The sequence below is a fragment of the Vigna unguiculata genome, chromosome 7, assembly GCF_037176805.1.
Source record: "Vigna unguiculata cultivar grain cowpea cultivar isolate G323 ecotype 2 chromosome 7, ASM3717680v1, whole genome shotgun sequence".
NCBI classification, from domain to species: Eukaryota; Viridiplantae; Streptophyta; class Magnoliopsida; order Fabales; family Fabaceae; genus Vigna; species Vigna unguiculata.
This window is the reverse complement of record NC_140798.1, coordinates 40,629,600-40,700,247: the sequence shown is the minus strand read 5'-3', so window position 1 is coordinate 40,700,247 and position 70,648 is coordinate 40,629,600. Positions and strand designations below refer to the sequence as shown.

General features: G+C 32.5%; 12 protein-coding genes and 1 long non-coding RNA gene across 15 annotated transcripts in view; 8 read left to right on the top strand and 5 right to left on the bottom strand.

The window, feature by feature from the left end:
* The window catches only part of CSTF64 (cleavage stimulating factor 64), a 6,998-nt gene extending 5,724 nt beyond the window's left edge, over window positions 1-1,274 (top strand). The window contains exon 10 of the mRNA XM_028081377.2: window positions 711-1,274. Within this exon, the coding sequence (XP_027937178.1) occupies window positions 711-854 (144 nt within the window). The 3' untranslated portion in view covers window positions 855-1,274. The remainder of the gene's footprint in view (window positions 1-710) is intronic.
* A 530-nt stretch (window positions 1,275-1,804) lies between these two features.
* On the bottom strand, window positions 1,805-3,869 carry LOC114190171 (uncharacterized). 2 transcript variants are annotated; one of them, XM_085675913.1, is made up of 2 exons: window positions 3,245-3,869; window positions 1,805-2,285 (listed from the first exon to the last, which is right to left on the bottom strand). In XM_085675913.1, exon 1 carries the CDS (start codon window positions 3,617-3,619, stop codon window positions 3,260-3,262), a length of 360 nt encoding a protein of 119 aa, XP_085532039.1. In that variant the 5' UTR covers window positions 3,620-3,869; the 3' UTR covers window positions 1,805-2,285; window positions 3,245-3,259. The 2 variants fall into 2 exon arrangements, with proteins under 2 accessions (XP_085532039.1, XP_027934765.2); XM_028078964.2 differs by having other exon boundaries at window positions 1,805-2,269.
* Window positions 3,870-10,407: 6,538 nt separating this feature from the next.
* On the bottom strand, window positions 10,408-11,261 carry LOC114189884 (uncharacterized). Its single transcript, XM_028078605.2, has one exon. It carries the CDS (start codon window positions 10,876-10,878, stop codon window positions 10,519-10,521), a length of 360 nt encoding a protein of 119 aa, XP_027934406.1. The 5' UTR covers window positions 10,879-11,261; the 3' UTR covers window positions 10,408-10,518.
* Window positions 11,262-11,976: 715 nt separating this feature from the next.
* On the bottom strand, window positions 11,977-15,071 carry CCB3 (cofactor assembly, complex C (B6F)). The gene is made up of 3 exons (XM_028078604.2): window positions 14,931-15,071; window positions 14,792-14,847; window positions 11,977-12,552 (listed from the first exon to the last, which is right to left on the bottom strand). Exons 1-3 carry the CDS (start codon window positions 14,989-14,991, stop codon window positions 12,019-12,021), a joined length of 651 nt encoding a protein of 216 aa, XP_027934405.1. The 5' UTR covers window positions 14,992-15,071; the 3' UTR covers window positions 11,977-12,018.
* A 789-nt stretch (window positions 15,072-15,860) lies between these two features.
* On the top strand, window positions 15,861-17,490 carry LOC114190046 (putative oxidoreductase At4g09670). The gene is made up of 2 exons (XM_028078802.2): window positions 15,861-16,393; window positions 16,719-17,490. Exons 1-2 carry the CDS (start codon window positions 15,932-15,934, stop codon window positions 17,337-17,339), a joined length of 1,083 nt encoding a protein of 360 aa, XP_027934603.1. The 5' UTR covers window positions 15,861-15,931; the 3' UTR covers window positions 17,340-17,490.
* Window positions 17,491-20,359: 2,869 nt separating this feature from the next.
* On the top strand, window positions 20,360-23,173 carry LOC114192251 (geraniol 8-hydroxylase-like). 2 transcript variants are annotated; one of them, XM_028081912.2, is made up of 2 exons: window positions 20,360-21,350; window positions 22,509-23,173. In XM_028081912.2, exons 1-2 carry the CDS (start codon window positions 20,418-20,420, stop codon window positions 23,115-23,117), a joined length of 1,542 nt encoding a protein of 513 aa, XP_027937713.2. In that variant the 5' UTR covers window positions 20,360-20,417; the 3' UTR covers window positions 23,118-23,173. The 2 variants fall into 2 exon arrangements, with proteins under 2 accessions (XP_027937713.2, XP_027937712.2); XM_028081911.2 differs by having other exon boundaries at window positions 22,506-23,173.
* Window positions 23,174-26,468: 3,295 nt separating this feature from the next.
* CYP78A7 (cytochrome P450, family 78, subfamily A, polypeptide 7) lies at window positions 26,469-28,786 on the top strand. Its single transcript, XM_028082623.2, has 2 exons — window positions 26,469-27,543; window positions 27,974-28,786. Exons 1-2 carry the CDS (start codon window positions 26,536-26,538, stop codon window positions 28,595-28,597), a joined length of 1,632 nt encoding a protein of 543 aa, XP_027938424.2. The 5' UTR covers window positions 26,469-26,535; the 3' UTR covers window positions 28,598-28,786.
* Window positions 28,787-30,581: 1,795 nt separating this feature from the next.
* On the top strand, window positions 30,582-32,898 carry LOC114189518 (laccase-15-like). Its single transcript, XM_028078107.2, has 6 exons — window positions 30,582-30,699; window positions 30,865-31,016; window positions 31,100-31,344; window positions 31,436-31,564; window positions 31,646-32,593; window positions 32,707-32,898. Exons 1-6 carry the CDS (start codon window positions 30,607-30,609, stop codon window positions 32,835-32,837), a joined length of 1,698 nt encoding a protein of 565 aa, XP_027933908.1. The 5' UTR covers window positions 30,582-30,606; the 3' UTR covers window positions 32,838-32,898.
* Window positions 32,899-35,482: 2,584 nt separating this feature from the next.
* Window positions 35,483-38,243, bottom strand: LOC114190314 (laccase-15-like). Its single transcript, XM_028079146.2, has 6 exons — window positions 38,145-38,243; window positions 37,471-37,622; window positions 37,118-37,362; window positions 36,890-37,018; window positions 35,833-36,777; window positions 35,483-35,728 (listed from the first exon to the last, which is right to left on the bottom strand). Exons 1-6 carry the CDS (start codon window positions 38,241-38,243, stop codon window positions 35,598-35,600), a joined length of 1,701 nt encoding a protein of 566 aa, XP_027934947.2. The 3' UTR covers window positions 35,483-35,597.
* Window positions 38,244-44,239: 5,996 nt separating this feature from the next.
* LOC114190315 (uncharacterized) lies at window positions 44,240-45,876 on the top strand. The gene has a single exon (XM_028079147.2). The coding sequence runs from the start codon at window positions 44,268-44,270 to the stop codon at window positions 44,727-44,729; it is 462 nt and encodes a 153-aa protein (XP_027934948.2). The 5' UTR covers window positions 44,240-44,267; the 3' UTR covers window positions 44,730-45,876.
* Window positions 45,877-45,967: 91 nt separating this feature from the next.
* LOC114190316 (uncharacterized) lies at window positions 45,968-47,012 on the bottom strand. Its single transcript, XR_014996776.1, has 2 exons — window positions 46,594-47,012; window positions 45,968-46,486 (listed from the first exon to the last, which is right to left on the bottom strand). It is a non-coding gene; the product is annotated as an uncharacterized LOC114190316 (long non-coding RNA).
* A 17,449-nt stretch (window positions 47,013-64,461) lies between these two features.
* On the top strand, window positions 64,462-67,143 carry LOC146884874 (uncharacterized). Its single transcript, XM_085676059.1, has one exon. The coding sequence runs from the start codon at window positions 64,462-64,464 to the stop codon at window positions 67,141-67,143; it is 2,682 nt and encodes an 893-aa protein (XP_085532185.1).
* A 1,591-nt stretch (window positions 67,144-68,734) lies between these two features.
* Window positions 68,735-69,935, top strand: LOC146884873 (uncharacterized). The gene has a single exon (XM_085676058.1). The coding sequence runs from the start codon at window positions 68,742-68,744 to the stop codon at window positions 69,933-69,935; it is 1,194 nt and encodes a 397-aa protein (XP_085532184.1). The 5' UTR covers window positions 68,735-68,741.
* The last annotated feature ends 713 nt before the right edge of the window (window positions 69,936-70,648 follow it).

The following is a 70,648-nucleotide window of genomic DNA, read 5'->3' as shown; positions in this document are numbered from 1 at the left end:
TTAGTCTAACCTTAAAAAGGGTGCCTAGAATATACTTCAGAATTGTTTAATGTTGCCTGTTTTCTAAATAAAGTTTGAAATTTGCATAGATTATCTGCGAATGGTTAGGTACACTTAATTGGGGTGCATCTAGTGGGAACTGACCTTTCAAATTTGCCAATTATTTGACATACACAATCATTATTGCTGTAAAGTTTCCTTATCTTTTAGTTTGAACTTTGAATATCATCACTAAGGGAAAAAATTATGCTCAATTCATGCACACGGCCAAGGAACCATTGTGTTTCTCTGATTTTTGGCGTCTGAACCATCTTTAGATCATAGCCTGCTAACCACTAATTGGCACGGAACTAGAGATTGGTATAACGGATCATGTGTACTTTAAGGATCATGATGACATGACTCTGGCATGGTTACAAGCTTGTAGTCTGTAATGATCTGAATTCCATATTAGGAGAGGTTTTTGTGCATGGTTAGTGCAAAACGCATCTTATTATTCAAACGATCGCATGTTTAGTCCCTACCTTTTTGGGTAGCAAACCTTTGCCTGAAAATACTGCTTTTAAATGTTTCATATTTACATTACTTTTACTGTTTCGAATATTTTGTTTTAATTCTTTTTACCACAATGGACCATTGTCTTGTTTGATTACCGTAACCGGTCGTTCTGGATATATAATCATTATTTTTGTTTTCTTTACTCATCCCAGCTTCCTCCTGATGTGGAGTCTGTTTTGCTGCAACAAGTATTGAATCTGACACCAGAGCAATTGAGTTCCTTACCACCAGAGCAGCAACAACAGGTCATTCAGCTCCAGCAGGCTCTTCGGCGAGATCAGATGCAGCCCTCATAACAAAGAGGGACTCATGAACAGTTCAGATAGCAACAACTTATTGTATACTAGCATTTGCTGTAGATTAGATTCAGAATATTAAAATTCTTTCTACTACTATTGCTTCTTTTGTAATTTGTTTTCTAGTTCATTGTCCAAATAGTTGATGTAGCATTGAGGAGATCCAGATGGGCCCGTATTTAATCCCTTAGAAGAGATATATTGTACAATAATAATTTTGGCGATATTTTTTTTGCTGTTGGCATATGTCTAGTGTGGGCTGAATAACTTTGCCTTGTCGTTGGAGCTATTGTAAGCATGTGCCGCATGCGTATATGCTTGAATATGTTGTCTGCACTATGTATTATCGCTGATCCACCTCAATTTAGACAATAAGATGTCTAAGCTCAATATCCAGCATATTAATTCTCATTTCAATAATTTTCCTTGTTTCGTTTTCTTTATCTTTTGTTCTCTTAAACCGTCTTCCTAATCTAATCCATATACTAAAGGAAATTAAGTTTACCATTTACACCATACAATACTCAGTACAGAGCAATTGGCAGGTCTTTAATCATGTATCAGTCGTTTCGTTCTACATAATGTGGCATTGTGACTGTAAACGGTTGGGTTGTCATTGACAACGGTGAACAATATTGCACTTGAAAGAAATGCTTCCTACTTTTCGGAGGGGATAAAAAAGAAATCAACTTGAAGGCATGGATTTTTATCAAATGGGTTTTTCCCGTGGCACTGAATTATGCTCGATTTTACTTCTATAAGATTAGTGTGTGTCTAACATTTGTTCTTTATACTAATACACGATAATGAACTAATTAGTTTATTTGAAGATCCTTGATTGCCTTATCAGTTGTCTTTCCTTTTCCTGTTCAAAACTTTTTTTTCCTTTAGCACATGCAATTTGCAATAAACCGATGTAAATCATTTTGTATATATGTCCTCGAACAAGCTGAGGTAGAAATTATGCCATTCGTAAATTTCAAAATGTATAATATAAGCTAATTGACTCGTCGGCAAAAGAAAACTAGTAATCCCTGTGGCCCTAGTACTATTTTGTTAATAAAACTGAGGAATCCAAACCACACCACATGAGTAAAGTCCACACCAGTAAGAGGTGGAATCGCTTTGCGATTAGGAATGAGGAGTGGCTTAGTGGGAGCACAGGCTATTATACATGGAAATTTCCCCAATGGGAGTTTTGGGTACCAAGATAAAAGAGAAAACCAAACATTGACCTAGAAACCAAGTGGCCAACTTTGCAATTGCAGGTATGCTCAACTTAAGGGTATTCAAGAATAGATCTGAATTAAGAGATATCTGCGGTAGCCTGCAAATTGTACAACTTCTGTATAATGTGAGCATCAATCCACCACTTGAGAATTGCCATTTCTTTTAGTGGTACACTTTGTACTTTTCTGCAACAATTAGAATCTGAAATTAGATGGACATAATGAAAATACATTCAACTACCCAAAATACATGATTTTAAAGGGCAAAGGGATAATGAAAATTTTGAGACACATTCAAATCCAGGCAGTAGTCAATACAAACAGTCATTAGCTTCAATTAGGAGAGACAGTGAGTAGATATGATAATATTTTTAAACCACCTGATTCAAAACAGAAAAAACTACCCAACATTTGAATCCTCAAATAACTAGAAATAAGTTTACACTTGCCTACTTAATTCTAAGTACTAGAAACATCCATTCAATAAGCTACTGCAATGGGTGTTTCATTGAAATTCCAGTAAATGTGTGCAACAGAGAAATGATCAACGCAGTGAAATAATCCACATTATGATGATTGAATAATTTTGGAAATACTCTCGTGTTGGTAGAACAACATCAAACAAAAGCCTAATATGTTCAATCTTGTCCTTTGAACTGTAAAAATCAAACCCTCACATTATGATTATTGAATAATTATGACTCGATTTTGGAAATACACTCCCGTTAGAAGAACATCATCAATTGAAATGCCAATATCCCATCACATTCATTAACTATTAGTCCACGGGTGAATAAAGGAAATCCATTCCCTTTTCAACTATCTCTCTACAGCCACAAGCAACATACACACAAGAGTATGAGTTCGACATGGATCCTTTAGATTCTTAAAAAGGAACACAGTTAAAAATGACCTTAAATTTAACTCATACATTAATTTTTATTATAGTCATAAACCCCAACAAACAATTATATATAGAATAGAAACTGCATTCGAATTAAATTCACAACAAGGTACACCAGCAGCAGCAGCAATGAAGTCATGGAATTACAACAATAATAATAAAAAAATAATAATCACACATACAATACAAGAATTGCCGTGTGGTTAATTTACAAAAGAACCTCAAAGAATTGAAAAGAACCAATCATGGAACCATACACAAACCCCATAAAACTAAAAAAGACCGAACAAGACGGAGAACCCCAACAAGATGAGCCACACAATGTGCACCAAAAGGAGAGCCTGTCCAGGAATCGGTGCCGATCCCCCATTCCCCTCTACACAGGGACCTATTCTCTCAACCTCCACGCCGGCGCACGCTGCCTCATCGCAACCGCACCAGTACGTTACGCCGTCCTCGCCGCAAACCGGTTTGGCGACGAAGCACTTAACGGGGCACGTCGGCGTCGGCGTCGTTAGCATGCACAATTTCAGCGGTTGTGTCGCCATCGAAACGGGTAGAATCATGCAAAGTGCAACGACGATGATCGCGGCGGCGAGGAACCGGTGGCGAGAGGGTGGGAATGTCCACATGGTTATTGTTGGAGATGGCGAGCCGCGAGAGCTCGCCGTGCTAGATTTGAGGACTCTGTAAGAGGGGAAGTTTTGGGATTTGGAGGATTGGGAGAATGGGAGGTTTCGGAATTGAAATTGGATTGAACCCTAATATAGGAATTTGGGGTTTTGTTTTCCGTGTTAGCGAGGAAAAAGGGAAGGTATAACGGGAAACAAATAATCTTTGGCTTTGCGTCGTTGTCGGAGAACATGTATTGGTATTTACACCTAATTTAGGAAAAAATTTGGAAAATGAGATTGTTTTTGTAGGGAAGACTTCCGGAACGTGAAAATAGTATGCATGTTACTTTCTACACCCTATATATATTTTTTATATTATTTTTGTTTTTATTTTTAAACACATTAAATCATTTTTGGAAACATAATTTTCAGAAGATACTCACTCACTTTTTTTTCAGTAGACACTCTCACCTTCTCCTTTATTTAAAAGAAATAATTTTTCAAAAAGTTTGATAGTGTTCAAGGAGATAAATTGACAGGGTGGAGGAAGTAACACCCAACTAGTATATTGCTTTGGGAAAAAGTTCTTAAAAATAATATTTGTTATAAAATAAAGGTAATAAGAGAGAAGAAGGAGATGAAGAATAGAGAATGAGAAAGTAGGGAATAACTTCTATTTGTATGTGTGTCTTATTATTAATAGGACGAGTCCCTATTTATAGATCCAACATGATAATCCAGAAAAGATATAAATCAAATAGTTAATATAAAATATTACATCAAGAGTAATGAATTAATGAATTATATAAGTATCAATCGTATCAATTATATGAATAATTATATCTATCAAACCAATGGACGATCATTAATTCATAACACTCCCCCTTGGGTATCCATTGATAAAAGAATGTGTCTGGTTAAAACTTTACTAGAAAAACCCCGTTGCGATAAAAAGAGTACATCATTCTATATAATTTTGTTCTTTACATCTTCTAATTCTCCCCCTCATGTAAACTTACATCATTCTATATCAATCTTGTGAACCAATTGCTCAAAAGTTTTCCTTGGCAAAGACTTTGTAAATAAATCTGCTAGATTTTCACATGAGCGAATCTTTCGGATCTCTACATCACAATTTCTTTGAAGATCATGAGTGAAAAAGAATTTTGGAAGAATATGTTTTGTTATGTCTCCTCTAATATATTCTTCTTTCAATTGAGCAATGCATGCACTATTGTCTTTATATATGGTTGTTGGGTTTCATTTTTTCCAAGGATAAACCACAAGTTTGTCCACATGTTGAATTATAGACCTTAACCAGACGCATTCACGACTTACCTCATGTAATGCTAAGATTTTTGCATGATTTGACGATGTTGCTGTTATTGTTTGTTTCACAGATCGCCATGAAATCGTTGTGCCACCACATGTGAACAAATATCCTATTTGTGATCAACCATTATAAGGATCTGATAAATAACCTACATATGCATAACCCATTAGATCTAATTTTGAATCATTTGAGTAAAATAAGCCCATATTCATAGTGTCCCTAAGGTAACGAAGTATTTGTTTTACTCCATTCCAATGTCTTCTTGTAGGTGAAGAACTATATCTTGTTAACAAATTTATAGCAAATGCTATATCAGGTTGAGTATAATTAGCAAGATACATTAGTGCTCCTATAGCACTAAGATATGGTACTTTAGGACCAAATAATTCTTCATCTTTTTCTTGAGGTCTAGAAGGGTCTTTATCAACATCTAATGACCTCACCACCATTGGAGTGCATAATGAATGTGATTTGTCCATACAGAACTTTTTAAGCACTTTCATTATATAAGCTTTTTGATGTGCAAAAACACCTTTATTTAAATACTCAATTTGTAATCCTAAACAAAACTTTGTCCTTCCAAGATCCTTCATCTCAAATTCTTTCTGTAAATAATCAATTGCCTTTGTGAGCTCAGTAGGAGTTCAAACTATGTTTAGGTCATCTACATAAACAACAATTATGACAAATTCATTATCGGATCTTTTCATATAAATACAATGACAAATAGGATCATTTTTATACCATTCCTTTAACAAGTACTCACTAAGACGGTTATACCACATACGTCCTGATTGTTTCAATCCATAAAGGGACTTATTCAATTTAATTGAATAATCCTCTTTAGAATTTGTTTTGTTAGGCAAATTAAATCCTTCAGGGAGTTTCATATAAATATCATTCTCCAAAGAGTCATATAAATAGGCTGTAACAACATCCATGAGGTGTAAATTCAGACCTTCTTGTGCAACAAGGCTAATTAAATATCTAAATGTTGTTGCATCCAACACTGGAGAATATGTCTCCTCAAAATCAATACCAGGTCTTTGTGAAAAACCTTGAGCAACTAACCGTGCTTTATATCTAACAATTTAACCATTCTAATTTCGTTTTTGTACAAAAACCCATCTGTACCTAATAGGTTTTACACCCTTAGGTATGCGAACTACAGGTCCAAAGACCTTTCGTTTAGCAAGCGAATCTAATTCTGCTTGAATTGCATCTTTCCATTTTGGCCAATCATTTCTTTGTTGAAAATCGTCAATTATCATTGGTTCTTGATCCTCATTGTCAGTTATAACATCCTTTGCTACATTATATGCAAAAGCCTCGTCAATATTGACTTTATTTCGGTTCCATATTTTATGATTCATGACATAATTTATCGAGATCTCATCATTTTCAACAATTTTAAGTATCTGAGGTTCTTCTGGAACCGAATCATTAATTATGTCAAAAGAATCTTTTGGGACTTTTACCCCCTCAACTAGGCCATCTTGCCTTTTTCCCTTTTTCTCATTCAATGATTTTTATCTTTGGAACTGACAGGATTACCACGCTTTAGCCGTGTTTGAGATTCATTTGCTATATTAGATTGTCCAACAGGAATATCAATTCTGATTGGAGCATTAGCAACAAGTATATGCGACTTAGTTACCCTTTTGGTGTCAGTAAAAACATATGGTAATTGGTTAGCCAATTTTTGTAAATGAATTATCCGTTGAATTTAAAGTGAGAAAATAGATCTCAAGAAAAAGAATTTAAAACTTTAAGAGAAGAACTCAATATGATAAGTAAAATTTTCCAAAACAAAATTCAAGAACATAATTAGAGATTTGAAAAAGATCAAGAAGTTGATAAAAACTTTAAAAAAGAATTCAAAAAGTTTAAGAAAATAAAATTCAAGAAAAGAAAAATAAGTAAAGAAAGTGTAAAAATAAGTAATTCAGGAAGTTAATGAAAATGAAGAGTTTAAAAAAAATTAAGAAAAGTGAGAAAATAGAATTGAAGAAAAAGAATTTAGAAACTTTAAGAGAAGAACTCAATATGATGATTAAAATTTTACAAAACGAAATTCAAGAACATAATTAGAGTTAAAAAGAATCAAGAAGTTGATAACAACTTTAAAAAAGAATTCATAAAGTTTAAGAATATAAAATTCAAAAAAAGAAAAAATAAATAAAGAAAGTGTAAAATAAGTAATTCAAGAAGTTAATGAAAATGAAGAGTTTAAAAAAATTACGAAAAGTGAGAAAATAGATTTCAAGATAAAGAATTTAAAAACTTTAAGACAAGAACTCAATATGATGAGCAAAATTTTACAAAAACAATTTCAAGAACATAATTAGAGATTTGAAAAGAATCAAGAAGTTGATAACAACTTTAAAAAAGATTTCAAAAAGTTTAAGAAATTAAAATTCAAGAAAATAAAAGTAAAGAAAGTGTAAAAATAAGTAATTCAAGACGTTAATGAAAATGAAGAGTTTAAAAAAATTAGGAAAAGTGAGAAAATAGATTTCAAGAAAAAGAATTTAAAAACTTTAAGAGAAGAACTGATTATGAAGAGTAAAATTTTACAAAAACAAATTCAAGAACATAATTAGAGATTTGAAAAGGATCAAGAAGTTGATAAGAACTTTAAAAAAGAATTCAAAAATATTAAGAAAATAAAAGTAAAGAAAGTGTAAAAATAAGTAATTCAAGACGTTAATGAAAATGAAGAGTTTAAAAAAATTAGAAAAAGTGAGAAAATAGATTTCAAGAAAAAGAATTTAAAAACTTTAAGAGAAGAACTGATTATGAAGAGTAAAATTTTACAAAAACAAATTCAAGAACATAATTAGAGATTTGAAAAGGATCAAGAAGTTGATAAGAACTTTAAAAAAGAATTCAAAAAAATTAAGAAAATAAAATTCAAGAAAAGAAAAATAAGTAAAGAAAGTGTAAAAATAAGTAATTCAAGAAGTTAATCAAAATGAGAAGTTTTAAAAAAATAAAGAAAAATGAGAAAATAGAATTCAAGAAAAAGAACTTAAAAGCTTTAAGAGAAGAACTCAATATGATGAGTAAAATTTTACAAAAACAAATTCAAGAACATAATTAGAGATTTGAAAATGATCAAGAAGTTGATAACAACTTTAAAAAAGAATTCAAAAAGTTTAATATAATAAAATTCAAGGAAATAAAAATAAGTAAAGAAAGTTTAAAAATAAGTAATTCAAGAAGTTAATCAAAATGAAGAGTTTAAAAATTTAAGAAAAGTGAGAAAATAGAATTCTAGAAAAAGAATTTAGAAACTTTAAGAGAAGAACTCAATATGATATGTAAAAGTTTAAAAAAATAAAATTAAAAAATAAGTAAAGAAAGTGTAGAAATAAGTAATTCAATAAATTAATGAAAATGAAGAGTTTAAAAAAATTAAGAAAAGTGAGAAAATAAAATTTAAGAAAAAGAATTTAAAAACTTTAAAAGAAGAATTCAATATGATGATTAAAATTTTAAAAAACAAAATTAAAGAATATAATTAAAGTGAAAACTTTAAAAAGAATTAAGAAGTTCAAAACAAAATTCAAGAACATAATTAAATGAAGGGTCATATCTTTCATTTAAATTTTTCCACATTACAAAAGGGTCTTTTGTTGTAAGGTATTCAATTTTCAACCCTTCATGAAGATGACGACGAAGGAAAATCATAGGTTTAGCTTTATCTTGTTGAGATGCTTTATTTCCTTCTTTGATAGCATCATCAAGACCTATTGCATCTACATGAATTTCAGCATCTAAAATCCATGATAAATAATTCTTCCCCGAAATATAAAGGGCCGTAAATTTAAGCTTTGTAAGATTTGACATGTTTTAGAACTAGCACAGAAAATATTAATATAATCAAATTTCATGTACGAAATTACTAAAATCAAATAATAATAATAATAATAATAATAATAATACGACAGAAGAAAAAAAAATCAAACAATTATCATCACAAAAAAAATATAAGATAAAGTTTGTGAATGAGAAAAAATTAGGAAGAACCTCGATTGAAGAATGTAGAGCGCTGTCCTTAAGGAGAAAAAAAAATATGTCTTCACGCTCATTTGGATAACCCCTCGTGTTGATAACATGTTATAAGAGATAAAAGGTAATAAGAGATAAAAGAAGGAGATGAATAATAGAGAATGAGAGAGTAGAGAACAACTTCTGTTTGCATTTGTGTCTTATTACTAATAAGACGAGTCCTATTTACAGATACAACATGATAACCCAGAAATGATATAAATCAAATAGTTAATACAAAATATTACATAAAGAATAATGAATTATATGAGTATCAATCGTGTCAAGTACACAATGGACGACCATTAATTCATAACACTCCCCTTAGGTATCCATTGATAAAAGAATATGTCTCGTTAAAACCTTACTAGGAAAAAACCCTTTGGGATAAAAAAAGGAAAAAAATTACATTATTCTATATAATATTGTTCTTTACATCTTTTATTTCTTTCCCTTTTCCCTCCTGTAAACTTACATCATCAACATGAAGTTCAATCTTATGAACCAATTGCTCAAAAGTTCTCCTTGACAAAGACTTTGTAAATAAATCTGCTAGGTTTTCACATGAACAAATATTTTGGATCTTTACATCACCATTTCTTTGAAGATCATGAGTGAAAAACAATTTTGGAAGAATATGTTTTGTTATGTCTCCTTTAATACATCCTTCTTTCAATTGAGAAATGCATGCACTATTGTCTTCATATATGGTTGTTGGTTTCATATTTTTCAAGGATAAACCACAAGTTTGTCGCACATGTTGAATTATAGACCTTAACCAAACACATTCACGACTTGTCTCATCGCCATGAAATTTTTGTGCTACCACATGTGAACAGATATGAGGATCTGATAAATAACCTGTATCTGCATAACCCATTAGATCTAGTGATTGACCATTATGCGGATTTGATAAAGAACCTGTATCTGCATAACCCATTAGATCTAGTGATCGACCATTATGCGGATTTGATAAATAACTTGTATCTGCATAACCCATTAGATCTAATTTTGAATCATTTGGGTAAAATAAGCTCATATTCATAGTGTCCTTAAGGTAATATACTATTTGTTTTACTCCATTCTAATGTATCTTGTTATAGCTGAAGAACTATATCTTGCTAACAAATTTACAGCAACTATATCAGATAGAGTATAATTAACAAGATATATTAGTACTCTTATAGCACTAAGATAGGTACTTCAGCACCAAGTAGTTTTTCATTTTATTTACTTTTAAGATCTAAATAGATCTTTATCAATATCTAATGATCTCACCATCATTAAAGTGTATAATGAATATGATTTATCCGTATAGAATTTTTAAGTACTTTTATTATATAAACTTCATGATGTAAAAAAGATCATTGTTTAAATAACAATGATAAAAATAATAAAAAAAAAATAATCACACATACAGTAGAAGAATTGCCGTGTCGTTAATTTACAAAAGAACCTCAAAGAATTGAAAAGAACCAAAACCATAACATCATCTCTGATGATGGTAGATACATACTCAAACCCCATAAAACTAAAAAAGACCGAACAAGACGGAGAACCCCAACAAGATGAGCCACACAATGTGCACCAAAAGGAGAGCCTGTCCAGGAATCGGTGCCGATCCCCCATTCCCCTCTACACAGGGACCTATTCTCTCAACCTCCACGCCGGCGCACGCTGCCTCATCGCAACCGCACCAGTACGTTACGCCGTCCTCGCCGCAAACCGGGTTGGCGACGAAGCACTTAACGGGGCACGTCGGCGTCGGCGTCGTTAGGATGCACAATTTCAGCGGTTGTGTCGCATTCGAAACGGGTAGAATCATGCAAAGTGCAACGACGATGATCGCGGCGGCGAGGAACCGGTGGCGAGAGGGTGGGAATGTCCACATGGTTATTGTTGGAGATGGCGAGCCGCGAGAGCTCGCCGTGCTAGATTTGAGGACTCTGTAAGAGGGGAAGGTTTGGGATTTGGAGGATTGGGAGAATGGGAGGTTTCGGAATTGAAATTGGATTGAACCCTAATATAGGAATTTGGGGTTTTGTTTTCCGTGTTAGCGAGGAATAAGGGAAGGTATAACGGGAAACAAATAAACTTGGCTTTGCGTCGTTGTCGGAGAACACGTATTGGTATTTACACCTAATTTAGGAAAGAATTTTGGAAAATGAAATTGTTATTGTAGGGAAGACTTCCGGAACATGAAAATAGTATGCATGTTGCTTTCTCCACCCTATCATTTTTTTTTTCACTTCTTTTATATTTCCAAAAAGTTTGATAGTGTGCAAGAAGATAAATGGACAGGGTGGACGAGACACCCAACTAGTATATTGCTTTGGGAAAAAGTTCCATAAAAATTAATATTTTTATTTTAAAAAATTGTACTGTAGTTTATATTTATTTTATATGAAATAATTTTACGTAAAATTTAAATTCAATAATGTGATTTAAATTTTTAAAAATATATACCTAATTATTACTTTTTATTTAAATTTATTTCATTTTTATTTTTTTAATATTTTAAATTAGGGCAAAGTTAGTCTAATTTAGGGTTGAGCCAAACAAAAAATTGACTGGATCTCTCCCATGTAATTTTTGTTAAGTGATCTAGTAAGTCGGACCGAGTCAAGCCTATGTGTTTGACAACTCAAAGTGTAATGTTTATTTTGACATGGTGTATTTTTCGGTTTTTGATTTGGAAAATGTTTATTTTACTGAGTCATGATGTGGTCGTATAATATTTGGTGTAGGTTACAGTAACAAGTGTATCGTATTTATTTATATATTTTATCGTTTTGGGTTGGTCATACGTTGTTTGTTATCTTTTTTGTCGTATGAAGGAAATATTGAAGAAAGAGAGGAGATTAAAGAGGGTGTAGTTGTTGAGGGAAACTAAGATGTTACTGCAAAAGGATGGGAAGATATGAGGTTGCAGCTAATGATGAGGTTGTTGATAGTGTCCTCACTCATGTATCCATTCACAAGTAACCAATGAGGAAGAAAATACGTCATTCATAAATTTCAAATGTGTAAGCTAATTGACTTGCTGGGAAAGGAGAACAAGTAATCCTTGTGGCCCTACTAATATTTCGTTAAGAAAACTTATCAATCCAAACCACACAACAGGAGTAACGTCTACACCAGCAAGAGGAGGAATCACTTTGCGGGTAGGAATGAGGAGTGGCTCAGTGGGAGCATAGGCTATTACATATGGAAATTTTCCCACTGGAAGTTTTGGGTACCAAGACATCACTATTCTCAAGATAAAGAGAAAACCAAACACCGAGAGGAAGGGACCTAGGAACCCAATCGCCAACTTTGCAGTTGCAGGGTCCAGATCAGCAAGAACTAATCTTGTCACCAGATCTTTGGAACCATGTGAAGTTTCTGGTATGCTCAGCTTCAGAGTTTTCAAGAGCAGATCTGAATTAAGAGATACCTTCGTGGTAGCTGCATCCAATAGTGATGATATTGCTATGCCTGCAGATTCTCCAACTTCTGTGTATTGTGAGCAACATTCCACGACTGGAGAATTGCCATTTCTTTTAGTGGGATACTTTGAACTTTTCTGCAACGATTAGAATCTTAAAATTAGGCTGACATAACATGATATTTTTTTTGCAGAGTGGAAGAAAATACATGTGTTTCAAATGGAAAGGCGATCATTGAAATCTTGACACACATTCAAATCTAGCCAGTAATATAAACCGCCATTAGCTTCAATTAAGAGTCACAATCGGTAGATACCCTTATATTTTCAACCAATTGACTCCAAACAGAAGAAACTACCCAACATCTGGATCCTCTAATAGCTTGAAATAAACTTATATTTTCCCACTTAATCCTAAATACTGGAAACATCCATTCAATAAGCTAATGCAATGGGTATTCGATTGACATTCCAATTTTCTTCACTGACAGTAATAAAACGTGCCGTAAACTGTATAAAGCATAAAAGTGTGCAAAAGAGAAATGGCCCCGCAGTAAACTGATCCACGTTATGATTATTGAATAAGTATGACCCAATGTTGGAAATACTCTCATGTTGGTACAGCATCATCAAACAAAAGCGATATGTTCAATCTTGTCCTTTGAACTGTAAAAATCAAACACTCTTGTTATCATTACTGAATAATTATGATCCAATTTTGGAAATATCTTACGTTGGTAGAGCATCACCAAACAAAGGCCTAATATGTTTAATGGTGTCCTTTGAACTTAAGAAAACAAATTCCTCACTGCGCACCTTCAAAGTAATAACAAGATAACATAGAACAATTTCAAGGCAGGCTTCTTTCCAAACACTTCAAAATATATCAATAATAAGTGAAGGACCCCGGTTACATGACTATTTGTTGCTACCAATCAGCATCTCAATATGCAAAACCAATCTATCATAAGTGAGATACCAATATCCTATCACATGGCTTCTCTTCTGGTTCTTCCCACAAAATGGTTTAGGCCTAACAACCTTATAAAACTGGCTTGTAGGTGAGGATTACTCGCACTTATAGGTACTATCTCCAGATGGTGTTGGATTTCAAGTAAAACATATATATCTACACCTCAATTTCATCTACTTTTGATATCATTTAAAACAATCATATTTGGCAACAGGATCCTTAAATTAGTACTGCCATAATGGATGAATTCTAAGGCGTAGAGTATTGCAGCCATTTGAACCATATTTGTTCTGTTCATGCTATATTATCCTGAAAACACTATCTACTGAATGTTCATAACAAATATTATTTGTCCCTTATTTTTCATACCATTCCTAGTGAACTCAATTAGTATCATTCATATTGCACCACAAATCTATCCCTAAAGGATCTTTGCCAACACCACAAATTCATATTGCATCAATTTGTATCCCTTATTTGTAGCACAATTGGAACAGCCCAGTCTCCAAGATTACAAGGCCACGATGATGGTGTGGGTTTAGCATCCACTAACCCACCTATCCCTCTCCTTGCCTCAGGCACTTGCACTTCAATGTACCAACTAACGAAGGGCTTCTACTCATTCTAGATTCTTGACTTTGATTGAAGCTAAACATTGTTTTATTTATTTGGTAACTATGCAGAGATAAAGAAAAACCACTTGAACTCGCTACCTATCCCTCCTGCCCTTCTATTATTACCACCAAACTGATCTTATATCTATCATCTCACAATATAATATATGTGTGCACGATTACTTCAACATTGAAAGTGATATAGAAGGAACTTTCAATTTAATACATTGTCCTCAAATTGCAACGCTAAACTGAATTCCCAAATTGTAGAAACTCAAAAGGGATTTGAGCTCTCAGAGACAACATCAATGTAAACACCCACTTTTCCTTCCAATTATTTTACATTTGGGTTCTTTTATTTTATTTCAGTGTCATGTTTAGGTATAGTACAGCATAGGGGATGAAGGGATATTGTTATAATAAGAAATATAAAGAACTTATTTAATTATTTACAATTGTTCAGACAATAAAACCACTGTTCTGCAGGTTCTACAACTCCCCTGAAATCCTGGGCATGACTGTTTTTTTTTTTTTTAAGGATTCAAGAAAACAGAGGTCAAATGAAATCAAAACGGTAACAATAATATAAGAATTCCAAGCTAGCTCTTTCACACATGGCATTTCCTCTCTCTTCGGCAAAGCCATCAAAATCACTAAATCATTTCTAAATACTATACAGAAGGAAATATGAAAATGAATTGAAGTAACAAACTCAGAAAAATCTCAAATTGGTATGCCAAACATAGCCAATGAAGCATTCCCAAGATAAATTTAAGATAGTAATGCTTACCCAGACGCCAAAGCGAAAATTGTTTGGTTTGAATATTGAAGGTTTGCATTGCCGTCCTACAAAATTGGAAAATTGAAACAACAAAAGGTGTGAAGCGGATTTTCGTAGAATGAAAAGCATACGAGAGTTGAATACTTACCACTGATTCCAGCATGAACATGAATAGTGTTCAGACTCAGAAGATAAGATTGGGTTGCCATTGTGGCTCGCTGGAACCTACTAAAAATAAATCCACCAATTTATATTTCTCAGTTTTTAAGCCACGTATTCACCCCTAATGCTTTATTTTTACTCCTATTTACTACCCTTAAAAAAAAGGTTTATTTTTTATTTAAATAAAACTAAAATTAATTTTAAAAAATGTAAATAAAATATATTTTTCTAATACGTTTCTTTTTGACTCGATCATACGGTGGATACGGTGGATAGAGTATTTTTCATTTTAAAATAAGAGATTTATTAATATAAGAAAAGTTTAATTCGTATGTGCACTAAGAATAAAGTTTTAAAATATTAATAATTAATGAAAAAAACGTGATTGATGTAGCAGCATTGAAAATAATTATGACGAACACATTGTACATAATAATTTACATTAGATAACAATATAACATTATTTATTTAGTCGTATTTAAATACAAGTTTACTTGTGAAAATGTTAACACTTCTGTTTGAAAAATTATTTATATAAATTACTTCTTTATTACTTTTCCACGAAAAATTTGTCTTCTCTGCGTGCTTGAAAAAAATATTGATAAAGTTACTGGAATAAAACAGATTTTAAAATTGTTTAAATGTTTTTATTACAAAAACAAAGTTAATAACATTGAATCTAAATCAACAAAATCAATTCTTCAATCTAAAACCAAACGTTATTTACCTAAAACCACTTTCCATAGAAACTAATTTTATCTCATTAATCAGGTAAGTGGTTGATAATAATAAACATTTCCATTAAACATCCAAGCAAAACAACAATTATCGCACTAGTTTTTTATTTTTTATTTTTTATTTTTTTTAAAGACAATAATATTCCAATCAGACACATTTTAAATCAGCTCACTGATCTGTTACAACTTAGTCTCACTTTTTTGCTGTCTTACATCACTCACTGATCTCTTCCCCTGGCATTGACCGAAAATGGCGGAGACTCTTATCCAGATCGGCATCGTTGGCTGCGCAGACATAGCCAGGAAGGTCTCCCGCGCCATCAATCTCGCCCCCAACGCCGCCATTTGCGCTGTCTCCAGCCGCTCACACGAAAAGGCCGCCGCGTTCGCCGCCGCCAACGGCCTCCCTCTCTCGGCCAAAGTGTACGGCTCGTACGAGGCCATTCTGGAGGATCCTGAGGTGGACGCCGTGTACATGCCACTCCCCACTAGTCTCCATCTGAAGTGGGCCGTGCTAGCGGCCCAGAACAAGAAACACTTGCTACTGGAAAAGCCCGTGGCCCTCGACGTGGCCCAATTCGACCATATTCTGGAGGCCTGCGAATCGAGTGGGGTGCAGTTCATGGATAATACAATGTGGGTCCATAACCCCAGGACTGCGGCCATGGCCAACTTCCTCAACGATGCGCAGCGTTTTGGTAACCTCAAATCGGTATCATTCCGTTCCTTATTCTTTCATAACTGCGTTGCAATGCAACTGCTTTTTTTTTTTTTCACTTTCTTCAATTCTATTTTAGTAATCTTCCTGGTTGGAAAAATGGTTAGAGACTTTTATAACAAGGATTTTACTAAGAATCAATGTTTTTATGATTCAGCGAGTGAGTGAGGGACTGAATAATGGAACTTTTCTGGATATTTTTGGTCGGGGAATTCAGAGAAAAATAGATCTTTTATTAGAAGGTGGAGAATCAGTGTGGTGTTGTTGAGATGTATGTTTTGACAGATTGATGAGCAGTGTTGTGTTGTTCGTTGTACAGGTTCGCACTTGCTTCACATCTGCAGCGGATTCAGATTATCTGAGCAGAAACATTCGTGTAAAGCCTGATCTTGATGCTCTTGGTGCTCTTGGTGATCACGGGTGGTACTGCATTAGAGCAATTCTGTTGGCTGCCAACTATGAATTGCCTAAAACAGCGGTTGCTTCATATGAACCTGTGCTCAACAAAGATGGTGTGATTTTAGAATGTGGAGCTTCTCTGTACTGGGAAGATGGGAAAGTAGCAACCTTCCATTGCTCTTTCTTGGCAAACTTAACAATGGACATAACAGCTATTGGGACAAGAGGAACTCTACATGTGCATGACTTCATCATCCCTTATCATGAAAAGGAGGCGTCATTTCTTGCTGGTACAGAAACTAACTTTGATGATCTTGTCACAGGCTGGGCTAAACAGCCAATAAAGCATACGATAAACACTGATCTCCCTCAGGAAGCGCTTTTGGTTAGAGAATTTGCTCGCTTGGTGGCAGAAATCAAATTCAAAAACTCTAAGCCTGAAAAGAAGTGGCCAACAATTAGTAGGAAAACCCAACTGGTATTGGATGCTGTTAAGGCTTCCATTCAGAGGGGTTTTGAGCCTGTTCAGATTCAGGAGTGAACAAGTCTCCACTGAATCTGGTTCTGTACCTTGCTGAAGTGAGCTTCTCTGTTGTGCATTCCAAATAAAATTCCATCATGCATTTGTGAGCTGTTCATTTCTGTAGCATAACCTTTCTGATTATTAATTTCATTTCGTTGGAGAATGGTAATTGTGGGAACTTCAGTGATGACCAGGCTCGTACAACAATCTATGTATGCAGTTACTTTTCACAAGATTTTCGATCATTGAGATCCTCCAAAAATTGAAATCCCACAAATCTGTCGCAAGTTTTCATTTATTTTAGAGGTGGAGGAGTTCAGTTTTCATGTCAGAAAAAAGTGGTCAAGAAATTTTTTATGTTAAGCCAATGGTTGGGATAACTATTCCTTGGTATTTATCTTCAAATAACTAGTTAGGTTATTTTCAAAGTAAAGATCATTCCATGAGGTTTATCGTGTCAGTTTCAAGATTTTTTTTTTTTTTTATAACTTCTGCTCTAATATAATGGTTTTATACCTTTAAATATGTTTGTGTACCTTTTGCTATAATATAAGAACTTTGAATCGTTTAATTATGTTATTAACGTTTCAAATTGTTGGCATTATTTTTTCATCTGCAAATATACATTTATTTCTTAAGAATGCCGATTTTGAGCGGATTGTGCTTCCATATTTTAATAAGATTGTGAGCTTACCTGAGTCACCATAAAAATGGATTCAGTCCACTGAAAATCCAACTCATCTGTGATGAGTTAGATAGACTTACCAATCCAAATATAAAATAATAAAAAAAAAAAACTTAATAATTAGGTTGAATCAGGTGAACTTTTTTGATAACTCTCATTTTTACTATCAATAATACTAAAATTAAATTATTGAAGTGAGTGATTATAATTAAATTTAAAGTTAAATATATTTTTATAATCAAATTATTATAAAAATTTAATTTTATTCATGAATTACATTATAAATATAAAAGTTATATAGAACTATATTTCTCTAGACGATCATATAATATCTAATATTTATATAAATTTAATAAAATGTAATATTAAATTTTAAATATTTTTTATTTTTATTTTTCAAGTTAAAGTTTCTAGAAAAATGTGGAACTCTTTAATTAGTGTTGGTACAATTATTTTTTAAGATTTAATTTTAATACAACTAACTTTATACAAATGACAATTATTTATAAATAGATGCCAATTTGTAACCATACAAACTTTTTAATATTTAATTATATTTAATTTTAAAATTTTTAATACACGAGTAATTCAATCAATTTTAGATATACTAATATACACAACTTTTTTTATTCTACTATATCAATGAAATTAATCTCAATTCATTTACTTATTTATTTTCACTTTTTCTTAATTCAAAAAACTCTACTACAGCCTTACTCTTCACTTTCTAACTAAGACAAATAACACATTAATTTATAACTCCTAAAAAAATTTAGTGTTGTCTCTTTCTTTTCCAAACAAATAATAAACTAATCTATAACATATCATGTCACAGATTATGTTTATTGGTTCATTGTGGTGGACATACAATTGGTTGAATGATTGAATAGAAAGTGGTGTGGAGGCATATAATTGCAATTAATGGGCATCTATGATTGACAAAGTGTTAATGTGGTTATTAGAAAAATACACTTTTATATTTGAAAAACAAAAGAGAAAAGAAAAAGTAAAATAATGGATGCAGGAAGATATAAAATGTTAACAATTTAAAATAAGTGATAAACATTTACCATCACATGATTATATAAAATAATTCATTAACAATTTAAAATAAGTTTAAGATATTTCCAATCATGTTTTGGTAAGGTTTAGGTAAGGTAGTGAAAACGGGTCAATAATCCATCTCAGTAAGTCTGCCTTTTATAAATTTATACATAGAAAGTTAGGAATACATCCCTTTCAGTAATTTGAAATTTGATTTTAACTTCTTAATCTATATTACATGACAATACTAAATGAAGTCTAGAAAGCAATAGCTATCATATTCGAATCCATTCGTAAAATACCCCACTTTTATCTTTATATTCTTCTACTTAAATGTCATGTTCTCATAAAAATCAAAGGGAATGATGAAATACAAAATTACACAAAGGTCAAGTAATGCACGATAGTCGATATTGGGTGAGTTATTGTTATTTTTTCAGGCACAAAAAAAGAGGACCAACCATCATTGTTCATATAGTCTCAATTAAATACATAATAATAAAAATAATCACTACATGAACACACTGTATATTGAGTTCATTTCAATTTTTTTCTATTAAATATAATAATTATTTTAATTAATTAGCCTATTACTATATCAGGAATAACAATGTTTTAAATCATTTATATCACGATGGAGGAGGAAGATACTTCAATCAACATATCAACATAGTACAAAGCATCTATTATGACAATACTATCTTAAGAAAGAATTATGACTTATATTAGAAAACAAAAAATTAAGGATAATTAAATATACAAAGAAACTTTAAAACGGAAGTCTTCAAATCTTAGGTCCATGAAAACTTGAATCTATACAAATACTATAAATAGTCATTCTTTATGAATTATGTTACTGGTTCATTTCATTACAATTGTATTATTTGTGACGTATAATTAACTTGAAAATCAAAAATATCTTAGCAAACTCTCTAATTAAGAACCAACCAAACCTAAAGAAAACACACATGAAAATACTCAAAAACACGTTATAAAGAAATGATATCGATATTTATAAAAACATCTTCCAAACTAGTTTCAATTTCATTGATATTTCATTTTATTAAAAAATACAAGAAAATGAGATTTATTAAAAAGTAATAACATTAAATATTTATTTAAAATATAAAAATTTTGAATAATATAATAGTAAAATGTAAATATATATTTGAATACTATAAAAAGATATGATGAGTATAATTTAGCCTCGTATAAAATATGCAAATTTTCTTTCATTTTTCCTTCACAATAAAATAATAATACATAAACGCTTAGCAATATACAAATTAGTATATGCTTATATCAATTGTTATTTATAACTCTCTTACAACTCATATATTTATATATAGGATATAACCTGACAGAACATGGACCAAGTAGGTTTGAATCACGTCGGGAAGAAAAAACCAACAAATTTTACCATGGACCATTTCATCTTCCTGCTACTCCTCACACTATTCCTCATCACCAGCCAGTTCATTCTCAACCGCCGCGTTAAAAAAAACCAACCCCCCGGTCCAACCGGCTTCCCCATAATCGGAAACCTCCACCAACTGGGCCCCAAACCACACTGCGCCCTCTCCTCTCTGGCCCAAACCTACGGCCAAATCATGTCCCTCCGTCTGGGTTCGGTTACCGTGGCCGTGGCCTCTTCTCCAGCCGTGGCCCAAGAAATCCTCCAAAAGAACGACCAAACCTTCGCCAACCGCCCCATCCCAGAATCCGTGGCGGCCCAGCCCAACGTGGGCGACACCCTAGCCTGGGCCCCCGCCGACTCACGGTGGCGCAACCGCCGCCGCGTCTGCACCACCCAGATTTTTACCGCCCAACGCCTGGACCTGCTACAGCACCTCCGGCACCGCAAAGTGCAGGAACTAGTTCAGCACCTTCGGAAACAAGCTTGGAATGGAAAAGGTGTTGCGATTGGAGATCTGGCATTCGCGACGATGCTGAACCTGGTATCGAACACGGTGTTTTCGGAGGATTTGGTAGACCCGGAGTTCGAGAGTGCAGGGGAGTTCAAGGAGCTGGTGTGGAGGATCATGGAGGACGCAGGGAGGGTTAACCTCTCAGACTACTTTCCTCTGCTGAAGCCGTTTGACTTGCAAGGCGTTAAGCGACATGTGGCGGTTTCATACGTCAGGTTGCATGATATTTTCGACCGCATCATTCGGAAACGTGTTGCGGAAAGAGAGGGTCCTCGTGTCGCCAAGGGGGATTTCTTGGATGTGTTGCTTGATCAGTGTGAACCAGGTCAGCCGTCCGATTTCACCGTTCAAAGCATCAAGCCGTTGATTCTGGTAACACCGTTCCCTTTCTATCATTAACTTTTTATTTTAACTGGAGTGAAATATATTTTTATTCTTAAATTCATAATTAGTATTGAAATTCTTTTATATTTTTAATTTTATATGTTTTTTATTTTTAATTTTTAAAAAATAAATGAACATAATATTTTAATTAAGTAATTTATTATTTTTTGTGTTAGATGATATTTCATAATATATCAAATAGTTTAACTAATTTAAATGTTATTCTAAAATATCATTTAACATAAGGAAAACGTTAATAAAAGAATATATTTATTTATTTATTTTAACTTTTTTTACTAAAATAATGTAGACTAAAAACATTATATTAACCCTAAACATTAAATGTGTTTTTCCTTTTGTGGTATTGTAGAAGTTTATTTATTTATTTATTGAGATTGAGATATAATATGTGAGTATAATTGTACAAGACATTAATATAGGTTTATTTTATCTTTATATGAAGTTCGACTTTTTATTTTTCTTGATGTAAAACTTAGATTTATAATTTAATTTTAATATAAATAGATTCTAAATTTAGTTTATAAATTTAAATATTGTCATCTTCTTGTAATTCTAGAGTTGTTATTCGAACGGACCATATTTATTAACTAAAAGGTAATATATAAGCATCTCGTCATAGGTTTTTTTTTTGAAAAAATCCCATGAAACTACTGTTCACTTTGTACACCCATATACAAATGTGATTAATAATATTATTGAAAAAGTAATATTGATAACTATAAAAGTGAAAACACGGTTAAAAGATTTCTTGTTGTGTTAATGGTAGATTGTGGTTATCATATTTTTCGTGTAATGTGTGTAGAAATGAATCTGAAAAAACATGTAGAGTTGGTGGCTTGTTTTCATCTATTGTTTGGAGGAATGTGCGTGGGCTGAACCTGTAAAAACGTGTAGGGTTGGGGGAAGGACCAAGGAGCGTAGTAGGCTAACTGTATGGTGTTTTTAAAGTTGAATAATATATATGAGAAGCACAAGTTTTATGTTTGTTTCAACAAAAACAATTAAAGTTTAGTTTAAATGTTTGTCCAAAGTTCTTTTTCCAGTACAGGTACGGTACGATTTTAAAAAATTAACGTGCATGGATAAGTGTTAATGGAGTGTGAGGATGTTGGTTATTGGAAGCAGGATTTGTTCATTGCGGGGAGTGACACATCAGGATCAACAACAGAGTGGGCGATGGCAGAGCTTGTACGGAACCCAGAAGTAATGCAGAAAGCAAGAGCGGAACTGAACGAAGTGATAGGGTCCTCCAACGTTGAAATAACAGAATCAGACATCCCTAGACTTCCGTACATGGAAGCAATAGTGAAAGAAACCCTTCGGCTTCATCCACCGGTGCCCCTTCTCTTGCCCTACGTTGCAGGACATGATGTTGAAGTTAGTGGGTACACCATTCGCAAAGGGAACCAAGTCCTCATCAACGCATGGTCCATTGGGAGGAACCCCCAGTTTTGGGATGAACCATTATCGTTTAAGCCCGAAAGGTTTCTGCGATCTAACATAGATTTCAAAGGCAGGGATTTCGCGTATTTGCCTTTTGGTGGAGGTAGGAGAATTTGCCCTGGCTTGCCACTCGCTAATCGGATGATTACTTTGATGTTGGCTGCGCTTGTGCACTCTTTTCGATGGGAGCTTCCTCACGGTGTCACTCCTCACACCCTTGACATGACTGAGCAGTATGGAATCACCTTGAAGAAGCTTTCTCCTCTTTATGCAATTCCCATACCACTCTGAAATTCCCTGTAAATTAAGCTTAAGGTCAATGTAATAAGTTTCGTGATTGATATTTACTTGTGTTCTTAGAATTTCTTCCGACTTCAAATTTTTAGAAAAATATCATCTGACAACTATAATTTTTCTTTTTCCAAATAATTTTGTACTTACACTTTCCTAATTCACTTCAAAAAAAACTACCCTATTTATAATTTTCACCAAATTATAATGGTCAGATATCAATTATAAACTAAAGAGTTTAAGAGGTTTTTTTTTTATTTGGGAGTTGGTTTGAGGTGAAAATTGTAAATATGGGTTAGATTTTTTTTTTTTTGTGTAAAATATGATGAAATCATTAGGAAGCATAACCATTTTATAGGTGAAAAGAAAAAAAAAAACAAAGTCGTTATGAGTGATTGTCATGAGTCATGATGGTTTCAGTATATTAAAAAAAGTCATCATGAATCTTGACGACTTCAATTTTTTTGATACTACATTGAAATTGTCATGACTCACGACGACTTTGATTTTTTTTTTAAAAAAAGGGGAAAAAGCGACTTGTATCATGATGACTTCAGCATTGATGTCGTTTACACTTCTGATGACTTCACCCTGTTTTATAAAAAAAAAATAAGTCAAACGATTCATATTTACATATTCAATTTTAAACCAACTCTGAAATACAAAAAAGCCAGTTTAAGAACTACATCAATCCTAAAATATCTACAATGATAAATATTTTCCTTTTGCTGCTTCTTTTAATAACTTTTCTAGAGATTGGGTATCATCTTGTTCGTTCAGAATCCAACTTCATTTATGAAGATGGATAAGACATCTCAAAGTTGACCTCAAGTCTATGAATCTAAGAATTTTGGACTAAGTTTATCTTGGTACTAGTTGATATTTTATTCACATATTTTGCACGGAAAATATAGTTTGGTCAGTGAATTATTATATTTTTGTGACTACTTTGTCTATAAATTAAAAATTAACTCTCATAATTAAGGGAAATTATTTTTTGGTCTGAGTGTTTTAATGTTTATTTTTTGTTTCGATAAAAATACTAAAAAATGTGATTCCTAACGGTCTTGCCATAATCTAACAATAATTATTTAAAAACTCTTTAACAATAAAATATTATATTAAATTGAAGTTATATAAAATTAGAACTTTTATATATGAAAATATGACCCATTAATTTTGTGTGAACAATATAACAATTTTACTATTAATTTATTTTTTAGTTTTTGTTATATATAATTATATTAAAAATGTAAAAAAAAATATATTAACGAAAAAGAGAAAAAAAAAACAACCATTTAGATTAATTAGTGATTACTAATTAAAAAAAAATTAACGTAGGATATAAATTGTTCGTATAAAAGATCTAACATTCTATTACAAAATAAGTTAAAGACTTAAAGTTTGTATCACAACCAAACTATTACCGTCAGAAGGAAATCTTAGACAATAACATTCTATTTAAATGGAAAAATGATAGGTTGACACCCACATTTGACCACTTTTTTTACCACCTTAAAATTAATTTGTAACCCAAGATAAATTAACTTGTAACTTATGAAGGTGGTAAAAAAAGTGATCAAATGTGGGTGTCAACCTATCATTTCTCATTTAAATGATTAAACAACATTCTATTCTGTTTCATTCTTTAAATGATTGAAAATATTCAAATTATAATTCTCTATCATATTCCCATTACTTGAAATTATAAACAATTATAAAAGTCGACAGTTTTTTTTTTTAAATTACTATAAAAATCTACTCAACATCAATTTATGTAAATTATTTTCATATTATAAATTCTTTCCACATGCTTTATCTTCATAATCTTTAACCATAAATAATAGGAGTGGCAAAATGGGTCAATCCAGTCCATTTTGGTCCGACCTGTCTATGACTCGTAAAAAATGGATCAGGCCGGGCTGCCCGTCAAACAAAAACAAGCCAACAATCACAACCCGGCCCGTACTGGACGGGCTAACGCACTGGGTCGGGCTGGCCCGTCAAACAAAAATGAACCAACAATCACAACCCGTCCCCCTTTATTTTAATTTTTAAAAACTTTTTTAATTTGTTTTTAATTTTTTAATTTTTAAAATTTGTTTATATTTACATATAAATTATTATTAAAGACATATTTAATCAAATAAAATATTTTTAAAATTTTTAATTGATTAGTTAATGTTTTTAATTAGTTAAGTTAAAATAATTATTAAATTTACATATTAAATTATTCAATTATAACTAATAATTGAAACTTAATTTATAGGTGTTGATGATTTAAATTATAATACTATTATATATTTACATATTTTAAAAACTTAATATGAAAATTTAATCTTTTTAATTATTTTTATTTTATTTTATTTTTTTAAAATTGACTAACGGATCAGGACAGAATGACCCATACTTTGATCCGTCAAGTTGACAGAATAGACGAGACATAGACTAAAATGAAACTAATAGATTAAAATCTTTAATTCTACCTATTCCTTTTAGTACAAAGTGACGTGCTGACTCATTAGGTCCGATCAATTTTGTCATTCCTAATAAATAAACTCAATGTGAATCAATGAAGTCTATGAGGTAGTATGATTTCTTCCTATAGAAGTCGGCGAAACCTAAAGACTGAAAGGTGTTAGGTAAATCGGTGGAGTGTGCACACACTATAAATATCTTTTTGTGAAATATAACCTTATTTGCAAAAGAAAAGTTCGGAAAGTAACCTTTTCTCTGCTTGTTTGACTCATCTTATTCTAACTTAAACTTGGCCACTAGGGTCTCACAGGGTCGTTAAGAATCGAGAGGAATTGAAATTGCGTTGGATTATTTAGGAATACGATGCACTTATTCTTGAATAGCCCGTAGTCACGTGAGGCGAGAGGCCTCGAGCAACGTGCACACGTATGTGCAACCTTGCTTCCCGCCCTAACACACGTCCATGCATGCATGCCTCCATAATTAAATCCTGTGCTCCATGATCCGACATTCAAGGGCGCAGTGGCGGTTGCTCAAAATTCCTCCACCATTCTGCCTGCGTCTCTGTCATGCAATTTAGAAAGAAAGACATAAAAAAATGTGACATAAATGTCTGTAATAGAATGCCTAGGTCGTTTCCCAATGCCATATCATATCAGAGGCTACGGCCATTCTAGAACACTGTAGATTTAGGTGTAACAATAAGTAGGAAACCTTATAACCACCAAATTAAGCCACGTATATCTCTAACCCCACTTACACGCATTATTACACACTTTTTGTACTTAAAAATACATAATATCTTCAAACTTACCCTAAGCTGCTTCTCTAATCCATGCACGCACCTATTTATACCAAGCCTCTCCCCTGCACTTCACAACCATCTTCATCACTCTCTCTTATTGCTTCAAACTCTGTTTCCATTTCACTCTCCACTCTAATGGGGTTACCTTCCTCGTCATTAGACACTAGCTGGTGGGTGTTTACTCTTCCAGCCATAGCAGGAACACAGAACTTAACTCACAACCCACTCTTGCTCATAATCCTCACTGCAATTCTTTCCATTGCCCTTCTGGCGTGGGCCTTCCCAAGAGGGGGAGGAGGTCCTGCATGGAGAAACGGAAAGAACCAAATGGGCCGGGTCCCTATACCCGGGCCCAAAGGAGTCCCTCTCTTCGGCCTCTTGTTTAGCTTAAACCATGCCCTACCTCATCGCACCCTCGCATCCATTGCTTCAGCCCTATCCGCGACCAAACTCATGGCCTTCAGTTTGGGGTCAAGCCCAGTAGTTGTAACTTCAAACCCTCACGTGGCGCGTGAGATCTTGAACTCACCCCATTTCGCCGACCGCCCCGTTAAACAATCCGCTAAGAGCCTCATGTTCAACCGCGCCATTGGGTTTGCCCCAAACGGTGCGTATTGGCGCTTGCTGCGGAGGGTAGCCTCAACACACCTCTTCTCCCCGCGGCGCATTCTCGCCCACGAGCCAGGTCGCTGGCTAGACTGCGCCGCCATGTTGCGTGCTATAGCTCAAGAGCAGTCCAAAAACGGGTTCGTGTGCCTAAGAAAACACCTCCAAGATGCAGCGCTGAATAACGTTATGGGAACTGTCTTTGGAAGAAGGTACCACGACCAAGATGAGTGTTATAATCGGCGTGAGATTGAAGAGGTGCGCGACATGGTGCGGGAAGGTTTTGACCTTCTGGGAGCTTTCAACTGGTCTGATTATGTTCCTTGGATCAGCTTCTTCTATGACCCTTTACGTGTTCGAGAACGGTGCTCTGTTCTTGCTCCGAGAGTGAAGAAATTTGTAAAGAGGATTCTGGAGGAGCACCGCATAATGGCTCCATTCAAGGAACTTTCTGATGACTCGGACTTCGTGGACGTGCTGCTCTCTCTAGAAGGGGAGGACAAGCTCGAAGACGATGACATCATTGCTGTTTTATGGGTTTGTGTTTCTTTAATCCCTACAACGTACGGAAGTTTATTGCCCATGCATGTTTTAACACGTGCATGCGTTTGAAAAAAACTACTGCAACTAAATATCAAATCTGGGAATGTGTCGCGTGACTCTAATTAAAAAATGATAACCCAAACATAAAAGATCCTCCAAATTTAACTGGGCAGAATGTTATGTTTCAGAAGATCGATACATTTTTTTATTCATCTGCATTTTCTAATTAGCAAAACAAAAACAAGAAAACAAAAAATAGTCAAAAAAAATAAATATTTAAACACACTCCAAAGTGACACTAATGTCACGGTAATCATCTTTTATTTTAAATTAGTTTTATGAGCTATAGTAATTAATATTATTGTAGTGTGGTAGGTACATAGAAGTTAAAGTATTAATATTTTAAAAACTTGATTGCACGCAGGAGATGATATTTCGTGGCACGGATACAACAGCACTTCTTACTGAGTGGGTAATGGCGGAGCTTATTTTGAATGAGGAAGTACAAACCAGGCTCCGCCATGAACTTCGCAGGGTTGTGGGAAACAAGACGGTAGTTACAGATGCTGATGTGATAAAGTTGCCATACTTAGAAGCCATTGTGAAAGAAACCTTGCGATTGCATCCAATTGGGCCTCTTCTTTCGTGGGCCCGCTTGTCCACGTCAGATGTCCATCTCAGCAATGGAATGGTGGTCCCAGCCAACACCACAGCAATGGTGAACATGTGGGCCATTACTCATGACCCTAGCGTGTGGCACGAGCCACTTGTGTTCAAGCCAGAGAGGTTTGTGAAGAGTGAAGGAGGGGTTGAAGTGGATGTGAGAGGTGGTGACCTAAGACTCGCACCATTTGGAGCTGGACGTAGGGTTTGCCCGGGTAAAAACCTTGGTCTTGTGACTGTGAGCCTTTGGGTGGCTAACTTGGTTCATCGTTTTCAATGGTTTGAAGACATGGCTAACCCAGTTGACCTAGCCGAGGTTCTGAAGTTATCCTGTGAGATGAAGAACCCCCTCAGAGCCCTCGCATCTCCAAGGTTTACTAATTAAACCTTAATAATTATTCTGAGATTTGGGTGTGTGTAAAAGTATGTGAAAAGTACTAATTTTCCAATAAAAAAGTGTCTCTAAGTGTGAGGATTATTTATCTAGCTTTTATACAAGTGAGATAAATATCCTTTTTGTTGTAATACCAAATCTTTACCAACTTCTGTACGATGATAAGCAATATAATTTATATAAGTTGATATTCAGCAGTATATTATATATATATATATATATATATTAATGTGTCATATTGAATTCACGAAGTTTCTACCATATTGAAATAAAAAATGAGATTTGTATATCGAGAAGACAGTTGGTTAAGCAACGTGCTAAGATTGGTGGCATTGATTTTTTCAATGTGCAATGCCATACTAGCTACTAACTAGGTCGGTTAACGATTGAATCTCTCAAAGCCATAACAGAAAAGTGAATGGCCAAACACTATTCTCACACACTTAAACCAAGAACTGTAGTTTTTTTTTTTTTTTTTTTATTATAAACTTCATTTCTCATTAATGTGGTAGGGAAACAAATTAATTGAGGATTAGCTAGGTTTGTTTCCTAAGATAAAAATCACGTTCAATATATAATTTAACTCAAAGCACATCATTGTAAAACTAATATTAGCTTATAAAATGATGGTTTGTAATTTATCTCTAATAATAATTCCATGTTGTCTTCTTCAAATGGCGCTATTATAAGTAATTACTTTTCTTTTTCCCTTCAACCTGTTCCAATTTATTAAGTGATGCCACACTACTTATAATTTATTTAGTTTAATACTATATTTTTTCATTTAAAAATCTATTAGGCAATAATGGCCACCGGCTTAAGGTCCGTTGAAATTTTATTTGTGAAACTGGGTCAAGTTGTAATGGGGAGGACGCTTGTCCTCCCCCGACCGGTTTTCTTTTTTAAAAAAAGAAAATCGTCAAGAAGGAGGTCGATTCCTGCATATATGAGATTGAAGTCGTCAGGGTGAAGGCCGATTTCAGTTATTTAATTTAACGTAGCAGTTTTATTTTATTATATTTAATTTTTTGGAAATTTATTTTTTATTGGTACAATAAATTAATTTAATAAAATACATTACATAATAGAAATAACATAATATATATATATATATATCAAACTCATGTACTATGTTTTTATAGAAAAAGTTGCATCCTACTACACTATATAACTTTATGATGGATTATTAGTTCATGTTTTTATATTATTTTAAGAAAAATACTTTTTTCTTTTTTTAGTTTTACTAGTTAAAATTGATTTATGGCATGAAGTAAATAAATGGCTAGATTTTAAAAGTAGATCCACCGTTTCTAATCTTTATAAGAACCAATGTAAGTTTTCTTTTTTTTATTACTTAAATATATCTTAATTCAATAGTAATTGACATTGTAAGAGATTTGTTGACATTGAGGGATAGTTTCGCTAAAAAGTATAAATTTAACATCATCAATTAAACTAATCATCATTTAATTATAATAAATCATATACGGAAAAAATGTGTGCATGTACATAATGAAAAGTCAAAATCAAACAAAACGGAAGCGAATAATGGATAGCTTAACACTTTTTTGATTAAGCAATCTTAACTATTCGGAGGATGGCATCACATTCCAAAGTTAGCAATTTATTTATGGGTTTTTAAGTAAAGCTGTTGTTGCAGTGTTTTCGAAGAGGTACAATACAATCAGTTTCCAATATATACGCTACCTTCAACTCAAATTGCTTGACAAATTCCTCTTTAATTTCTTTTACAATTTTCTTACAATTGATTAAATGGCTAGATTGACTTATTGACTTATACATTAGTGGTAAACATGACAGTGAAGCCGCACCAATTTTTGAAGAATACAACTAATTGATGCACACTCAATACAATATCTGTTTAAATCACTCGTTATAACATATAAAACCTCCTGCATAAAACTTTTTCCTATATATAACACTAACTATTAGCAATAGCATTGTAGTACGAGTTGCATAACATTTTCTCTTTCACGAAAATGTGGTGCAGCAAGAATATTCTCCTCCAAATTCTGTGGTGTTTCTCCTTGATCGCTCTTAGTTCCCAAACACAGAGTCATTACACCTTTGAAGTGAGTAACAGCAAGAATATTTTTCTGTTCTTTTGTTTAGTTTCCCCAGCATAACTCTTCTGCACGGATAGCTTTTCATCAGAAAAAGAATTATTGTTTTTTTTTTTATAAAATTATCATATGAAAACCCATAAATAAAATAAAATGATTTGATTAATCTTGCAGGTTAGAGAAGCCCAGTATACCAGACTTTGTTCCACAAAAAGTATATTGACAGTGAATGGAAACTTTCCAGGACCAACTATCAGAGTCAACAGAGGAGACACAATCAACGTTGATGTTTATAACAAGGGCAACTACAACATTACTTTACACTGGTATAGTTTTCTAGCTTAAGCAATTTTAATAACATATGAATGGATGAAAATTAACCAATTAACCACTACTGGTTTATGAACAGGCATGGAGTGAAGCAGCCAAGGAATCCATGGACAGATGGTCCATCATACATCACTCAGTGCCCCATCCAACCTGGTATGAAATTCAGACAAACCTTGATTTTTTCTTTTGAGGAAGGAACCATATGGTGGCATGCTCACAGTGAATGGTTAAGAGCCACTGTCTATGGTGCTATCTATGTCTATCCAACAAAGAATACTCCCTACCCTTTTCCTCAACCCGATGCTGAGATTCCCATCATATTCGGTACTAAAAATTATCCTTAACAGTTTTTGTTTTTCTGCAATTCACCAAATATAGCTAGAACATATACTGATACAAGCACGAGGATATGCAGGAGAGTGGTGGATCAATGATGTCAACGAGGTCTTCAGACAGTCTTCTGAAACAGGAGCAGCCCCAAACATTTCTGATGCTCTCACTATAAATGGTCAACCCGGGGATCTCTTGCCTTGTTCAACGCCAGGTATAGGCATCAATGTCTAAAGTTGATGAAGTTAATGATCAACTTTCAGCTCTAAACGCCACACTTTCTTGTAATTTTCAGAAACATTCAAGTTAAATGTAGAACAAGGGAGGACTTATCATCTCCGAGTGATCAACGCGGCACTGAATCTGATTCTCTTCTTCTCCGTTTCACAACACAACCTCACTGTTGTTGGTTCTGATGCTGTGTACACGAAGCCATTGACAAGGGATTACATTTGCATATCACCAGGACAAGCAATGGATGTGTTGTTGCATGCCAACCAAGAACCTGGTCATTATTATCTAGCTGCAAGGGCATACTCAACTGGGGTTGGTGTTGCCTTTGATAACACCACAACCACTGCTAGAGTTGAATACAGTGGCAATTACACTCCACCTTCATCTCCTTCATTACCAAACCTCCCCGACTTCAATGATACACAAGCAGCTTTGGACTTCATCACAAACTTGAGAGGCTTACCTGAGAGATACCCCAGTCCAGTCCCAACAAACATCACAACTCAAATAGTCACCACTATTTCTGTCAACACTTTGCCATGCCCCAATGGCAGAAATGACTGCCAGGGACTGAATGGAACCATTTTCTCTGCTAGCATGAACAACATAAGTTTTCAAACCCCCGACATTGACATTCTAAAAGCCTATTACTATCATATCAATGGGGTTTACCATCCGGGATTTCCCAGATTCCCACCTTTTACGTTTAACTTCACTGCAGATTTTTTGCCTATAACAGTGAATACACCAACGAAAGAGACTAGGGTTAATGTGCTGAGCTATGGTGCATCAGTTGAAATTGTGTTCCAAGGAACAAACGTTATTGGAGGGATAGATCATCCTATTCATCTCCATGGGTACAGTTTCCATGTTATTGGATATGGATTAGGCAATTTTAACCAAAGTCAAGATCCCTTGAATTTCAATCTCGTTGATCCTCCTTACTTGAATACTGTGATTGTGCCAATAAATGGCTGGGCTGCCATTAGATTCGTGGCTGTGAATCCTGGTATGTAACGCCAATTACGAGTTCATATATTTAACCTTTTTTTTTCAAATTTTTGAATGGAGAGTTTAATAAATTTTGCTACATGAACTGCATGCACGTATCTTCAATTGCAGGGGTATGGTTTATGCACTGCCATCTAGAGCGCCACCAATCTTGGGGCATGCAGACAGTTTTTATTGTGAAGAATGGAAACTCTTCAAATCAAATGTTGTCACCGCCGCCGCCAGACATGCCCCCATGCTGAAGAATATTCTTGACTTTCCCTGTTTGAAGAACTTTACATTGAAAACAATAAGTTAGATGTTTGTTTTACCTTACCCCTCCAGAAGGCATGTGTTCCAAATTTGAGGAAATTGGTTCTCCGAGTACATTGCTATTTGTAATAATTCACTTTCTTTTATTATTTTTGGCAATTTTGTTGCGGGGCTTTCCATCAACATATGATATTTACATTATTAAATGGTCTTTCAATTGAGATTTTCTTTCGGCTATTAATTGCTTGGTGTATGTAGTCTTTGGTTGGTTAAGTGTCACATGACCATCGCCTTATAAAAATGACAGCAGGCTTAAAACATTATCGATTGCTGGCTATATATAGCTAAGGTGATCATCGATTGTAATTTTCAAAACGCACTCCCATCCAATAAGATATACTGAATTTAAAATTTAGAAATTGACCAATTATTAGATCCAATTCAGATCCAATAAAACATACTTTTACAAATAATATATATATATATATATATATATATATTTATTTATTTATATGAGAGTAATTGGAGTGCTCTAACCCATATACAAAATTATGTATTATGATCCACAAACAAATTGTCATTATGATATAAGATAATACCTAACATTTGCAATCCAAATATTTTTATCCTATATATTCCAATCCTAACAATGATATTCATAATTCATAATAGATTAATTACACAAACTATCTTTTTACATAATAATGTGTTTACTTCAATGGCCATTTTATTGTGTCATGTTCATGTAGTACTTATGTCCAACAAGGTTTTATTAATATTATCTAACCAAACATGCCCTTGGAAATTTGAATTTCTCACAAAAAATCTTTGCACTTCAAACCTCCTTCGAATCATGTTCTTCTCTCATTATATATTTGATTGGTTTTAGATCTTAAAAATTTTCGTTAGAGATTTTCTCTTAAGTAAACCTTCATTCTATATTCATTTTTCTGCAAAGACAATCCTTTAGACTAGATTGTCTGAGATCTATTAATTCGGATTAATTATGCCCTTTATTCAATTCCAATTTATTATCTTATCATCCAAATATCTACTTATATGTGCAAAGTAACTGGTATAAAAGATTGATGTTGTTTAAGAAATTGAATACTTGTCAAAGATCACATATTTTGTAAATGCTGATAAAAAAAAAAAACAAACATATTTTGTAAATAACTTGTGATTGATAGATAGTTACAGAAATCGTAACTTCAAACACAGGAAAAAGATGTGAGATGAAATAAATGTTATGATAAAAAGATAAAAGATAATACATATTATAAAATATATTGCAAAAACTGTTGTTTAGATAATAATATGCAAAAAAAAATTAGTGACCTTTTATAGCAGTTAAATGCGGTATTTATTAATATATATATATATATATATATATATATATATATATATATATATATATATATATATATATATATATATATGTCTATGAAAACTAATGTGATGGGATTTTTTGAGAGGAGTTAATTACAGTGAGATTCCATAATTCTTACAACATATTTTATTATCACTACAAAAAAATTCTTAAAAAATATTATTAGTTTAATCATATGTTTAAAATTGTGAGTAATTTAACTTTAAATATTTTATGTTACCATAATATAATTCAATAATAATTAAATTGTCATAGGATACATTAATTATTCTGAGTTAGATTTCAGGTGAGTTACCTCACAACCCAATACTGGTGTTTGAGTTTCTATGTTCTTAAATAAATAAAAAATATATCTCATTATCAATTATAACCATTACAAGAAAATGTTGAAATAGTAATCACTTTTACAGAAAAAAAAAATTACGTAATCAATTTAGATATCAATTTATAAACTAAAAATTATTGATATTTAAAATAACTTTTATTGTTAATACAAAAATATAATTGGGTTTTGTGAATTAGTTCTAAATTGGTATTACATGCCTGACCTACTAGAATTTTATTAGCTACCAAATGAATCTAAATTAATCACTAATTAATTATAGACCAATTTAGACTAATTTTATTTTGGTAGTTAAAATATTGATAATTAATGTTAGACATTAATATATTATTCAATTCATAATTCAATTATATTTTTTTATTCATAATATAAATTGTTTTAGATATAAATAATTTTTAATTTAAAAATTATATCTAAAATTGATTATTATAGGAATTAATTTTTTTTTTCATAAATTAATTAGTTGTTATTTAGATATTTTCTTTGGTGAGTTTTTTGTCCTGGCCTTAATTACTGGATCCGTGATTTTGTGATGCTTGATTATGAGCTTTCTCTTTGACTTGAATTTGTAGTATGCGAGACGTTCATGCAAGATCAAGACTAGGCACCAAATTAAAGGATACTATCAACTTCAGACGTTTATGAAGAACCCAAATGTGCCAAAAATAATAAAACAACAACTAAACACTATGACAGATGGCAAAGCACGGACAATCTTTTTCTCCAAATTTCTAATACGTGACTTCTTGAAAGATAAGGTAAAACAAACGTGTTTCTTAAAAAGAATATTTGAAATGTCCTATTGTTCATGTGAAAAAATATATTCAGTGTATTAAAAGTATATAGAAACCTTAACAGTAAGTAACACCCAATAAACTCAGTATTTTACATCATATCCCATCTTTCTGGCAAACACTTAAAGTATTGTTTTTCAGTATCAAAAGTTACTAAGCCCAGAATAAATTAATCAAAGGAAAAAAATAAAAATCACCAAACAGAAAAAGTCTAGAATATTCTTCAACATGGGGGCATGTCTGGCGGTGGTGGTGGTAATGTTTCATTTGAAGCCTTCCCATTCTTCACAATAAACACTGTCTCCATGCCCCAAGCTTGGTGGCGTTCCAGATGGCAGTGCATGAACCATACTCCTGAAATTTAAAAAACACATGCAGTTCATGCAACAAAAAAAGTGTCCGCTAATAAAATCATTAAAAATGGAAAACTAAGAATTATACGCAAACACTTCACATACCAGGGTTGCTAGCCACAAACCTAATAGCAGTCCAGCCATTCAGTGGCACAATAACTGTGTTCAAAAGAGGAGGATCAATGAGATTGAAAGTAACGGGGTCCTTGCTTTGGTTGAAATTGCCTAACCCATATCCAACCACATGGAAACTGAACCCATGGAGATGCATCGGATGGTCTATTCCTGCAACAACGTTTGTTCCTTGGATTACAATTTCAACCGTTGCACCATAGTTCAGCAGGTTAACCCTAGTCGCTCGCTTTGGTATATTCAATGTTAAAGGCAAAAAGTCTGCAGTGAAGTTAAATGTAAAGGGTGGGAATCTGGGAAATCCCGTTTTGTATACCCCATTGACATGATAGTAATAGGCTTCTAGTATGTTAATGTTGGGGGTGTCGAAACTTATGTTGTTCATGCTAGCAGCAAAAATGGTCCCATTTGGTCCCTGGCAGGTTCTGCCATCAGGGCATGGCAAAGTGTTGATAGAAATAGTGGTGACTATTTGAGTTGTGATGTTTGTTGGGACCTGGCGGGGGAATCTCTCAGGTAAGCCTCTCAAGCTTGTGATGAAGTCAAAAGCTGCAGTTGTGTCATTAAAGTTGGGAAGGTAAGGTAATGAAAGAGACGAAGGTGGAGTGTAATTGCCGCTGTATTCAACTCTCGCAGTGGTTGTGGTGTTATCAAAAGCAACACCAACCCCACTAGAATATGCCCTTGCCGCCAGATAATAATTATTAGGCTCTTGATTTGCTTGCAACAACACATCCATTGTTTGTCCAGGTGATATGCAAATGTATTCCCTCGTCAATGGCTTCGTGAACGAACCATCAGCACCAACAACAGTGAGATTGTGCTGGGAAACAGAAAAGAACAGAATGAGATTCATTGCCGCGTTAACAACACGGAGATGATAAGTCCTTCCTCGCTCTACACTTAGCTTGAACGTTTCTGCATATTAAAACAAAGTATGGCGTTTAAAGCCTCACCTCAAAAATACAAACATTTGCAAGAAGAAACATATATGTTTATGAACTGTCACATAATTATGATTTGTGAGTACCTGTCATTGAGCAAGGGAAGAGATCCCCAGGTTGACCATTTATAGTGAGAGCATCAGATATATTTGGAGCTCCTCCGGTTGAAATAGATTGAGTGAAGACCTCGTTGACATCAGTGTTCCACCATTCTCCTACATATGAATGAACAAAATATATTGTTCCATTTTGAACCATGTTTCTATGCATATATTATAGCGATTTCGATCATATAAAAACAACCTTTTTCGTACCAAATATGATTGGAATCTCGGCATGAGGTTGGGGAAAAGGGTAGGGGCTATTCTTGGTTGGATAAACAAAGATAGCTCCATGGACAGTGGCTCTAGCCCAGTCACTATGAGCATGCCACCACACAGTCCCTTCCTCGAAAGAAAAAACCAACTTTTGTGTGAATTTTCTTCCTGGTTGGATGGGGCACTGAGTGATGTATGCAGGACCATCTGTCCATGGGTTTCTTTGTTGCTTCACTCCATGCCTGTGCATAAATCAGTTAGAGTTAGCTATGCATTTGATTAAGCTTTATCCATGGTGTTGTATTTTCCATAGGTCATCATCAAAATGGTTAAGATTGGAAACTCAATACCAGTGTAAAGTGATGTTGTAGTTGCCCTTGTTATAAACATTAACAAAGATTGTTTCTCCTCTGTGGACTCTGATAGTTGGTCCTGGAAAGTTTCCGTTCACAGTCAACATGCTTTTTGTGGAACACAGTCTTGTGTACTGGGCCTCTCTCACCTGCAAGTTAATCAAAATGATTAGTTATTATCCGATGGTTTAACAATTTGCTGATTATTTTCTTGACATTTATTTGTGAATAAATATGTGCTCAATTCATAAATATTTTAAATTATAATATTTTAAAATTACAATAGCATCTTCATGAAAGAAAAAAAGTTATGCATAAATAAGTATTACAATAAAAAAACAAACCATGAATATAATAATAGTTTAATAGAATTTATATATATTCTCAACGGTATGATTACAAATTATTATTAGCATAAAATTTAAAAACAAATTAAAAAAATATTTCAGTCTATATATATAAATGGCAGCATAAAAAAGCTTGATTTTTAATTACATTTATTAAAAATATTCACTATTTTAACTCATTAATTATGTATTTATGTTATTATATTTTATTATCAAAGTATTATTTTTCAAAAATATATTCACAAACGTAATGGTTCATATAAAACAGCATTTCACCAATGTCTGCAACAGTAATAGGAAATGATAGGATGTGACGGTACTCACAACAAAAGTGTAAGCACTCCGTGTTTGGGAACTAAGACCTATCAAGGAGAAACACCACAGAACTTGGAGGAACATTTTCCGGCCAAGTGACATTTTCATCAAAAAGAAATCCTAACTACGCTAATTGTTTTTGTTATATGTGGAACTTTTCTGCAATAAGAGTTTTGTATGTTGGGATGCAAGATTTAAATAGAGTTAAAACCTTCAAATATTGGTGCAACCTCATTGTCACATGTAAAGAAACTTAAGAAGGATTCCTGAGGCAATTTGAGCTGAAGAGTTCTTGAAAGCACTGCAACAACAACTTACTTCAAAACCCCATAATTAATCATTAATTTAGATGATGCCATAACCACTAATAGTTAAGATGGTTTAATCAAAATAAAAGTTCACTTTTTTATATTATTTTTAATTATGACTTATAATTTAATTATGCATTGATTTATACTTTGTATGTATGTAGATATTTCTCAATTATAATTTCTCAATTATTCAAGTTATATATGTTAATTACTGGTTAAATTAAATAAATAATGTAAACTTTCGATTAAGTTTAATTGTTTAAATGAGTCGAGTTTAAATTTTAAATAATTTAGATTATAAATTCAAATAACTTGCTTTTCTCTCTCTCTCTCTATATATATATATATATATATATATATAGTTTATGTTTTATATTGATACACCTATTTTAACATTCAAGTTTTATTAATTAATATTGAGTTGCATTTCTATAAAATAATAACTTTATTTTAATGTCTGAATAACTTTTATAAGAAAAATAAAGTATATACATATTTATATTAATAAATTGGAATTGAAATAATTTTAAGACATTGTATTAACAAAAAATTAAAAATAATTTAAGAAATTTTTACAAAAATTAGTTAAATTCTAAATGAAACAAAAAAAAAACAAATTTAATTTTAATATTTTTTAACAAGTCAAATTTAAGCTTCTAACTGAACTAGATTAAATAAATAAATCAATTTTAAATAGTTATTTGTTTTTTATAAATTTAAACTTCGTGAAACTGCATTACCTCACCTCATTTACATTCCCATCTACACGACTGCGGTGAAAAGCTAAATATTTTCCCCTGACGTGGGCCATATGGACGTCGGACTTGACAGAATACGTTTTATATTTTCATACATCTTTAAAAGTATTTATATAACTAAACTAACCTTTTATAATTTAAGTAGTTTGTTCAACTTAAAATATCAGTATAGTTAAAATGTCAAAATTTAATTATGTTTAATCAAATTTAGTTTGAGTTTATTTGGAAAGTTTTTCTAAATAAAAACCTTATATTATTTTTATCAAATCATTTGATGAAAAAAAAATATTGTATTTCTCTTTATTTTTAAAAGTATAAATATTTATAAATAATCAAACGTATTAATGAAAAAAAAATATTGTATTTCTCTTTATTTTTAAAAGTATAAATATTTATAAATAATCAAACGTATTAATGAAAAAAAAATATTGTATTTCTCTTTGAATGAAGAAACCTTTTATATCAAGCACCCGATAAATTAAAGTAATACACATGTGTACTAAAATATATAAATTTTTATTTAAAATTTGTAAGAAATAGGCGTACAGGTCTTAACCTTAACCTGTATCTTATGTGGTTGGATTGCAGCTTGTGTAAATAAATTTCTCCACTCAAACTTAAAAAGGAACATATTATAAAGTCTACATAAATTTTTGCAAATTATTTTGCAACAACTATATATTATTGCAATTAATTTCATATAATATACCGAACTATATACTTTCTTTTGATAGCGCAAATAGCTCATGCATATAAGAGAATTAATGAGAAACGATAACCTCGTTCTCGACCTAGTATCTTAATAATTAGAGAGACTAACCTCAATTAAAAGCGAAAATGAGGAAGATTTGCAATCAAGCTGTGAAATAAAATATCAGTAAATCCTCTTTTTCTTTTAGGCTTAATTAATTCTTTTTTATCCTATTAAAAAGTTATAAGTATGTTTTCATTTTTATTTCAATCAAGTTTCAATTTTTAAAAAACTTATTTAATTAGGTTTTTTTTTAGTACTTCATAAACGATGGATGTCATGACATGTTATGTGTTAATTTGCATTTTTTTTAATTTTATCTTTTAAAAAAAAAATTGTTGTCTATATATCATACTCTCAGGATGAACACAAAGCATATATTGTCTTTATTGTCTTGTATTTAATTCAGTTTATATATATATATATATATATATATATATATATATATATATATTATTCAAATCAATTCCAATTTTTTCATTAAATGAAGTAATGTTGTCTGTATTCAAGTTGAGACCATATTTATTATTTTTAAGTTAGACAATACTTTATTATTTATCGTATAAATATTATTATATTAAATAAATAAATTTAAGTTTCATTCAAAAATTTAAAAAATTAAAACTACTATATTATGAATCCATTTTTTTCTAAGATTAAAAGTAATTAATTTAAATGAATTCCAATAATATTGTTAGAATTGGTTTAAAAATCATTCCATAAATATTTAATAAAAAAAATAATTTAATATAAATATTAGTATAATATTTATACAAATAATAAATTTGGTTACAAAAGAGGAGCAACCTTATATTTCATCTGAAAAAAAAATAATTGAAATTGAATTGAATTGAATCAATTAGAGATATATGACTATTGAATTGAATACAAAAACAGTGACACATGACACTGTCATATTACATGGCACTATCAAACCATGTAACACTAACAATGTCATGTGTCACACCACGGAACTTGACACATAGACAACAAAATTTTCTTACAAAAAAAGTTTAAAAAAAAATTACAAAATAACACATTGCACATGACATGTCTTTAATGTGTTAGCTTTCTTACAAACAAAAGTTTTTTTTTTTCCACTGGTAAGATAATGACGGAAAGATGATCGAGACAATTTAAAAAATTGAAACTTGATAAGAAAATATAATAAAAGTGGAAATTTAATAACTTTTTAATCAATATAGGGGCAAAAGCAAATGAGTAGTTAAATCTTACTTTTATTATATTATTATAAAAACTTTTAATATTAGTTCTTAGAGACTTTTTATATCTATTAAAGAGTTACATAAAAGTTATATATATTTTTCTAAAAAAATTAAGTATGAGTTAAAAGTATCATATTTATTAGAAAAGAAAAATATTGAATATATTCGTACAATTTAATATCTCAAGTGTGAATTAGATTTTATCATGAATTTCTACATAATAGGACATTCTTGTTTCACCATTTATCTCAAACACTCTACCACTATTACATGGCTGCTAAAGCTATTGAAGTGTTGTTGGGGTTAATTTTGACAAAACCACCACTGCCATTGTAGAATGCAATTTCAACTATAGTTAAGGAAAAGGGATCAAAGCACAACAAGATTCCATATTCAAGTACTCCTTCGTTGTCTTTCCTCCGTTGCGTTTAGCTTCCAGGTTACTTTTGAAACCAAACTAATATAAATTAAATATAATTTTAATAATTTGAATATAAAATAATTAGAATTTATTCTTAATAAATCATAAGATAACGTGACAAGTTTCTTTCCTCTCACACACGTAATATACTACTATTTTTACCTTGAATGAATAAAGGATAACAATTACACATTATGTAATCCTTAATAACATTGATTCATGACAAAAGAAAAAATACTAAAAATCTAATCGCAAGTTTAAGTTTTACGTTGATTAAAAATTTAAAAAATTAAATAAATATAAAGATGGAGACTTATAAATTTTATAAATTTACTATCTTTAAGAAAATAGTATCAATTATTTATATATAGATCGAACTCATATTTAATTAATGATAAATATAACCAATCCGTCAAAAGTTCTATATAGAGTTAAGATACAAAAATTATTCATTCTTTATTAAAATCTGCCTCTCCAATTCAAATCATCCCTATTTATCTTTTTTAATTTCTTATTATTGCTATACCTTAATTCTTTCATGGTATAGTAAAGGTATATTATGATTAATTTTTATTTTTATTTGTGAATCTAAATATGAGTCTCATTTAGATTAAAATTGAATAATATGTAAAAAAAATGAATTAATAAACTTTTTATGTTAAAATTTTGAATTAAAATCATGTAAAAAATTTAGGTTAAAATTTTTCAATTAGAAATTACGATAAAATTTTCTGATGGAATCTACGAGTAGGTGTTTTATACGGGATATATGTACACTGTACAATTCAAAATTAAATCAATCAATGTACATCTTATCGTTGCACTTTATAAATTAATATGTGTCAATGTAAGTGGTTAGAAATTGGTTAGTTGATGTATTCATTTCATTCATAGTTTACTAACACCAAGATGGATTGCGTTTGCTGACTTCTCTATGTGTGTTAACATTTTGTTTTTAATAATAAAACTAATGTTTTTTCTTTTCCTTTGTACATCAAAAAGTTGGAATTAGTTTTCACTTTTTCATGCCCATGTCAATTCTCGCGCTACCAAATGTATTTAAACCTTTTATCATCCAAAATTGGTTGACTCTAAAATTAATAAATTAAATTTTTACATATATTTTTATGGAGTATTTTATGTTCCACTTGAACAAATTACTTATTAACTACACAATTGCATTAACTGGATAATTATGTTGATATTTAAATTCTTAAACTATAAATACATGATTTTGCGCATATATATACACGCGCGCGTATGTATGATATAAGTGTTGTGAGACGATATTAGAAAAATAATTTAGCATATTAAATTTTATTACGTTGTTGATTCTTATTAACAAAATATATGTAAGGCTCCACCTCATATGTATTATTTAGCCTATAGTGTTCAAATCAAACTAATTTTAAAGAGCAAATTTTTACAATAGTTTGCAAAAAAAAAAAAATCTTGAAGACAGTGTTTAGCAATTTTAGGCGTCTAATTTTCCAACTTTAAAGAAAATAGCTTAATTGCAAGATCATCACGCGCGGTTAATATAAAACAAAATAAAAATGTAACTTTTATGTGCACGAATGGCTCATTGATAAACAAACCTAACTCCTTGGATCAACGAAACTAATAATGGACTATAAAATTATCTCTTTGCATTTTCTAAGAAAACATAGAATGGTTTGGATATATTAATAAACTAGTTAGTGAGCAATTACACGATGATTAACAATTAATGAGCAAAACTTGGCAGAAGGGTAAAACTGCAACAAGCAGCAATATTGAACCATTAATCATGAAATCTTGATATAAACTTAATCATTTTTATATAAAACATAAACAATTAAAAACATATCACAACTTGATTTTCCATTATAAAGATCCAAAATACATTATGTTTTTCTGCCTGCCAAAGAAGTCATGATAAACCACCGGTTCAACTTTCCACAAACACAAACCACAAAATCATGCAGGCATGACAAAAAGATCCTATTTTTTATTTGATAAATTGGCAACAAGATGGGACAGTTTTAATTAACCAGTTTTTCTTAAAAAAACAACTAATCAAATTTGTATAATTAATTCATCATCCATCAATCTAGCAAGAACATAAATAGAGAGATTAATTGGCAAAGGTGACAATAAATCAGCAGTTGCAGTGATTTACGCATTATGCTGACTCTGATAATGTCAGATACGAGGAAATCAGGGAAACGAAGAAGAAGATAGAGCCATTAGAGAAAAAAAAATGATCAGTTAATTATATATTATATATTCCATGATTGCTATATATTGATTCTTACCTGCCCCACTCCACCCAATATTATATCATATAAACACATAATTTTCATCCTCCTTTGTTCCATTTTCCACTCAAGACGGTTGAAACTCTCCTATCGAAGAAAGATAAGACCAATTTACAATATATAATATATAATAGGATGCAATGCTCACTTCATAAGTTCGTTTTGTGGAATTGAAATAGACTTAATGCATACTCCAATATGATATCAGAATCAAATTAAAGTCTATCTTAACGAACTTTCTTAGACATTTTAACATGGATTGCACATAAATTTCATCGATTAAACTATAACCTTCTCAATCATTCTATTTATATATACACTAATTACCATTATACAGACAAACTCAACAACACTGCATCTTTTCTATGTCTGAAACAGCTTCCACGACCAAGCCAATGGAAAATGTTCCTTCACTGATTTACAAAAACCCTATTAGGAGAAGCTCTAGGCGATCTACAATGTATCTTGGCGTGAGAAAAAGGCCATGGGGAAGATATGCTGCTGAGATTAGGAACCCTTATACCAAAGAGAGGCACTGGTTAGGCACATTTGACACTGCTGAAGAGGCTGCTATAGCCTATGATCTTTCATCTATCAACATTTGTGGTATTAACGCTCGAACCAATTTTCATTACCCTTTTCTGTCTCTTCCGCCACCTCCTTCTATCTCATCGCCTCCTCCACCGCCGCCACCTACCCCGGAGGAGCTGCATCAAAGTGTCGGAGTTTGTCCGGAGATGAATTCTGTTTTCGATGGCGATGATGAATCTCTGGTTATTGCTTCCATTTTGCAAAGCTTTTCTAACTCTGGTAACTGTTCTTTTTAGTTTTTATTCCAATGAGACCTAAAAAAGGCTATAATCAGCATTTGATATTATTTATGGCTTCTACACCAAAATTTCTACGTATCCAATTACGTGCAGCGAACCGCTATTTATTCATGTACATAAGATTTTATTTTTTATTTTTTTAATTGGGCATTGAATTTCAAGGGGTTTTTTAAATATTGGTATAATGGTAAACTAAGGAGCTATAGATTTCAGCTGGGTTGATTCTGGTCGATGAATATTCAAGTAATGGAAGAAAAAAGTGGTAGGATATACAGACTTATACATTTCCAAATTACATATAAAATAATTTGATGGAATTCAGTTGGATGTCAAATTTTAACGTCTAAAATTCATGTAAATTTAAATGGTAGGAAATTTATCTTCTTTTTTTTTTTCACATGGGCTATATTTATTTGTCCGTCCATCAATTTTTAGTTATATGCTTAAATATCTTTTTTAAACGCTGTTTATTTTAGTAATTGTAAATATATTATTCTATTATTTTTTATTTTGCCCCCATAACTATTATTTTTTTAAGTTTGGTCTTTGTATATATTATTGTCATTTTAAATATTACGCTTTTGATGCCATTTGTTTATTGGATTTTTTTACATAGAATGTGATCATCATTATTTTATTACGATGTTATCACCATTAAATTAAACTGGAAAAATTAGCAATGGATACTAAAATTAAAAAAAAAAAGGATAAAGATTAAAATTAAAATACTCTGTTTTATGGAATTAATAAAAATTGGCCGTACCTAACTAAAGAGCTCCTCTTATATCTTCTTCTATAACAACCTTTTAAAACGAAGTAACTTAGTTTTTTTTTTTTTAATAAATTTATACGCCCAAAATATTGGAATAGTGAACCAAAATAATGTTAAGCTAGAAAACTAAGGCGTTAAATAGAAAAGGTTTAATACCAAAAAACATGACGTGAAAAAATTTGAGCGGCATGTATATAGAAAACTGCACTCACACAATATACAATTTCATTTTCTTTTATCAATTATCACCAATTATTAATAATGGGATGTTACCATTTTCCTTCAATTCTAATAATAATAGTCATCAAAAAACATAATATGGCCCTCCTTGTTTGACGCACACCACCAACTCAAACTTCAGATACTATTGAATGCGTCGTCTTCTGTTTAGGCCCCTCTTTTTGTCGGAAGAATAATGGTGCCACAATTTATAATATGTATATATTAAAGTGGACACACAAAATAAGAAAATTGTGAGCCACAAGGCAGCAAATAAATACTGATAATTTGCAGGTGAGACCTTCTGTATATCTAGAACAACATTTAATTCCCATACACATACAATACAATACAACTCTATCTAGAAATGGTAAAGTAGATGAAAGATCAATAAATAGGTAGCGAAAGCAAATTTACGATAACTTGCTTCTGTTAGATAAACACTGAGAAGGAAAGTGAACACAATTTTTTATTTATTCAGAAGGGCTGGTCCTAGAGTAAGCCCTTAAAACTTCCTGCAGAAAAGTAACTCCGTCGGTAATTATTAGTTAACCTGATTACTATATAGTTAAAATGCAAAGATTTTGATATCCAGAAAAGAAAAAAGGTAATGGGGTTTGAGATTTCATAACAGGAAGAAGCTTACTGAAATTTTGAAGTGGAAAGTGCAGAGCCATGGCATATATTAATTATGCTGAGGGCCGGGTCCATGGCTGATTGCAGACCTTCGACTACCATCACGCCTTGCAAATAAACTTGCATTCTGCATAACATATTTTCAGATTTTGGTTACTGCTACAAAACAAACATGTATTTACAGAGAGAGAAACAGAGAGAGAGAGAGAGGCAAACAATGGAGCGATCTGTTACAGATGGTGGATCTGCAGCATCATCTAGGGATGTTTGAGTTTTTGTTGGAGAGTTTGTAGTAGGATCTGCAGCAGCATGTGTTTGTGGCGATGAGTTTCTCTCTTCTTTTGGTTGTGAAGACTCAATACCCAGACACTTCAAAACTGCCCTCACTGCTTCTTGAAGAAAACCGCATGGATGGTACACGTAGAATGTTGCTCTTCTCTCTTCTTCCATTCTCTTTCGCCTTAACTTCTTCTGCGTCTCTCAATTTTAATCTTACTCTTTATCTGTTTTTCAGTGCTTCTTTGCTTCTGTCAACTCCAACCACCTCTCTTAAATGCACTCCCTTCCAAAAGACTATATTCTTCATATTTCATGGACCAAATTAGAGTTCATGCTAATAAGATTTTTTATACACTGTGTTTCATTTGTCATTAGACCGCTAACTACTTACTACTAATTTATGGTCTTACACATCAAATGAATATACTTCGACGTAAAAGGTTGTATTAAAAATCTCATATCAATTAAAGATAAGACCAATTCACAATATATAAGTGGAGATACAATCCTCACCTTACAAGTTAATTTTATGAGATTGAATTAAACTTACACTGTATTTCTAACCATTACTCGTATTTCATGAATTAGTATTTAGATAAGATAAACAAATATAAAATATACGAAAAATACTTTTATATATATATATATATATATATATAAACATGTAATATTTTCTATCATTAATTATATTAATTACACATTATGCTCTCTTCGTACTCTCTTCTGCATATGGTATATTTTGGTGGATAGACATAGAGAGTAAATAGAGGAAAATGAAATATAAAATTACTTCTCCCTCTAAAAGACAAGTTTCTCCATAAATAATTTTCCCTTTTAAGTATAGTATTGCAGCAGAGGTGAGACTTTGACAGCAGAATAGTTGGTATTAAAAGATTTTAAGGAAATTGCTGTAACTGCAATGGTTTTATGAGCTTCTCAGAGTTATAAAAAGCACAGTACCTACTCCAGTAAAGTTATGAGAGATAAGTGCTGAGCATTAACTGAGTGAAAGCAATTGCATGTATCTTCTTGTCCTTTTTTCACCTAATCCTCTGATATAAAACACTGATAATACAAAGTATTAGGCCCACATCGATTCACGTGGTTAACTCTCCCTTCAACTCACGCACGATCACGTGCGTGCCCATTTCCAAGATCACCAAATGTTGTTTCGTAATACTTCTTTTCAATTTTTAACAAAATATTCACCCACACACTTTACTCCGATATGGAAATTACTTAATTTGTAAATATATTTCTTCGTTATTAGCCGGTTCATATATTAAAATAATTCATATTCAAGATACTTAACAGATATTAAACAATTTAGTTTCTAATATTTAAATATATGCAAAGTTAGTAGTTTTAATCAATTTTGTTAAGTTTAGTTAACGATTCAAATGCATTTCTCAACTAATGTTGAAGTAAAAATATATCAAATGACGTAAATAACATATATATTATAATAAAATGTGTTTGAAATATCAAATAAATTTAATAAAATTAGGTTATTTTTAAAATTAAAATTGAAGTAAAATTTTAAAGAAAAACTAATTTAAATTTTTATTTAAAGAAAAACTAACCATTTCTCCCGTCTAAAATATTAGGCCCAATGCACGCAAAACCTATGCTTCCTACACGTAATTATTTAGTAACCTCTTTGGGCGTAGATTAACTTTGGGAGAAATGAGATTTTTCTGAAAACACATTTTGAAATTTAGTTACCGACATGAATGTATTATGCATATGATATGACCAACTTTCTCTTGGAAATGTCTTATTGTTTTTCCTATGTATGGCAGGCCCTTCTAAAGGGTTTTGAAAGTTATCTTCCTTTTTGCATTCTTAGTTTGTCCTCAAAAAATTAGAATTTTTCTTCCTGCACTTTATTATTACTAAATGTAACCCCATACTAATAAAATTTTAAATATTGAAATTTTTTTCGCTGTGCCACGTTATAGCAACGGTTGTGTCATATCACTGCACCTCTATTTTTCACTGCACTCTTTAAGAGGAAGAAGAAGAAGAGAAAGAACTTATTTTCAAAAACAAAAACATAAAACTTGTTTTAGAAATTTTTTGGAGACCTTGTTAAGAAATGTTTGTTGTGCAAGGTATATATATGTTCTCAAAAGCTTGCTTTTGAAAATTTGTTCTGGAAAGCTAGTTTTGGAATGTTTGTTCCAAAAATTCTATTGTAAAATTTATCTTGTGAAAATCATGTTTTGGAAATGTCAGAAAAATTGTTCATTATAAAAAGTCACTATAAAAATTATGGGGTTACATTTAGAAATTATGGAGATGTACAAAGAAAACGACGAAAACAAACTTAGGCATGGACCACATTATGTATAATGTGGGCCTTGGCCTGTGTTCTTTAATTTGAAGCATGGTGTAAGCGTATTTTATTTTAAACTTCGTCCATATTAAAAGAAAGGGCCAACCTTTTTCAAGGTTGAAACCGTGAGACAACTTTTTTTATCACACAAACTGCAATTTTTTTTCAGCAGAAAACTGATATAAAATTTATAACCACAAAATAAATCTTACTTTTTAACTCTAAAATGTATCTCCAATATCAAAAAAATTATGATAAATGAATACAAACAAAACTTAAAAACCATGTGGCTAGTAAGAAATTAAGGATGAATTAGACGTAAAAGTTTGTTAAAATAAATAATAAGAAAAAATGCAGAGACAAGTGTGAAGATTTTTACGTGGAGGGTTTGGGTTAGGCCCAAAAATTGAAATAGAGAAATAGTGGATGTTGAAAAGGCAAAAGGCTTTTTGATGGGCCCCTCAGACGAATGTCTGGTGAATGCGACCATTTGGTTCTTTGTATACAACAACAGAACATTATTTATTTGCAACGCATGAAGTTGGAAAGGAAAAAAAGAAAATTTAAAAAACTGGCACACGTGGGAGTGGGAAAGTACCTCTCTACCAAATCAACCACTTTCATAAAAGTCCAAAATTAGTGGGTTTGGATATTATTATTTGGTTTGGAATTAAATTGGATGGAGTTAGAGAAAAAAATTGATGGATGGATACATCTTATGTAACTACGAAAATGTCTCTTTCTTTAAATACCACAAACTTTTCACCTTTCTCATTGTCCTCATTCCTGGAAACACCCCATAACACATTTATATTCATCTTGTGCATGATATAATAAATTAGTGGATGATTCGTTAGCGGTTTGAGATAGCGAGTAAAATAAAATGTCCAAGAAAGTTCGATAGTTTATTAACTTGACTCTGATACTATGTTAGAAGTGGGGTTTAAGCTTAACTTAAGTCCACAAAACCAACTTGTAAAATAAATATTACATTCACTTATATATTGAACTTATCTTTAGTTGATATGAGACTTCCAACATATACTCTAATTAAATTAATGTTTTACTATCATGTTAAAAAAATATAAAACAATAATTATTCACAGTTATTTAACTTCTGTGAAATATTAAACGAGTGTAATCTTAGTTGGGCAATTCATAAAAAGAAAAACAGTCACTTTCCATTAATTAATTATTGATTAATGAATCTTAATAATGGTTTTTATTGGCAAGGTTTGGGTGTTGTTGCCATCAAGGTTGCTTTTAACTAACAGCTCTCTCCCCTCTAAGAAAAGTACTTCTGCAATCATTAATGTCATTACAATCCAACATCATACTCCATCCTTTTTTTTTTTTTTAATATGTTTGTCAATTTAAACTTTATTAAGATTTGTAACTGATGGGTCATTTAAACTAAATTTTATGTCTCGTATTATTTACATAATTACTAGTTTTGAAAGTGTTTGATGTAAAATATGTAAATAATTATTATCATAAATGGGACAAAGAAAATTACAAAGATGGGAAATCAAAATTCAAATTCCAGAACTTTTAAAATTCGACAGGAATTTAAATTCGTTTTTCACATGTATCAAAAAGGAAAAAAAATTAAACATCAAATGTCGTTGTTGTTCAAACTTAATGCAATTAATATATCTTATTTAAAATTGTGTGTTTGGTTTAAATGTTAAATATTTCTAGAATTACTTGTTTATTGCTTATATTTAATTTGTAAAGTTATAATATTATATTTCTTTTATACTTTATATAATATTATTTTAATGATCTCTATTCAATCAGAGATCCATTATTTAATATTGACTTATTACCTTAATTGATAAAATAATTGATCTAATTTAAAAACAGCGTGGAAGTGTATTGATATTTGTCATTCTCATTGTGGGGCTCTAGCTGTCAACTAACATCATAATGTTTTCAGAGTTTATTTTATGATTTAATAGTGAAAATTATCATTATTATTACCTAATTAATAATAATTATATATATCTTTACGATAATTGCTACAAACGTTGCTAATTTATTACATATAAAGGGTATTATTCCGTGATTTTTTTGGGGCGTATGCAACCTAATAATATTCTTGTAATATTTTAAATCATCGAGTTAATTTTCATAAAATATAATTATTGTCCCAGTTTTCTTCATACATTTTTATTTTCAAAGATGCTTAATATTGAGTTATTTCTTTTATACAAAATAAACACTTTTCTCATTATTTAAGAGTATGTCAGAAAGGAATAAAGAATAATAGAAAGATGATGTTAAAATAAAAAGACAATATTAAGCTTATATACGTGTGTCTTGTTCTTATGGACATTTATGTTTTCTAATAAACACGCTGTTTCTTTCTTTCTTTCACTTTTATACATTGGCTAAAAAAAAACACTCCCTTCAATTTCTCGAAAGATAAAACTAAACTACATTGTATCTTATTCTTGTTTTTTTAGTTAAAATAATTTTACAAAGAAAAAAAATTCATTATATTTTCTTTTAAATACTCTGGAAATAACAATTAATAGATAACTTTTGTTGACATCCACATGCAAGAATGTTGATTTTTTTTTCATGTGTAGCTTTGACAATTTGTCTGGTATGATTTTAAAATGGTGGGGACAAATCCTTCAATTCGTTAAACATATAACTTGAGCAGACTATTTAAGAAAAAAAAAAATCTATATATGCAATACAGAAAATAACACGTTAATTCATAAAATATCACACAACTATAATTTAATTATACGTAGAAAAAACGTAGATGTCTTTGCCAAGCAGGCACTGTCTACTATCCACAAAACGCAATTATCTTTATCGATTTCCGTAGTTCTTTAAATAACTATAAATTTAACTTAATTAAACCAAAGCAGATAAGTAAAATCAAATTTACTTTTATTTTTAATTAATACGAGATTTATAATAATTTGTTCATAATAAAAATATTTTGCATTCACTTTGAGAAAGTTGAGTCTTGAAATTGAGTGAACTCTTTGTGATTGACGTTAATCTCATACAATAAGTTTAATAAGATAAAAATTTATCTGTAATTATATATTTTAATTTGATCTTATTTTGATGAATTTTTTTAAAGGAATTTACTTAACAGACACGATATAACACCATAAAAGTTTGAACAACTTTAAGGTATTATTAATAACACTAATCCTCTAAATGTCATACATATCTATATATAATAAAATCATTACTTAATAATGGTTAATAAAATCATTACTCTAAATGTTATTAAGTCATTACTTAAGAACACTAATAATAGTTTTAGTTTGGTGGTGGTGACGATAGTGATGATGATAGTGACAGTGTGACAGTGGTGAAAGGTCATGAAATAGAGGGTAAGGATAATGAAAGAGTGGATGGTGGGAGTCATGATGAAGTGAAGGTTGAGGGTAATTAAGTGGAGGACAAGACTAAATTGAACAAATTGAATTAAAATAGGGACTTATTTGAACAAAACACAAATAATCATAATTAAAACAGTCGATATAATGTGAACAATGTCAACCTGTAATTTTGTCATTATCAATTTAAATAACGTCAACAAAATGACGAAATTGAACATAATTTAGCAAAACATGAACCAAATTGAATGCGAAAAAAATAAGAAAAAAGAGGTACCAAACTAAACAAATTGGATCAAACAGTATTTAAATCTTAAATTTTTGTATGAAGTTTATTTTGTTAGACACCAACATAGTATTCTAGAAGACAAATGTATTGAATGGGCTTGTGAAACTCTGCACTTGTCATGCTTATTCCCAAGTCCTCAATTAATTTTTCAACTCTTACTAAATGACTCAAATCCAACCATGACAGGGTTAACCCACTAACTCCATAAATATCATCATTTTTCATATCATACTGTCTGTCATGTGAAGTCTTCTTCGACTCACACAACATATATACCACACTCTATGTGAATGAGATACTAGTTGAGTCAAGATAGTCTCACTATCACAATCTCTTTTTACATTTTAGACCGTAGTATTTTTTTCTTAAAAACAGCCACTGAACACCTAACTTATTATCCCAACTAAACAAAACATAAACAATTTAAACAAATAAAAACAAAAGTTTTTTTCTACTAGAATATCGTACTCAACTTATCAACTTTATTCTTTACAAAAATATCAATCTCTCAAAATTACTCATTTCAACATCATATTTATATTACAATTGGTCATAAATAAACACAAAAATATTCATAGGTTAACCCCTTTCACTGATAATAATTTTCTCCAACATATTTAGTTCTAGATTGTTGTCAAATTGTAATTACACCAACACTATCACCATTATACACTAACACAAATTCAATTCATCAAAGAAATTCCTAATAAGCATCACTCTATAATATATTATCAGTCAAATATATACCCATTTATAAATACAACACAAATAACCAACACTTCACAATTTCTCACAATTTCACTACAACAAACTTCGCCAAATTATTTACAGTTTTACAGTTGTCAATTATGTAATTTTAAATGATCAGCTTCTCTCACCTTAAGAGAAGTCGTAAGAATTCACTCATTTCATTACCTTAGCCCTTCAAGGTGGTGCACAACCATCATACCTGATTGCTTTATGTTTCAAACTCTCGTGCCCCATCCTTTGACCCTACTTGAATCCAAGGTTAGAATAAATCCCTTGAAAGGAAAGGCATGTTGGAAATGAATGGTTTCCTGAGATGTTTTTTCTGTCGCTTGCCTATTTACCCAGAGGAAGACTCTTATCATCGTTCTTTCCCTTACACAGTATCTCTAGTTACAACGGTTTTATATTCACAAGTCAAAGACTAAAATCAGCGATTGAATAATTGTTTAAGGACCACGTCTAGATGAAGATGCATATAGAGAACAGAGAAATCACATGTAACTAGAGAAAGTTGCAGACACCAAAAAAATTAGAGTTGCTCTATCAAAGTAAGAAAATTTAAACTTGCCCCAATATGAAATTGATTGACTTATATGATAAAATCTTTGACATTAATTGCTTCTATGACTTTGGATCTTCAAAAGATCAATTTATTACAAAAGAAGGAATGAGATTGAGAATTGAGAATGAAATAAGTTTTTGTACACGACCTCTGTTTTTAAAAAAAATTCCCTTTAAAATCTTTTAACTTTTTATAATATATATATATATATATATATATATATATATATAATATTATTAACAAAGAAAATAGAGCATTAGTATAATAATATAATTTTACTTTTTTTAGAATTTGTAATCAGGTTTTCACGTACAAAAGGCATCTTAATTTACATTCACAAATGTTGTTTTAGAAAGACATAAATAAGTGTATATATTTGCATCATTGGTATTATTGGTTTTGTAAAATCGATTCGTTTGAATATTTTATAATTGGTTAACATATCTTCAAACATTTAAGGTTTATGATGCATGTTGTATTATGGGAATGTTATATAAAGTTGATAATTTTAACCTATTAAAAAACATTTAATATATTGAACTAACTATCATAGTTAATACGACTAATTCTAATATATTTATTCTTGTTTTAATCCAGTACTCAAATCACTAGAATAAAGGTCTTTAAGTGTTTTCAACATATTAAAGCTCATTCAACTTGATGAAAATATTAAAAGAATTATAATTTTAAAAAATTTAAATACAATGAATCAATTAAACCAATAAGAATTAATGATAGAAATGGTAAAAAGTAAACAAAAATAAAACAAATAATTTAAAAAACTAACAATAGGGAAACTTTACTTATTTGCTTCTTTTTTGTAGCAAAGGGACTTTAAGAATAGACTTTATTTATCCCTCGAAAATTCCAACTTATGAAATGTATTTAACGAGGAGAGTGAGAAAAGGTGGAGGAATAGAAAGAACGTGTGATGATTAAGAAGAGAAAGGATAATGCATGGTATTGTATGGAGAAACATGGAGTGCAATTAGTGTTAGTGCCCCCACTTTGAGACTTTGGGTCACAGGGTACAGTACCATCTCTTTCACACCAAAAAGATCACCATCCAAATCATTTTTCCCTAGAAAAGATATCTCGGGTGCCCAATTTATAAACAAAGAAGAGAAAAAAATCATTAAAAAGTTGTAGCATGAGAAGAAGCTCTCCACAATTTAAGCCCCCAAATAATGGTGAAGAACACTGAAGAAGAATAAAGGATTGTATGACGGAAAGGACACAGTGTTGTTTGCACCTAAACTTTTACTAACGTGGCTGACACAAATTGACATTTGATAAGGATAATTGATATCGTAGTCCCATGTTTTAGGCTTTATAGCACTCCCTTAACACACCAAAACTACAACTTCTATCTTGCAAAAAGATACACTACTACTAACTACGTGGCTACCACATCTTACTCTGTATCATAAGGTATTAGGTTTTCGTTGTCGGGTTTCATTATATATGTGTTGCATTTTACTTCCTACACAATATGAATCTATTTGACTGTTCATTTCAAGTTGTTTAGATTTACTTGGGTACATTATAAATTACTTTATCAAAACTTGACGAAAAAAAGACACAGTATTAGTGATTATTACTCATTCAATAGCATGACCCGGTAATTTTATGTTAAAAAAAAACATTTAAATTTAAGTAATTTTGGTTAGAAATGAGAAATAAATTTGTCTCCGTACATATAATTCGCACTTGTTTTCATTTTGATGAAAAATCCTCACGTTGATTAAGTATGAATATAGATTTCAATTGAGTATGGAGATGTGATGAGTATTGTTTTGAGTATAGGAGTTGAACGTCTACTTAAATAATTTGTCGAGTCTTTTGATTTTCACTCCAATCATCCATTCAATCCTTTTGTCTGTTTGCCGATGGGGTGTACTTGTTAAAGACATTCTGATGTTAAAGTGAGCAATGGTTTGATTGACGAAAACAATAAATGTTATAATAAATGCGAGAGAAAAGTCTTAACAACCACACATTTGACTTGTATTTTAAGTTTTCTACTTTGAGCCATGATTAGGATCAGCCTAATCATGACTCAATTGATTTTTAAACTTGATTATTGACATGTTAACGTTATCACCAAACTAATTAATTCACTCTAATGTTGTTCGATCAAGCTTGTTGGATGACATTGCACCTAATTTGCATAAGAGGTCACCAGGGTGGAATCTCGGGGATAGTCCACATGCTAACATTGCAAGGGAAATTCAACATGTGGCCGTCGATGTGGCACATACCTTCACAAATGGATCATAGGGTGAAATCATGTGGACAATCCAACTATTGGCACTGGGTGAGGTAATCTACGAAGTCTTTTTAGGCAATCGACAGACATTGTACATAATTTGAAAGCCTTATTTGAAGTAATTTCAGTTGACCGACGATCCAGAGACCGATCGGTTCAATACGCGTTACACGAACACTGACAGACCACAATAGTCGAGGAGTCATACTATAGCTCTCCATGCTATTGGGTGAATCTTCTTTGACGTAATCTCAATTGATTGCTCAGTCTCATTCATATGGTGTATATTAATTTTTATTAGTATCAAAAAAGAGATTTAAAATAATAAGACATTTAAAATAATTTTAAACTCGATTTCTGTTTGTTTTAATAATTTCTTAATTTTATCAACTTTATTTTATTAATTTTGCAAAATTAATAAATATTTTAATTTTTATTAAATTTTATTTGATATTTTAATGTATATAATTATAATTTTTTTAGATATTTAATATTGAATATTAAGCGGTTATACAACCTTTAAATTTTTATAACCATTGTACTCTAATCAAACGTATTTTGTTAAGTTTATATTATTTAACGTTTTTGTTAATTGATACCTACTGTTTTGCTTTATTTATTGTCTTCCACTTATTAAAAAATACCAGGCTTTTCTGGTAACAAAACAATATTAAAATAACAACTGTTATATTATTTTATTAATCACAAAATATGTCAACACGTGAAAAAAATATGACAAAACAATATATAAGTATCTATTAATGAAAAATTAAATAACAAATATTTAATTAAAAGAACATAAAATTTTTGAATACCCAAGAAAAAAATTATACATATAATTAAAATATATAAAAAATTAGAATACCTAACAAAAAGAAATTCCTAAATTTACAGTGAAAGTTAATTCAACTGAACTAAATATGATGATGTACATGTATCTAATGATTGAAATTTGTTTAGACACAAATGAACTATACACTCAACAGTAAAACATTCTTTGGAAAAGTGTCCACTTTTGAAATATGATGTAACAACTCCTTTCCAAATTCAACGCCCAACCCTATCACGTTACGGGATTATTTATGTAATGAGAATTTATATTCAAAAATCTCATATAGATCAGCAGTATCACATAATTACTAAAGAAATTAATTTCCTATTCAATAAATTAAAAAAAATCATGAAAATAGAACAAAAACATTCACATAAACACAAAAAAAAAATCACAGAAATAGTGCTTATTTTAGAAACAAGAGGCATTGAAAATTAAAACTAAATAGCTAGTAATTATATAGTAACTTTTTAATATTTATTATTTAAATAAATTCAGTAATATAAATTTACTATTTCCTTCAACAAAGTAATTAACTATGGAAGACCTTATTTCTAAAATAATGTCACTTCGTGATACAGACGTTGAAAAAAGTATTCAAATTGTATTAAAGTTGGTTTTCTAATTGTAGCAAGTCAACTTTGTTCTTTGGCAAGAGATGTTCTTCACTTCACATTACTTTTAAATGTTCATCACTAATTGCTTTTAAATATTCATCACTAGCCTATGTAAGTAGTTATTGGCTACGCACTATTTTTCAGATATCAAAGCAAGAGATTGAACTGAACTTTGTTTTAAATATTATTAGTAGACTCTGCATTCATTGGCTAAAATAAAATATCTATAAAATATCCACATATTTTTATCGGGTAATTTATTATTTTTTTTCTCAAAGGCAACTGTGTATAATTATTATTTAAAATTTGAATTCAAAATTATTGATTAAAGTACAATTATGCATGTCCTCGGGTGATTAAATGCGCATTTAACAGTCCTTTCATGAATTTTTCTTTCTTTGTCCTCAAATTTTTGGCATGATTGAGTTCAAGCATCAAATTCTGAATCCTCGCTTGTATAAAGCCAGAAAAGGAGAAATCATGCCTCTGACCAAGTGTTTGTACTGTTACAGCTAGCATTTCAGTTTCATGAAAAACATTTTTTTGCCTTTATAATAATAATAATAATATAAACATATTTATAAGCAATAATTTTGGGAAACTGTCCCGTTTTACACCATTATCCTATACGTAGGAGTGACAAAACGGGTAAGTTCGATCCGTTTTGGTCCGCCTATGACCCACCATAAATGGGTCAAGACCAGGCTGATCCGCCTCTTTTTTTTCTTTTTAATTTTGTTTTATTTTTTTTAACTTTTTGTATATAAATCTATTATATATATATATATATATATTTATTTATATAATATAAAAAATATTATTTTTTAATTATCTTTAGTTTTAAACATAAAAAAAAAATATAAAAAAAACGGGTTGACGGACTAGGACGGACTGATCCGTTTTGGCCTACTAAACTGGCGGGTTGACGGGTTGAAAATTTCAACCCGGCCCACCCTTTTCTTGGCGGGCTGGCACGCCTGACCCATTTTGACATCCCTACCTATTTGTTGAAATAATTTTAAATGTCATATATTTAATAAAAAAAAAATTCATATATTTTTTAGGAGATGAAAACAAATTAAAATTATTTTCTTTTTTGTAAACTTAAAATTACTTTATGTATAAATTATTTTTTCAACTCTTAAAAAAAATCAATTTCTTCTCTATTTTTCTTCTTGGAAAAAGAAGAAGGTAACAATTTAAAAAACAAAGTAATTTGCTCAAATGTTAAGTTGTGTTCATTTTTCTAACAACCCTAAAATAGACAAATTCTACCGTGATCTCGTACATTTTAGGTATTTGAGCAAACTTGATAATTAGATGCATAGTACATACATAACAATCCATAATGTGTAGTTACAATCCATATCAATCCATAATGTGTAGCTACAATCCGTATCACAGTTTTACAAAAAGAGAAAACATTATCCACGTAATATGTACCAAAATGATATGCTACCAAAATGATAAAGTAGGACTACACAATACAAAATATTATATATAAATATATTTCATATCAATTTTTGTATATTTTTTCTTGAATCATCCTTTCCCCAGGTTTACTTTCATTTTCACCAACAAGATCCTTTACTTGTATCCTAAAACTATAATTGGAAAAGAGAAAACACAAGCAAACACACCAATAAAAAAAAGGATAAGCTAATTATAATTTCAAACATACATATATTATAACATCCATAATATTAAAACCATTACCACTTACAACCAATATAAGCAATTTCTCTATATAATAAACAACAAAAATTACAAACTCAATATTTGAGTTTATCCATTAACTTAGATACTAAAAACCTTGTACCTGCCATGTAATAGTAAAACAAAGCACAAAGGCCGGTCATACCAAACTACTCAGTCTCAAACCCCCTTATGATTAGGGTATGTAAGGTAACTTATGGTTTCGTTGTAAAAGGGGTTCCACCACAAATCTCGCTATAAGAATCTTTCTCAATTCTCACCACTTAAACTATGACGCTCTATGTGAAGTTATCATTGGTCAATGCATAACACTAAACTTCCACCACTCAATTCCATTTATCCACTATTTACTCATAATCCCATTTTTTTTTTCATGAAACACAATTTCCAACAAGTTCATCACATTTTGAACCATAATTATTCATAAAAACGGGTAAACTTGCTCAACGAGACCAACTGCTTACTCAACAAGTTCCTCTAGACGGACCTTCGTTCAATGAGTAAATTATAACCTAGCGAGCTGAGCACTACAACAAAATGCAGATTTATTCATCCAACGAGAGTATACTCATCCAACGAGCAATCCCCTACTCTTTGTCAAACTCAAATTTGACACTCGCCCAATGAAAAGAGATACACCCAGCGAGTCTACATATGACAAACACATAAATATGCATTTTTAGACATGATAAAGATATTATATAATCTTCTACTTTTATTCATATATTGAGAGAGGTATCATATATTTGATTCTCTTTTATTATTATCAAATATTCTATTTTATTAGATTTTACTTTTATCTCTCTATGATGGGACATTGTACTCTATATATTGATCAAGGTTCTAATAAATTAGGAAGCAAGCTCTCTTTGAGTTGTTTTCACCAAAGACCTCTTGTGCATATTTTTCCTTCCCATGGCTTATACATATCTAACAAGACAACACCATACATTCACAAACATCATCTCATGCTTCTTTTAACACCGTAATATACCAATTTGAGTTTATAGAACTCATGATAACCCAAATAAACCAATTAAAGGTTAAATTAAAAAAACTTAGCATCAATCTCAACATATGTCACAAATTTCACATTTAGACACACATTCATGCACCAACCAATTTATTCCAAATGTGATTCAATAATCAAAATCAACTTACCAATTAATGTACCAACCAACCAAAACACAATTCAAAGTACATAGAAATTAAAATTAACTCCCTTTCCTTGGCTAAACAATCATTGCTCTCAAATATGCTCTTTAGAGCTCTATCTAATATAGGATGTTGGAAGTCCCACATCAATTGACTAGAGATAGGGTAATTTCATAGTATATAAGTGAGTGCAAACCTCACCTTACAAGGTAATTTGATAGTATATAAGTGTGTGCAAATCTCATCTCACAAGTCAGTTTTGTGAAGTTGAGTTAGACTTAAAGTCATCTCCTTTACACAAGAAAACCTAACTTGTCACAAAGACCTCAATTATAAATTTAAGTATATCATGATGATCATATCACCAAGAGCACCTTTGAGTCACATACATAGTCATACGGTTTACATACAACCCAAAGAGCTAAAACACCTTAAGAAGGCAAATAAAAGACTTACTCTGTTTTAGTTTTAGTTTTTTATAGGATGAACACGTAAAGTTTCTTCCCAGGATTGATTGTACTGTCTAATAAAGATAAAAAATTTAGAAAGATGACAAAGAGAAATCTTAGAAATAAGTTTACATAGATTGTAATAAATAAACTTTAAAGTTGTTTTATATACTAACTTTATAGTTTCTCACCACTAGTCTTATATTCTTTTATAGGTTCTCACACATTTCAAGTTATATAACTATATTATCATTCATTTTATATAAAATATTTGATAGTTATTTATATTGTAACATTTGAAAACATTGATTTTATACATATTGTCCATTTTAAAATTAAGAGATCACTAAAAAAATTTACAATCAATTAATACCACTGAGGTGTTTAGTTGAATATTGGGATGAAGATGAGTGAAAAGAAAGATAATTTATTTATCTCTAATTTTTTTTAACCAATCTAAACCAAAGATGACATACCCTCAGTTGTAAAAATTTGATGATTAAAAACACACCATCATTTGTACTTAACATATTTACATGATCAATGGATATATTAATTAAGTTTATGTTAATAAACTGTCTATAAATAAGTATGTTATACATCAATTACTAATACTCTTAGATATAACTTTTAAATAATAGAATTATTGTCGTATATGATATTTTGTAACTATTTAATAAAATAGATTTATTAATTTGAGCATTTTAATTGCATTCATATTAATTTGCTCCCAGACTTATTTTCATAATTTTAAAAGTCATTAACATCATTCCATAAAGATAAATATAAAAAAAAAAAATTCATAGTCTTCTCCGAATTAAACTTTAATAAAATAAGAATGAAAAAGGATTATTAATGAAAAAGGTTAAAGAGTGTAATCATGCTACTTATTTTTTTTTTACCTGTGAACAATGATAGTGATTTTTATTTCCAAAAGATGAGTTAGTAATAACATGAATACATTCATCAAACAGATCAATTAGACCTTTTGGTGCAGTGATGTAGCATGAAACCATTTTTTTATGGTAAATTGTGTGCTTTCAATCAACAACACAACTTTACACACGTATGATTATTATAAAATATAAGCTAAGCATGAAACCATTTATTTATTATTTATTTTATTTTTAAATAGTATTATTATGCATTATTCAACCTTGAAATTAATTATTATGCAATATTTAATTTTTATGAGCAATTTGAATTTCAATTTCTTATACGTAAAATTATGATATTTTATTATATTTGTAAGACTCACTCTTGTTTTAAGTAAATTGACTCAGTTTTTTTTTTTAAATAAGGACTCATAATCAGCCCATTAGAAGTTTCTAGAACCACTTTTTAGCAACTAATTCTCATTTTTGTCTTTGTTTCAAAAACAATCCACCTCTTTTCTCTCCTGTTTGAAACATAAGTTTTGTTAGGACACAACAAGATCCTTCTTTGAGCTTACTGAACGTTGTCATCTGTGTAAGTAGAACTCTAAACTTATGTTCCCTTTCGTTTCTTTTTTGTTTGGAAGCTTTGGTTCCACTCACTTTAACATATGTTAGGGTCTTAGTTTCCTTGGTCTGTTTTCGAGCTCTGTAAGCTGTAATCGTGCAGTGACACTCTTCTATTGGAGCTTGCTCTTCAGTTAGCCTCGATCAAGGTAAGGGAAGCTAGGATTTTCACGTTTTCCCTTAGTATCTATCTGTTTTTAGTTTTGTTTCATGTTTGTAAAGCTTGTTTGCTGTTGTGGTTGCCTGGAATTTTTTTTTTTAAATGTTGTTTGGCTTCAAATGTTTGATTGCATGTGTGAGCAGGGGAGGAACCTGTTGTTTTCGCCCAAGCGAGCAGCCCTCGCTTAAGACAAAATAGTAGAAAACCCTCAAGGTTTCTGTTCCAGTTGTTAGCGAGAGTAATCTCACCCAGGCGAGGAGGTCTCGCTTAAGCATAAGTTGCTAAAACTTGACAGTTGATAATGTTAATTTTTACCATTATCCAAGCTATATTTCATTAGCAAAATCATCTCTTCCAAAGCTTTTAACCTACTTAATCCTCAATTTTACCTTACTTTTGTAAATAAATACATTGTGGGTTACATTGATCTAATTATACCACTAATCCCCATTTTTGTGTCTTTTTTTGTAGATGGGAAGCTTTGTTCCAAAAATCCAGACTAATGAGTGACCCGGAATAGCAAAGAGAGAAGAAAATTGTCAACAGGAAGCGCCTGGCGACGCGAAGCCAGCGCCAGGCGGAACAGACCGCCAGCCACGCGCCAGACAAGCGCCAGACAGGCGCTACTGTCAGTCCCGCCTGGCGGCACTTAGTCACCGCCGGGCGGTAGCGGGAAGAATTGCCCCCTGTTTGGTGGCTTGCGCCTGGCGGTGAGACCCTTCCGCCAGGCGCCCTTTTTCGCTGATGTGTCAAGTGACCCCTTTTTCTTCTGTTTTCGCGAAGGGAAACTCATCTTGGACATTTTGGAGCTCGAGCAACGCGATTTGGAGAGCTTGGAGGAGTGCTAGGGCTTGTGGGAACAGCTCCATCTTCCTCTTTGTATCTCTTTCTCTTCCATTTTTCCATTTTGTAAGCTTGAGCTCTCCATGACAATGGAGAGCTAAACCCATTTTTGTTGGGGTTAGATGTAGCCACTTAACTCTTATGTATTTTCGAATGGTTTGAATATATATATACTTCTTCCATTGATTTCTAGTATCTTTGTTTATGCATTTAAAGCTTGCTTTGTTTTACCCATTCATTGCATGATATTTGGGTCATTAGGTATTGGAAAATATCTCTTGAAACCTTGAATTGGAACAAGATACCTAATGGAACTTGTATCTAGGAATGGAACTTGACCCATTAGTTGTCTTAAACCCTAATTTGTAAAGCGGGTTTGTTTATTTAGGGATTCAAGGAATTGACTCTAAATAAGGAAACCTAGGCTCATTCAACTAAGGAATTAGAGTTTGAGTAAACTTGTGGGTTGACATTAGTAATTAATGGAGAAGAGTGTTATTGTTTAATATACATGAGAGTGAAGTAGGTAAAGTCTAACTCCAACAATATCAATCCATTGCATTTCTAGTCTTTACCATTTTCTAGAGTCTTCAAATATCCAAGTTCAACTTTACTTGTTTATGAAACATTTACTTTATTGCATACAAAAACCCAAATTATGAATTTATTCATTAGTTTAAATTAGTCACTAATTACGCAAATATTTAGTATACACGAGTCTCTTGGGAAACGATATCCCGGTCTTACCGGTTACTACTTGCGCGACTTGGTACACTTGCCAAAGTCTTAACAAGTTTTTGGCGCCGTTGCCGGGGACCCGTGTCTAATACTAGACTATTGTGTGATTTTTGACTTATTTAGACTTAAATTCTTTTGTGCATATTTACTGTTTTTGTTTACTTATATACACACATTATTTTTTTGGGCTAACTTGTAGTTCGAGCTTGTTTTTGTTGTTGCTCTATAGTTTATGCAGGGTAGGATCCGTACAAGGAGGACTGCATCTTCAGAACCACTCCTTGTTGATCCCGAGATAGAGAAAACTGCCCGCAGAAACAATAGTGCCACAAGGAGAAGACGAGCTCAAGCACAACAAGTTGCCCATTACTCTTCTGATTCAGACACTCTTCCGTCTACTTCTCAGAATCTTGATTCTTTGCCAGAAGAAGAAATGGCTGAAAATCCTCATGGTGATGGTAGGGGTCGTGAAAGACGCACTTTGGAAGATTATGCAGCGTTCACAGGCCATATCAACTTCAACAGTATTGCTAGGCCAACTGTCAATGCCACCAACATGGAGATGAAGCCAGCTCTTATTCATTTGGTGCAGAGTAATCAGTTCAACGGCCTGTCTCATGAGAATCCTTACACTCATCTGGCCACATTCTTAGAGATATGCAATACTGTGAAGATCCATCAAGTTCCTGATGAAGCCATACGACTGAGTCTCTTTCCATTCTCACTAGCAGGACCTGCAAAAGCCTGGTTGAATTCCTTTCCTGAAAATAGCCTCACTAACTGGGATGATGTGGTTGCAAAGTTCTTGAGCAAATATTTCCCCCAGTCCAAGGTTAATAAGGGAAAACAGGAAATCTCGGCATTTCAACAAGATATAGATGAGTCCTTGGGCCAAGCATGGGATAGATTCAAGGGACTGCTGAGGAAGACTCCCATTCATGGGTTTGATCAACCTACACAGCTTACTCTTTTCTTGGCAGGTCTTAAATCCCAGTCAAAGTTGATGTTAGATGCCTCTGCCGGTGGGAGTATCAAGTGGAAGACGCCAGAGGAAGCTTATGAGTTAATAGAGAATATGGCCGCCAATGATAATGAAGCTTACACTGAGAGAGCCCATTCTCAAAAGAAGGGTATTCTAGAGCTTCAATCTCAAGATGCTCTATTGGCTCAAAACAAGATTATGACTCAGCAGTTGGAGACCCTGATGAAGAAATTGTCACAACTTCCTCAAGAGCTTCAAAACGCCTCTGTAGCTCAACTTCAACAAGTGCAAAGTTGTGAGTTATGTGGAGGAAACCATACCAATGGGCAATGTGCTATGCCAAGCACATCTCAAGAGGAAGTTAGTTATATGGGCAATCAAGGCCGACCAGGGAACTATAACCAGGGATGGAGACCTCATCAAAGCATGGGCCAAGCTGGACCTTCCAATAGGCCCCCACATCAACAAACTTACCAACATCCCTCTCTGACTGATAGAACCTCAAAGCTTGAGGACATGATGCAACAGTTCTTGCAAATGTCAATTCAAAATCAAAAGAACACTGATGCATCAATAAAAAACTTGGAGGTGCAAGTGGGGCAATTAGCCAAGCAATTGGCTGATCAACAAGGAAGTCCTTTTTCCGCCAACACCGAAGCCAACCCTAAAGAGCAATGTAAGGCCATCTTCACTAGAAGCGGAAAGGAGGTTGGACTAGGTTGCAAAGAAAAGGTGGAGGCCAGAGAAAAGAGAAAGAATGAAGAAAAGATTCAAGAGGAAGAAGTTGATGAAGAGATTGTTGAGGAAGAAGGAAAGAATAAAAGTGAAGAGAAGGATAAAGAGAAAAGACAAAAAGAGAAAGTTGTTGTGAAACCCCTTCCTTATCCTAAAAATCCTTCAAGAAAAGAGAAAGAGAGACAGTTAGCTCGATTCAAGGACATATTCAAACAACTTGAGATCAAGATCCCGTTTTCTGAAGCACTGCAACAAATACCCTCTTATTCAAAGTTCATGAAGGAGTTCCTGGGCAAAAAGAAGAAATACATAGAAGAGGAAACCATTGAAGTGCAAGGGAATTGTAGTGCCATTATTCAGAAAAATCTTCCTCCAAAATTCAAGGATCCGGGTAGCTTCACCATCCCCTGCACCATTGGAAATCAAGATATGGGGAAAACTCTTGTTGACTTAGGGGCTAGCATTAATCTTATGCCCCTATCTATGCTTAAAAAGATTGGTGGTCTCGAAGCCAAGCCAACAAGGATGACCTTGCAGCTAGCAGACAGCTCCATCAAATACCCTTATGGCGTGGTGGAAGATGTGGTGGTGCAGATAGATAAGCTCAAGTTCCCGGTTGATTTTGTGGTGATGGAAATGGAGAAAGATGAAGGGGTACCACTCATTCTTGGGAGGCCATTCATGAAGACAGCCAAGGTTATCATCAATGTGGATGAGGGAACGCTGAAATTGAAGGACCAAGATGAGGAAGTGAATTTCAACGTTTTTGAAGCTGTGCAAGAATCAACTGATGAAGAAACTAGTCTTAAGGCCATCAATGAAGTCTTATCTGTGACTAGTAGACCGTGGCAAGCTTCTAAGTTGTTTGGAAAGTGCTCAAATTGTTTCTCTGCAAAAGTGAATGAAGAGAGGGAAGAGAAAGATGATGCTCTAGTTCACCACCACTCTTTGATGGGGACTAATGGATTGAGACCTGGCCAACCAATTGTGATGAGAAAGGAACATTTGAAGATTTCTCCTAGAAGATTCAAGTCAAATTGGGCAAGGCTATGGGTTATTAGAGACATCAAAGTTGATGGAAGAATTGAAATTGAAGCTCCTTATTCTAGAAGGACTAAATTGGTGACTAGTGATCAATTGAAGTTGTATAGGTGTGAGGTTGGGAAGGAGCACACCAAAAGCAACAACCAAGCTTAAGCGTCTTACCCGTCAGGCTCGTGACGTTAAACAAGCGCTTCCTGGGAGGCAACCCAGTGCTCTAAACTCATTCTAGCTTTTAATTTTCGTTTTTTTAAGATAGCTTTGTGTTTTTATGCATGTGTGAAGTGTGTTAGCATAGATTGTTGTGTTTGAATTGATGTTTGAACTTTTTGCTAATTTTGTTGCATGCATTTGTGAATTTGTGGAAGTATAATTTAGAATGTTGTTAAGCATGTTTAGTTTTAGGATGTGATAGCATGTGATTATGTTCAACTTTTGTGCATTATAGAATGTGGTAGTGTAAAATTGGTTGTTTGTGAGAATAGTAGTAGCATAGCTTGTGTAGTGAATTTGTGTTTTAAGTTAAGTGTGCATGTGTTTTGTGAATTGAATGTTTTGCTTGAGTGTGAATGCTTGGTTTGAAGTTGAAAAGCCTGAAAAAGTTTGTGTGCAAGAGTGAAGGGTTGGTGGGAGCACAATAGAGTCAAAGCCAACCCAACCATAACCCAAAAATACAAAAAAATCCACCCCTGCAGCTTAACCGCCTGGCGGTTCATTCCCTTCCGCCAGGCGCCATCAGATAATTCAGCCCCTGGGAGCATTCCAGGAGCCAGCCGCCTGGCGGCTCCCTAGCTCCCGCCTGGCGCCATACCAGAAAAAGAGGTCCAGGGGCATTTTACTGGTGTACCGCCTGGCGGTTCGTGACCTCCCGCCAGGCGGTAGCGCTGCGCGAGCTGCTGTTGGGCCTTTTAAAATCTGTTCTGATCTGGCCCAAACCCTTACCCTTATTACTCCCGCCTGGCGCCTTGCTCTCATTCCTCACCACACTCATAACCCTAACTCTCAATCTCACTCTCTACTTCCCAATCTCTCTCATATTCAAACCCTAATCCCAAATTTGAACCCACTCTCGTTCCCTCGTGCCCTAATCTCGCTCCCATTAGCACTACCGCCACACACTCGCCAGGCGAAACGCTGCTCCAACCCCTTCCACGCACAAACCCACTCTCACGGACTCTCCAATCTCACCTCTTGCAACATTCACTCGTGCATTCCACTCAAGTAAAACATCTTTCTTGTGCTCTCCTCGTTTTTGCATTTTTGATTCTTGTTTTGTTACTCCATTGTTGATTCACTAGCTTAGGGTTTACTTTGCTTTCATATACATGTTGTTTTTGTTGCTATTTGTGTTTAAAAAAAAACTCGTGTTTGTTGTGTGGACTGCCATTGTGATGTTGTTTTTCTGCTGTTTTGTGCTCTTTGACCAAAATCCATGGCTGGCCTGTTATGTACCGCTTGGCGGTGGCCAATTTGGCCTGTTTTACCGCCAGGCGGTGGCGCCTTGCAGAGCTCACTGGTTCGAGCTGGCGCCTGGCGGTCATTTTTAAGGGGCCAGGCGGTGGCCCCTGTTTTTGCCTCTTTCTTTGTTTTTCTTGTGATTATAGCTTGGGTTGTGAGGCACCAATGCTACAGGAGTTTTTGCATATGAATGACTTGACATTTTGTTGTTCTAGTTTAGTCTTTAGATGCAATTAACTCTCTTTTTGATTGAATCTCTCACTTCAATGCTAACTCTAAATTGCCTCTTTGTACCAATGTTTATTTTGCAGATGGCATCCTCCTCAAATCCCAAAAGAATGAAGACCTCCGTGGGGAACCCTTCGAAAGGGCAAAAGCGAAAGGAGAGAATTTACTCTCATCACTTTCTCACAAAGGATAATGAGGACCGCTTCCAAGTGGTCATGCAACGAAAGTTGGTGGCAGAGAGGAAAGTGATTCTTAAGCCCGGGGAGGTCAACGAATTTCAGCTGGAGTTGATCAGGCGTGGCTGGGAAAGGCTGGGTAGCTATCCTAGCACTTTTAGTGTAACCTTGGTGAAGGAATTTTATGCTAATGCCAAGGTTACCACCTCCGCAGCCCCCACTTTTCTCAGTTACGTGCGGGGGAAAAGGGTGCCCTTTGATGCTGACACGATCAACGAGTTCTTGGGCACCCAGCTGGCTGATGATGTGGAGTGCCAATTTTCAGTGTTGGAAGATGAGGGCGTGGCGCCTGGAGAGCTGCTCCAAGCACTCTGCTTGGCGGGTGAAGGATTTCACAGGGGTACGATTCAGAGAGGTTCCCTTCACCCCTTGGCCCGCTTCTGGTCAGCATTTGTGCACGCCAACATCTCCCCGTGCTCCCATGTGTCTGATCTTACGGAGGGACGCGCCACCATTCTGTATACCATCCTGACAGGTCGGGTGATGGATGTAGGGCAGTTTATTGCAAATGAGATCCACCGGTGTGCCAACGCTGCTGGCAAGGCCGCTCTTGGCCATCCCTCTCTCATCACCCATCTTTGCAGCCTGGCAGGGGTGGATATTTCTGTACCCCCGTTGGAGAAAGCAACGCAGGACCTGGACTTTTCATATTTTCAGAGGTTCTGCTCAGTTGCTCCCAGACCCAGGAGGCGCCATCAGCCACAGCCAGAAGCTGAGCCAGAGCCCGAGCCCGAGGCAACTCCCACCATTGACATGCGGTTGCAGGCTTTGGAGGCCAAGCTCGATCACCTTCAGCTCCTGGAACCCCAGATGCAGGCCTTATACCGGATGGGGATGGCCAATGCTGACATGCTTAGGGGCATCTCCCTAACTATTCCTGAGTTGCACACCCCATCAGCTGAGGAATTTGCTGCCACTGTTGCTTGGCCTGGGGCCCAGGCCACTACTACTAGAGGAGGTGGAGCCTCAGCTGCTGCAGAGGATGAGGAGGAGGAGCTAGACGAAGAGGGCGAGGATGACGCCTGAGCATTTGGAGAGAGTGATTCACATTTTGCAGGACTTGTTTTGTTGATAGTCCTGATTTATTTTATGCTTTTAGTTTTCAGTCTTAACTTTCTTTTGATAGTATTGAACTTTTTAGCATAGTGTAGAACTTTGTAACTTGGTTGTGGTGAACTAATCTTTTGCATTGAATTACTACTTTTCATGATCATCTTTTGTGCTTGTTATGAAATAATGTTGAATTGGCTTGTGAGCATGAGCTTGTGGTTGTTCTCATTTTGATATAGTGATGCTTGAGTTTAATTGTGATCAATGATTTTGGCATATGTTGACAATTGTGGAACCCAAATACCCTGTGAGAGGTTGTGCCCCAGAGTTGATTTGTGTGAATGCTATCACTGTGGACTCATAATTGACTTTGCTTGAGTTCAATTGCTATTCATTTACTTGCATGCTACAGGTGATCAAGGCCATCTTTCTCTTTCTTGTTACATAATTGAGCCAATCCTTTTAAGTTGATTTCTTGTGCAAATCCTTTGAGTCTTCTTTGAGCCTTAAAGATAATATGTGCCATTCCTTGAACCTTGAGCATAGTGAAGATATTGACTACCTTACTTTGAGCTTGAGAGAGCAAATGATTGTTAGTCATGAGTATGGTTCAAGTTTGGGGGAATTATTGCTAATACAAGGGAGCATGGGAAAATTTGTAAAGTTTTTGGTTCAATTCAAAAAAAAAA

Coding starts and splice junctions, on each gene's coding strand:
- LOC114190171 (XM_085675913.1), bottom strand. CDS start 3,619: ATGTGGACATTCCCACCCTCTCGCCACCGGTTCCTCGCCGCCGCGATC.
- LOC114189884 (XM_028078605.2), bottom strand. CDS start 10,878: ATGTGGACATTCCCACCCTCTCGCCACCGGTTCCTCGCCGCCGCGATC.
- CCB3 (XM_028078604.2), bottom strand. CDS start 14,991: ATGGCAACCCAATCTTATCTTCTGAGTCTGAACACTATTCATGTTCAT. Junction 14,848..14,930: donor TGTTCATGCTGGAATCAGTG/GTAAGTATTCAA, acceptor CCAATTTTGTAG/GACGGCAATGCAAACCTTCA. Junction 12,553..14,791: donor ATTTTCGCTTTGGCGTCTGG/GTAAGCATTACT, acceptor TAATCGTTGCAG/AAAAGTTCAAAGTATCCCAC.
- LOC114190046 (XM_028078802.2), top strand. CDS start 15,932: ATGGCGGAGACTCTTATCCAGATCGGCATCGTTGGCTGCGCAGACATA. Junction 16,394..16,718: donor GTTTTGGTAACCTCAAATCG/GTATCATTCCGT, acceptor TTCGTTGTACAG/GTTCGCACTTGCTTCACATC.
- LOC114192251 (XM_028081911.2), top strand. CDS start 20,418: ATGGACCAAGTAGGTTTGAATCACGTCGGGAAGAAAAAACCAACAAAT. Junction 21,351..22,505: donor GCATCAAGCCGTTGATTCTG/GTAACACCGTTC, acceptor GGTTATTGGAAG/CAGGATTTGTTCATTGCGGG.
- CYP78A7 (XM_028082623.2), top strand. CDS start 26,536: ATGGGGTTACCTTCCTCGTCATTAGACACTAGCTGGTGGGTGTTTACT. Junction 27,544..27,973: donor ACATCATTGCTGTTTTATGG/GTTTGTGTTTCT, acceptor GATTGCACGCAG/GAGATGATATTTCGTGGCAC.
- LOC114189518 (XM_028078107.2), top strand. CDS start 30,607: ATGTGGTGCAGCAAGAATATTCTCCTCCAAATTCTGTGGTGTTTCTCC. Junction 31,017..31,099: donor TACAACATTACTTTACACTG/GTATAGTTTTCT, acceptor GTTTATGAACAG/GCATGGAGTGAAGCAGCCAA. Junction 32,594..32,706: donor ATTCGTGGCTGTGAATCCTG/GTATGTAACGCC, acceptor CTTCAATTGCAG/GGGTATGGTTTATGCACTGC.
- LOC114190314 (XM_028079146.2), bottom strand. CDS start 38,243: ATGAAAATGTCACTTGGCCGGAAAATGTTCCTCCAAGTTCTGTGGTGT. Junction 37,363..37,470: donor TACAACATCACTTTACACTG/GTATTGAGTTTC, acceptor ATTTATGCACAG/GCATGGAGTGAAGCAACAAA. Junction 37,019..37,117: donor CGAGATTCCAATCATATTTG/GTACGAAAAAGG, acceptor ATTCATATGTAG/GAGAATGGTGGAACACTGAT.
- LOC114190315 (XM_028079147.2), top strand. CDS start 44,268: ATGTCTGAAACAGCTTCCACGACCAAGCCAATGGAAAATGTTCCTTCA.
- LOC146884874 (XM_085676059.1), top strand. CDS start 64,462: ATGCAGGGTAGGATCCGTACAAGGAGGACTGCATCTTCAGAACCACTC.
- LOC146884873 (XM_085676058.1), top strand. CDS start 68,742: ATGTTTATTTTGCAGATGGCATCCTCCTCAAATCCCAAAAGAATGAAG.